At 43.8% G+C, this 71170-nt stretch overlaps 4 protein-coding genes and 1 pseudogene across 5 annotated transcripts in view; 3 read left to right on the top strand and 2 right to left on the bottom strand.

Annotated features, from left to right (window-relative positions):
* Positions 1 to 5818: 5818 nt before the first annotated feature.
* Positions 5819 to 7103, bottom strand: fut9 (fucosyltransferase 9). Its single transcript, NM_001124400.1, is given in 5 exon segments — positions 5819 to 5910; positions 5912 to 5920; positions 5922 to 6702; positions 6704 to 6912; positions 7049 to 7103. Coding segments are annotated over 5 exon segments (1065 nt in total). The 5' UTR covers positions 7055 to 7103; the 3' UTR covers positions 5819 to 5850.
* Positions 7104 to 18753: 11650 nt separating this feature from the next.
* LOC110500916 lies at positions 18754 to 24497 on the top strand (annotated as a pseudogene).
* Positions 24498 to 24635: 138 nt separating this feature from the next.
* Positions 24636 to 43020, top strand: LOC110499898 (SCY1-like protein 2). Of its 2 annotated transcripts, XM_021576955.2 has the most exons (19): positions 24636 to 24787; positions 26874 to 27075; positions 27271 to 27428; positions 28991 to 29135; positions 30028 to 30177; positions 30289 to 30510; positions 30827 to 30943; positions 31269 to 31394; positions 31647 to 31823; positions 32033 to 32044; positions 32229 to 32351; positions 32836 to 32949; positions 33131 to 33263; positions 33981 to 34099; positions 34174 to 34274; positions 38619 to 38691; positions 38879 to 38968; positions 39631 to 39750; positions 39981 to 43020. In XM_021576955.2, exons 2-19 carry the CDS (start codon positions 26899 to 26901, stop codon positions 40593 to 40595), a joined length of 2772 nt encoding a protein of 923 aa, XP_021432630.1. In that variant the 5' UTR covers positions 24636 to 24787; positions 26874 to 26898; the 3' UTR covers positions 40596 to 43020. The 2 variants fall into 2 exon arrangements, with proteins under 2 accessions (XP_021432630.1, XP_021432631.1); XM_021576956.2 differs by lacking the exon at positions 32033 to 32044.
* Positions 43021 to 43104: 84 nt separating this feature from the next.
* Positions 43105 to 54498, bottom strand: si:ch211-244b2.3 (WWE domain-containing protein). The gene is made up of 15 exons (XM_021576957.2): positions 54366 to 54498; positions 54013 to 54218; positions 52142 to 53828; positions 51901 to 51932; positions 51562 to 51625; positions 51325 to 51457; positions 50902 to 51046; positions 50643 to 50763; positions 49926 to 50013; positions 45118 to 45229; positions 44866 to 44971; positions 44708 to 44786; positions 44425 to 44494; positions 44195 to 44309; positions 43105 to 43803 (listed from the first exon to the last, which is right to left on the bottom strand). Coding segments are annotated over exons 3-15 (1125 nt in total). The 5' UTR covers positions 52143 to 53828; positions 54013 to 54218; positions 54366 to 54498; the 3' UTR covers positions 43105 to 43744.
* Positions 54499 to 68718: 14220 nt separating this feature from the next.
* Positions 68719 to 71170, top strand: part of LOC110499895 — a 3658-nt gene continuing 1206 nt past the window's right edge. Inside the window, exons 1-4 of the mRNA XM_021576953.2 lie at positions 68719 to 68989; positions 69251 to 69344; positions 69488 to 69575; positions 70995 to 71170. The exon at positions 70995 to 71170 is cut by the window's right edge and continues 1206 nt beyond it. Of these exons, the coding sequence (XP_021432628.2) occupies positions 68887 to 68989; positions 69251 to 69344; positions 69488 to 69575; positions 70995 to 71170 (461 nt within the window). The 5' untranslated portion in view covers positions 68719 to 68886. The remainder of the gene's footprint in view (positions 68990 to 69250; positions 69345 to 69487; positions 69576 to 70994) is intronic.

Genomic DNA, 71170 nt, shown 5'->3' with positions numbered 1-71170 from the left:
ATGTAGTGTGTGAATTCTACTATTTGTTGTACTGTAAATTATTACCCTGTTGTACTCCAAGTTCATTGTTTTGAGTTGTATATCATTTCTATGCCAGTTGTATGGACACATCGAAGTAACTTTCTAGTTCACTTTCCATTTGAAGAACAACCTATGCTAATTTGACATTGGAGTGTGAACCTGACAAATGCTGGACACACCATCAACAGCACGGTCATACCCCTATGCTTAAAACTAGTTTGATGAGATCTTAACCTGATGTAACAAGAAGAAGAAAAGTATTTTATTATTTTTATTCCCAAGTGACCTTGCCTGTTTCAAATTGTCTGACTCATCCATGGTTATGCCCACTAAGAGAACCTGATTTTAGAAGATCAAAAATACAAAACAATACATGATAAGAATGAAGTATTTTAAATAACTTTGGATTTAAAAATATATATATTTTTAGATTATGTGTAACAAAAGAGCATTCCCACTGAGCACACTGGTTAAATCAACATTGTTTCTACGTCATTTCAATGATGTTGGTTCAACGTGGAATAGATGTTGAATTGACGTCTGTGCTCAGTGGGTTAGTCTCTTATTCTCTGTTATAAAACCAACACTGAAACTGAACATAACACCACCACCTCTATTGTAATTTACTACGTTTGATAGACAAATTATATTCAATATTGATTTATCACCACAATGAAATTAGTAATTTTCTCTTCCTTAAAAAAAACTTGAGTTCTTCAAATTACATGACAATGAGTGAGTGTTGAGGGAATGCGTGTTGGACAGTAGGTCGATAAGCATTAGGTCAACAAATGTCTCCCCCACGTTTTGGTAACATTCTGCTTCTGGTTTAGTCTAGTAGGAACCATGTCAATTTGTGGGCTTGACTAGTGCAGCAATGCTGCAACAGGAACTATGTAGATGTGGTCAAGTGAATCATGTCTCATCACTGAAAGCAAAATGATTCGTGGACCTGTATTCAATTGCATTTCATTCTCCGATATGGGCAGTGGAGTGCATATTCTGAACTGTTCAAGCAGGTGGAAATGGTGTGGCTGCTGTGAGGTGGTCAACATTAATACAAATATCCACAAATCTTTAAACAATATTTAAAATTCATTGCATTCTCACATCAATTTAAATTCTCTCAAAAAATACAAAAACAGTATGATGTTCAGGAACAGCACTTGTACATTACGTGATGTTAATATGGGTCATACTTTACATTACATTATATTAATGTGGGTAACATTTGACATTATATGACGTTAATGTGGGTCACATTTTACATTACATGATAATGTGGCTAACATTTTACATTACATGATGTTCATGTGGGTAACATTTAATATGTCATATTACACGTTCCCCCCTCTTTTCTCTGTCATGTATTTATTATTTTATTTTACCTTTATTTAACTCGGCAAGACAGTTAAGAACAAATTCTTATTTTCAATGATGGCCTAGGAACAGTGGGTTAACTGCCTTGTTCAGGGGCAGAACAACAGATTTTTGCCTTGTCAGCTCGGGGATTCAATCTGGCAACTTTTTGGATTACAAGCACAACGCTCTAACCACTAGGCTACCTGCTACCCCAGATTCTCCTTTCAATAAATATTGAGGGTCTTATTTTGGTGACATGATGATCGAAGCTTGGCTGCCATTTGACAAATAAAATCATTCTCAAATGTTGGTCCATAATCTCATCATGTAGTAGACTGTCTACAAACGGTTGACTAGAGTGCACCTGCCAATATCAGAGTGGACACTATTGTTAAACCTACGGACCATTTTTGTGACAAAACCATCAGTTGGCCTAGAGTTGAAAATAGAAATGGAAACATGTTACGTGAATTAAATTCCTACATGTTTTAATATCCAATTTAATTAAACACTTTGTTCACTCCTAAGAATTTGTGAGACTCTTATTTGCATAAAATGGACAGAGACCAGTCTCAAAACCAATCTGTAGCGTTTATTCTCGAGAGTACTGAACATGAAACAATTTACAACAGGTTATAAACTGAAAGTGACGTCATTAGTTTTCAACCTGTCCCGTCTCTTCTCCACCCGGTACAACGGCAGTATAGTTCTCCCACCACTTTAGATCATTTATGACCGAGCCAAGGTTTTCCTGTGTAGATAAGTATTCTAGCCAGTCTGACGATAAGTTCATTAATTTCTACCAAGGAACAGACAGTCATTGTTCTAATTCTTGATTATATTTACACACATTATATTCAGTACTAGGATTAAAAGAAAATTCATACATCTATACAGTAACATAATAGTATTCTGATTAGTCAGTCCTGATTGAAATGTATACATAATTAGTCATTATTGATAAAAAAATCCCTTAACAAAACCCCTTTAACTTGTATTTTTTCAGTATATGGGAATTTAACAGCTAAAGTTATTTGTATGTGCACTAAGTATTTACACGCAGACTTTTATCTGCAACATGTCAATTTGGTGGAAACAACTCTGATGGGAAAATGCCTATATTGGATTTATACAGATTTTAGAATATTGGCATGGAAAACGGTCAATTGGTTGGAAACCTAGCTATAGAAACCCCAAATCAGTGGTCACCAACCTTTGAGTCAAGATCACTTTCGCAGTCAAAAAGCAAGCAGATCTACCTCAGATGTTTTTTAACATGACTTAAACAATGTAACATTAACCTAATAGAAACAGTTCTGTAGGAATGATGTTTGGGCAGTAGGCCTAATGCATTATCACAGCATATTGGCTATATGTCCTGCCTGCCAATATTGCATTTCTCAGACCAATAGATCAGTCGAATATGAAAGTCAAAGGTAAAAAAACCAAAACATTATTACATCTGGCTGAGGCTGATGCCACGCAAGCACTCGATCGCAACACAAACACACACACAGACAGACAGGTTGTTACATATGTAAATAGGGACACACATGCACACAAACACACACAGTTGGCCTTGTGGTGTTGAATATTGTCCTGGATGTGTTTTGTTCTGCATTGTTGTCTTGTTGTTCTTTGTTTTTGTCTTTTTATTCTTCTTTTTGTTGGCAGTTGGCCCGTCGGTGGGTGGTTGTTTGAATTTGAAAACAATATAGATCAGTTGGTGTAGCACTGTGAGGCACTGAGGACCTTGCATTGAAATAATTAGCTTTTTATTTTACTGGACTTTTGGTACCTGCATCTGATGGTCATGGTGCTTTCAAGACAACTGGGAACTGGGGAAAAAAACGAGGTCAAATCATGACGTCAGTGATCTTCAGGTCGGAAAGTCGGAGCTCTAGAAAGATACCCGAGGATTCCGAGTTAGATGACCATTCAAAATGATTTTCCCTAGTGGGGTCGAGTTCCCAGTTGTCTTGAACTCACTGAAGTCGGGAGTTTCCAGGTGTTTTGAACAAGGCATTGTCTCAGTGAAGGGAGAGAGCAGCAGAGGGTCAGACTCTCAAGGTTCTTTGCTCTCAATGTTAAATTCAATTCAATTCAAGGGCTTTATTGGCATGATAAACATATGTTAACATTGCAAGTGAAGTAGATAAACAAGTGAAATAAACAAAATGTACAGTAAACATTATACTCACAAAGTTCCAAAAGAATAAAGACATTTCAAATTTCATATTATGTCTATATACAGTGTTGTAAAGATGTGCAAATAGTTAAAGTACAAAAGGGTGAGACTGACCAGAGAGGGGACACCGTCGTCCGCCTGATGGCGAAAGTCGAGTCGCACCATGACCAGAGAACGTGAAATATTCCTCGATATTAAAGTTGACGCAATGACCTGCTAATAGTAATACAAATTCAGGGCTATCAAAACACTTGGCTACTCATTCATTTCAGCTGCAGTCAAGTGGAAGTAGGGAGAACCGCATTTTGTGTTTTGTAATAGTGTTGAATAAAAACAGTGTTGACAGTGCGGAATAAAAACTTAAACATGAACTAACTCATAAAAACAGTGTTGACAGTGCGGAATAAAAACTTAAACATGAACTAACTCATAAAAACAGTGTTGACAGTGCGGAATAAAAACTTAAACATGAACTAACTCATAAAAACAGTGTTGACAGTGCGGAATAAAAACTTAAACATGAACTAACTCATAAAAACAGTGTTGACAGTGCGGAATAAAAACTTAAACATGAACTAACTCATAAAAACAGTGTTGACAGTGCGGAATAAAAACTTAAACATGAACTAACTCATAAAAACAGTGTTGACAGTGCGGAATAAAAACTTAAACATGAACTAACTCATAAAAACAGTGTTGACAGTGCGGAATAAAAACTTAAACATGAACTAACTCATAAAAACAGTGTTGACAGTGCGGAATAAAAACTTAAACATGAACTAACTCATAAAAACAGTGTTGACAGTGCGGAATAAAAACTTAAACATGAACTAACTCATAAAAACAGTGTTGACAGTGCGGAATAAAAACTTAAACATGAACTAACTCATAAAAACAGTGTTGACAGTGCGGAATAAAAACTTGAACATGAACTAACTCATAAAAACAGTGTTGACAGTGCGGAATAAAAACTTAAACATGAACTAACTCATAAAAACAGTGTTGACAGTGCGGAATAAAAACTTAAACATGAACTAACTCATAAAAACAGTGTTGACAGTGCGGAATAAAAACTTGAACATGAACTAACTCATAAAAACAGTGTTGACAGTGCGGAATAAAAACTTGAACATGAACTAACTCATAAAAACAGCAGCTCTTTGCTGTATTCGTTGACAGTCTCTCTGGGGTCATGGTTTTAAAAGTCCTTAATTCCTATAGTATCAAACTTTGCTGTGGAGGCGTTGGAGGTACTATGATTTGAGCTATCCGATTGGGCAGCGCAGTAGCCGCACTCGATTTAGCCACAGATCTTCCCGGTCCGCCAGGGAGGGGGAGTTTGTTTTCAGACAAATGGTTCAAAATGGGAACACTTTGCTTACCTGGTCCAGCTTCTGAATCAAGTGCACCTACCAGCAACAGCCAACACGAATACAAAAAGGAGTGCAAGCCTTTATCGTTGGCTTTTCTACAGAAACTCCCCCCTCATACTCATCTGCAGGTCGAGCATTTGTTCGCCTATATCTCAGTGTGTATACAAAACAGTAGGAACCTGCTCTTTCCATGACATGGACTGACCAGGTTGAAGCTATGCTCCCCTTTTGTGTGCATCCCAGAAAGAGTGGCTGTTGCATTGAATTTTAAGACCCTGTTATATTAAATGAAGTGTCCATTTAATATAGGCCACAGAATTCAATAACAGATTTTTTTATATGAATAAAGACTTATCGTGCTAAAATATCCCTCCGTGCACTCTGATTTCTAGGAAGATTGGAACCCGCTTAACCCCAACATTTCTCCAAGTTTTCCCCATCATTTTAAAGCCTTAGTCATTTTGTTGCATTGACAGTCATTTCTGAAGTTACATTTGTGATTCAGTTCTCTAATTTTAAACCTCTACCTTATTACGTGAACTGAACTCTCATTTTAATATGGTGAAAAACCATTCCTTATCAAATATTTTTCTTAAAAAAAAAAGAAGCTTTGAACATTAACAGTCAAATCAGTGTAAAAGCTAGTGAGCTGATTCTACTCTTCTCTGAAATGTTCTAGTGTTTTGTGGTGAAAAACGGAGTATTATTTTTATTTTTTACCAAGTTACACTTCTCAAGAAAGTACCAAATTGGTGGAACGACCCTAAACCATTCCACCCCTTTTCGTCCAGCATACAATACTCTTCACACAGCCACATTGTCGACCACTACAAATGGGTCACTTAATCTAAATAAATGGATTTGGGGCTATGAAAACTTTTGTATCCTTTATTTCTTTGAATGTAATCACGAGCGACAGTTGTGCTCAAGTCCAAAATACCCTTGTTGAACTTCAAAGTTATTTTGTACCGCATGTACCGCAAGTACCGCATGTATTCTTCCTCGTTCTGGTCGAGAAAGAGAAGCTTCTTTGCCAGCTCCTCTGTAGAGGAGAAATCATCCACATGGATGAAAGAGTCCCTTGGGATAAATTGCTCGTAGTTGTCCCTGGATGGACCTAGAACAACGGGCACTGCTCCCAACTTCATAGCGTTGAACAGCTTCTCTGTAGCATAGTCTTTGTAGATGGAGTTTTCAAATGCCAGGTAGAATTTACAGCTGGACAGCGTCTTTGAGTAGTCTTCGTTTTCTAGGTATCTACTAAAATGTCTCCCATAGGCCTCTATTTTGACATGCCTACTGAGCTCGTTGAACACCTGTACCCTCTTGTAGTTTGGGTTCCAGTTGCTCACTACCCAGCAGACTAATTTGTCCTTCTTGGGCAGCTCAAAGATGTTATCCTCACTTCTTACCTCGACAAGCGACCCATATGGAACCTTGATGTCAGAATCCAGTCGATAACTGGCAGTCAAATTGAACAAGTGGTCAACACCAGGGATCCTGTTTGTGTTAGCCGGTGATTCTCCATTCCACCACACCCATTTCTGGAACCATGGACGTAGCTCTTGGGGCATGTTCTTCAGGTTTCCATGGATGTCTCTATGGTGGAATATGACACCGTGCGCCTTGCTGTAAAGGTTTTTATCCACTGTTAGGTGACAGCCTTTGATGTTAAAGTAGGCACAAGAGTCTATGTCAAAGGTGTGATCAATTGGCCAGATCAAAATGATAGTCATCCTGAATGGTTGTCTGGGCATGGTGTGTTTGGTTCACCATCTGGTTCCTTGCCCTACATACTTGAGGGCAAGGAGGACAGCGAGCCTTTCCCAAGTGGGATGCCTGGTTGATAGGGCATGAAAGGAACTTGATCTGGGGTTTGTAGTACATGAAGGATAAGCCCAGTAAGAATGTCATCATCAGAACAGGCCGTAGACCACTCTGGGAAGCCGGAGTGGACATACCTTGACCCTTTGAAAGAGAAAAGAGACCAATCAAATCCACTCTAGAATATCAACAAAAGCCATCTTATAAAATGACAATACACCATGGAATCCAGGGAAGAAAATGCACAAGGAATGCAAAATGCATCACTAGTGAAACATACCAACATTCAGTGCTGTTGATTAATTCAGCATTCATGTTGACCATGTGTCAAACCCATTCCACAGAAGATCGAGTGTCTGTAGGTTTTCGCTCCTCCCTTGTACTTCATCGATTTATTAAGGTCACTAATTAGTAAAGAATTCCCCTCACCTGGTTGTCTAGGTCTTAATCAACCCCAACCTGTTGCTGCTGCTGTTTCTTCAAGGTTTGTTGGCAGACTACACTCAAAAGGTGCATTGTCTCCACCTACTGTACAGGGTGGTGAGAGAAAAAAAACTAACCCAATGTGAGGATTTTACCTTTATTTAACCAGGTAGGGCAGTTGAGAAAAAGTTCTCATTTACAACTGTGACCTGGCCAAGATAAAGCAAAGCAGTTTGACAAAAACAACACAGTTACACATAAACGTACAGTCAATAACACAAAATAAAATAAAAATAGAAAGATCTATGTACAATGTGTGCAAATGTAGAAGAGTAGGGAGGTAGGCAATAAATCGTCCCTAGAGGTAAAAATAATTACAATGTAGCATTAATACTGGAGTGGTAGATGTGCAGATGATGATGTGCAAGTAGAGATACTGGGGTACAAAGGAGCAAGAGGTTAAGTAATAATATTGGGAGGAGGTAGTCAGGTGTGCTATTTACAGATTGACTGTGTACAGGTACAGTGATCGGTAAGCTGCTCAGACAGCTGATGCTCAAAGTTAGAGAGGGAGATATAAAACTCCAGCTTCAGAGATTTTTACAATTCGTTCCAGTCATTGGCAGCAGAGAACTGGAAGGAAAAGCGGCCAAATGAAGTGTTGGCTTTGGGGATGACCAGTGCAATATCCCTGCTGGAGCGTGTGCTACGGGTGGGTGTTGCTATGGTGACCAGTGAGCTGAGATAAGGCGGGGCTTTACCTAGCAGAGACTTATAGATGACCTGGAGCCAGTGGGTTTGGTGCTGAATATGTAGTGAGGGCCAACCAATGAAAGCATACAGGTCGCAGTGGTGGGTATTAAATGGGGCTTTGGTGATAAAACGGATGGCACTGTGATAGCAAACTGGATGTAGGGGGCTATTTTGTAAATGACATTGCCGAAGTCAAGGATCGGTAGGATAGTCAGTTTTACGAGGGTATGTTTGGCGGCATGAATGAAGGAGGCTTTGTTGCGAAATAGGAAGCCGATTCTAGATTTAATTTTGGATTGGAGGTGCTTAATGTGAGTCTGGAAGGAGAGTTTACAGTCTAACCAGACACCTAGGTATTTGTAGTTTTCCACATACTCTAGGTCAGAACCGTCCAGAGTAGGAGCAGGAGGGTACGGGAAGCAATCGGTTGAAGAGCATGCAATTAGTTTTACTAGCATTTAAGAGCAGTTGGAGGCCACGGAAGGAGTGTTGTATGGCCATGAAGCTTGTTTGGAGGTTTGTTAACACAGTGTCCAAAGAAGGGCCAGATGTATACAGAATGGTGTCATCTGCGTAGAGGCGGATCAGAGAATCACCAGTAGCAAGAGCGACATAATTGAAATATACAGAGAAAAGAGTCAGCCTGAGAATTTAACTCTGTGGCACCCCCATAGAGACTGCCAGAGGTCCGGACAACAGGCGTTCCAATTTGACACACTGAACTCTATCTGAGAAGTAGTTGGTGAACCAGGCGAGAAAGTCATTTGAGAAGCCAAGGCTATTGAGTCTGCCGATAAGAATACTATGATTGACAGAGTCTGAAGCCTTGGCCAGGTCGATGAATACAGCTGCACAGTAATGTCTCTTATCGATGGTGGTTGTGATATCGTTTAGGACCTTGAGCGTGGCTGAGGTGCACCCATGACCAGCTCGGAAACCAGATTGCATAGTGGAGAATGTACAGTGGGATTCAAAATGGTTGGTGATCTGTTTATTAACTTGGCTTTCGAAGACTTTAGAGAGACAGGGCAGGATGGATATAGGTCTATAACAGTTTGAGTCTACAGTGTCTCCCCCTTTGAAGAGGGGGATGACCGCGGCAGCTTTCCAATCTTTGGGGATCTCAGACGATATGAAAGAGAGGTTGAATAGGCTAGTAATAGGGGTTGCAATGATTCCGGCGGATAATTTTAGAAAGAGAGGGTCCAAATTGTCTAGCCCAGATGATTTGTATGGGTCCCTATTTTGTAGCTCTTACAGAACATCAGCTATCTGGATTTGGGTGAAGGAGAAATGGAGGAGGCTTGGGCAAGTTGCTGCAGGGGGTGCTGAGATGTTGGCCAGGGTAGGGGTAGCCTGGTGGAAAGCGTGACCAGCCATGTAAAAATGCTTATTGAATTGATCGATTATCGTAGATTTATCGGTGGTGAGTGTTTCCTATCCTCAGGGCAGTGGGCAGCTGGGAGGAGGTGCTCTTATTCTCCAAGGACTTTACATTGTCCCAAAACGTTTTGGAATTAGTGCTACAAGAAGCACATTTCTGTTTGAAAAAGCTAGCCTTAGCTTTCCTAACTGACAGGGTATATTGGTTTCTGGCTTCCCTGTAAAGTTGCATATCAAGGGGACTATTCAATGCTAATGCAAAACGCCACAGGATGTTTTTGTGCTGGTCAATGGCAGTCAAGTGTGGGGTGAACCAAGGGCTATATCTGTAGTTCTACATTTTGGGGCATGCTAATTTAAGATGGAGAGGAAAGCACTTTTGAAGAGCAACCAGGCTTCCTCTACTGACGGGATGAGGTCAGTATCCTTCCAGGATACAAGGGCCAAGTTGATTAGAAAGGCCTGCTCGCTGAAGTGTTTTAGGGAGCGTTTGACAGTGATGAGGGGTGGTCATTTGACCGCGGACCCAGTGCGCACACAGGCAGTGATCGCTGAGATCCTTGTTGAGGTGTATTTAGAGGGCAGATTGGTCAGGATGATATCTAAGAGGGTGCCCATTGTTACAGATTTATGGTTGTACCTGGTAGGTTCCTTGATGATTTGTGTGAGATTGAGGGCATCTAGCTTAGATTGTAGGATGTAGGTCACCTAACAATACGAACTCTGAAGATAGATGGGGGGCGATCAATTCACATATGGTGTCCAGGACACAGCTGGGGGCCAAGGGGGGTCTATAACAACTTCTACCTTAGCTTCTAAATGCCACCCGTATTGATTAACCAATGAGAATGTACATTTAATTAGCTGAACTTTACTTTGTTAATTAGACCAGGTAATACTATGGAAACATTATTTAAGTTACTTACATTTATTAGTTTAAATGGCCATATTTAGTCAAGTACATGTTAGTTTAAAAGACAGAGCAGCATCAAATAGAACATGATTAGAGTTTCTACTTATAGTAATTAGGGAGACTGAATGCATGGGTGAGCAGCAGGCCAATTATCTAACTCACCACACCTGGCTGCAACCTGAGCAATCAACTTGGTAGCAAACCATTAAGGTCAGGCTCATCTAAAATGGAGAGGCCCCTCTATCTGCGCTATAACTTCACTACGGCAAGTAAAAAGGGTCAAGGGGTCAGAGGACCTAGATGACAGACGTGAGGGAGAGACTTGAAGCTGTGGCTAGCGATCAATCGTTGATCAACAAACAATCAAACTGTTCTCGGTGTGCCGGTGGTTCGGCACTGGATCAAATATGGTAGATAGTGATGGAGACGAAAGTGAAGCAAGTATGGAGTATAGTGGTACAAATAAATGTAGGAGTAAGAAAGAGAAATGAAGCGAGAGAGAAAGGGAGTAAAGGTTTGAAGGGGAGCGAAAGGTCTATGGAGGCAGAAAAGGATGTTTGAGGAGAGCAACATAGCTTCCAACGCTAGCAGCAGTTCAGAGGTAGAGCGTGCCCAGGAAGGGCAAGATAATTTGAGGGGAGTATGGAGGTGAGGAGGCGCATATCGTGATTCTGAACTTTAGGGAGGAAGGGGAAGTTGGGGCAATGAGTTGACGGCTGTGATAAAAGAGTTGATTGGGGAAGTTGTCCATGCTAAAGTGTTGAGACGGGAGCTTGTTGGTGTTCTGTAAGGACATGGCACAGAGGGGAAAAGTATAAGGTGGTGTCAAGCAGCTGGACTCATCAAGCAGGGAAACAGTGGATTAAATGGGTGATACCAGGAGTGGGGGGTGATGGCCGAGGGGCCAGAATTGATTTAGCCACAGGGAAAGAGTCTGCCTTGGACCTCACTCTGGTATCTAGTGTGATGGTGGGAATCTGTGAGTGGGAGGTATGGGAGGAGTTGACAGTAGGGAGTGATCATTACCCCATAGTGTTCCCAGTAGGGAGGAGGAGGTGTCAGTGGCTGGAGTAGGCAGGTGGGTGTTTGGAAGGGCAAGGTGGGCTCAGTTTCAGGAGCTGAGTGAGCAGGTGATGGCTCAGGTGGATATGAGAAGAAGTGGATAGTATGAATAACTGGGTGAGAAGTGTTAGTGGGGGCAGCTACTAAGGCTATACCTAAGAGTTCATGGAGGAGGAGGAAAGCAGTCCCATGGTGGATGGAGGAGTGTGGGGCAATGGTGAGGAGTTGGAACAGGGCATTTAGGGTACTGAAAAGGACTCATAACTTCCAACATCTGATTCAGTATAAGCAGGCCCTGGTGAGGAGAACTATCCTTCAGGTAAAGAGGTCATGTTGGCGTCGGTTCTGTGACACCATTGGAAGGGGCGACACCCGTGGGAGATGATTAAGAGGATGAGTGAGTGGGATTATCCAGTATTGACGAGTGGGAAGGATGTGGCAGTAATAGATGAGAAGGCAAAGATGATGGCCAAACTATTTGTCCAAGTGCATAGCTCCACAAATATGTCAGAGGAGGGGGAGAGAGAACGAGAGAGGAGCATCCTGGAGTGCTGGATATGATGGAGGATGTAAATGATGCGTTGAATGCACCATTTACCATGACAGAGGTGAAAAGGGCAGTAGATAAGGCTGGGTTAACTTCACCTGGGAAAGATGAGGTGTGCCATGCTATGTTGGCCCATCTTTGTGATGAGGCACAGGATAAGGTGTCGGTGTTGTACAACAGAGTGTGGGAGGAGGGGAACTACCAGGCAGCTGGAAGGAGGCAGTAGTGTAAACAAGCCAGGGAAGGACCCAATGAGGTCAACAAGCTATCGGCCAATAGCTTTAACATCACATGAATGTAAGATTACGGAGAGGCTAACTTTCTTCCCAGAGTGCAGGGGGCTAGTATTGCCACATCAGAGTGGACATCAGAGTGGGTTCAGGAAGGGGAGCGGAACCATGGACCCAGTGCTCTTCTTAGAAGCAGAGGTCAGGAAGGCTCAGGTCAACAAGGAGGCAGTTGTAGCTGTCTTTGTTTGATGTGGAGAAGGCATATGATATGATTTGGAAGGAGGGGTTGTTAATCAAGCTTGGTATTATGGGGGTAGGAGGAAGAATGTACAACTGGATAGAAGATTTCCTGTTCCTGGTGAGGGTGGGGAAGTCGATCCGGCAGCTACCTGGTGGATAACGGTACACCACAGGGGAGCGTGATTAGTCCTCTGTTGTTCTCAATCATGAGCAATTATGTTTACTCTCAGGTAAGGATAGATATTGGGAGGTCGACTTTTGCAAATGATGGGACCTTATGGAAGAAATGTGACATACATAGTCAGGAAGGTACAGGAAGCAAATGATGAGGTAGAGCGATAGCATTAATGTGGCGATTCAGGTTCTCTGTAGAGAACTCTGTGTTCTTTACCAGGTGAATGGTGGTAGATGAGGTATGCTTGAGGTTATATGGGAGAAACTTGGAGAGAGTGGGGGCCTTCAGGATCCTTCGAGTATACGTTGACTGACCTGGGCAGAACACGTTGAGAGAGTTGTGGGATAGTGTAAGAAGGTGCTAAATGTGATGTGCTGTCTGATGGGGAAGGAGTGGGGAGCTGGGCGTTCCTCATTGAGGACCATGTATGTTGCATTGATCCGGTCTCACGGGGAAGGAGTGGGGAGCTGGGCGTTCCTCATTGAGGACCATGCATGTTGCATTGATCCGGTCTCACGGGGAAGGAGTGGGGGGCTGGGCGTTCCTCATTGAGGACCATGCATGTTGCATTGATCCGGTCTCACGGGGAAGGAGTGGGGGGCTGGGCGTTCCTCATTGAGGACCATGTATGTTGCATTGATCCGGTCTGACAGGGAAGGAGTGGGGGGGCTGGGCGTTCCTCATTGAGGACCATGCATGTTGCATTGATCTGGTCTGACAGGGAAGGAGTGGGGTGGCTGGGCGTTCCTCATTGAGGACCATGTATGTTGCATTGATCCGGTCTGACAGGGAAGGAGTGGGGGGCTGGGCGTTCCTCATTGAGGACCATGTATGTTGCATTGATCCGGTCTCACGGGGAAGGAGTGGGGGGCTGGGCGTTCCTCATTGAGGACCATGTATGTTGCATTGATCCGGTCTCACGGGGAAGGAGTGGGGGAGCTGGGCGTTCCTCATTGAGGACCATGCATGTTGCATTGATCCGGTCTCACGGGGAAGGAGTGGGGGAGCTGGGCGTTCCTCATTGAGGACCATGTATGTTGCATTGATCCGGTCTGACAGGGAAGGAGTGGGGGGGCTGGGCGTTCCTCATTGAGGACCATGCATGTTGCATTGATCCGGTCTGACAGGGGGGGGGGCTGGGCGTTCCTCATTGAGGACCATGTATGTTGCATTGATCCGGTCTGACAGGGAAGGAGTGGGGGGCTGGGCGTTCCTCATTGAGGACCATGTATGTTGCATTGATCCGGTCTCACGGGGAAGGAGTGGGGAGCTGGGCGTTCCTCATTGAGGACCATGTATGTTGCATTGATCCGGTCTCACGGGGAAGGAGTGGGGGGCTGGGCGTTCCTCATTGAGGACCATGCATGTTGCATTGATCCGGTCTGACAGGGAAGGAGTGGGGAGGCTGGGCGTTCCTCATTGAGGACCATGCATGTTGCATTGATCCGGTCTCACGGGGAAGGAGTGGGGGGCTGGGCGTTCCTCATTGAGGACCATGCATGTTGCATTGATCCGGTCTGACAGGGAAGGAGTGGGGGGGCTGGGCGTTCCTCATTGAGGACCATGCATGTTGCATTGATCCGATCTGTAATAGACTATGGCAGTGTAGCGTATGGTTCAGCAGGCCGGACCTCATTGCAAAGGCTATATCGTACGGGGCAAGAACTCAGAATATGTAGTGGTGTGTTTCGGACCACCTGTGTCTGAACTACAGGTGGAGCTGGGGGGGATATGCCATTGCAGATTAGGAGACAGCAGCTGGCAATTAATTATTGGATCAATCTACAGGGACATGGGGTGTCTCATCCTGCGAAAGGGATTTTACAGGCATGCTGGGAACATGAGTGAAGACAGAACACAAGCTTTGGGTGGGTGGGTAATACCCAGGTGAAGGAGATGGGACTGTATGGAAGGGAGTTTAGTAAAACGGTAGCTATTCCTGTGAATCCACCATGGCTACTCCAACCCCCAGTAGTTGATCTAGAAGTGTTGGAGAGACTACAGAAAGACATGATGTTTTAGAGACGTCTGGATACTGTGTATCAGGATTTTGTAGCCACTTACACAGATGGTTCAAAAGATCCAAGGACAAGACGTACTGGGTCAGCATTTGTAGTGCAGGAATGTGGGGTGGCAGTCAGGAAATGTATTACAGATCATCTGGCTGTATATACGGCGGAGCTGATGGCCATACTGTTGGTCTTGCAGTGGGTGGAGGAAGTCAAGCCAGACAGAGTAGTTATTTGCTCTGATTCATGTGCAGAGTTGATGAGTCTCGAGTCCTTTAGCTCACGTAGCAGACAAGACCTGCTTTAAGAGGTGTTACAAACCCATTGCAGGATTAGACAAATTAGTATACAGATAATATTTACTTGGGTCCCAGCCAATGTGGGCGTGGAGGGCAGCGAGGCAGTTGGCTAAACAAGCACTTAGTAGTGGGGATGTTGGGGTTGTAGTTCCAATGAGCAACGCAGAGGCAAAAAGCCTGATATGGACCGTGATGGTGCAGAGATGGCAGGAGCAGTGGAATAGAGATACTAAGGGCAGGCGATTATTTAAAGTACAAAGGAGTCGGGGAGGCCGGCAGGAAGGGATCTAAGAGAGGAGGCTATTTTTACAAGATTAAGGGCGGGACACAGCCAGTTGAAAAATACCTTAAATGTGATGGGAAAGCATCCAACAGGAAAGTGTGATTATTGCCAGGAAACAGAGACCATGGAGCATATATTGCTACACAGTGGGCAATGTCAAAGGGAAAGACAGGCTGAGCTCTAGTATGAGGGAGTAGGGGACAAAGGAAATGAGTTTAAAGAGTATATTGAGTAGAATGCCATTATATATAAACTCAAATATTTTTTTTAAGAGCAACATGACTGGCAGGTAGGATTTAGTTTCTCCCGGTCTCTGGCCCATACGCCAGTACAGTAGGTGTCGGTAATGCACCATAATGTTGGATGCCAACCGCCAATAAACCACACTGAAGAAGTAAAATGGTGAATAACTATGTATGGCAATGAACTAGTGCACTTTTTCCAAATCACACTGTATAGTATTTTAGGTAATAATATAAAAATATAATAGACCAGGCTAAGGCTGCACCATCACATGCCCAAGTTATCAAACTCACCTTGGTATCCACAATGCCAGGAGAAGATGAAGTAAAGTATCACACTGTCCCCATATACCATCCAGGTGTAGAGATCAGTGAGTGACTGAGTGAAATGCCTTATCCCTAATACGTACCTTTCAGAGAGGGGACCGGGTCAGGTGAAAAGACATGGCTGCATTTTATGTTGTCTCGTCACCTGGGGTGTGTTCAGTTCGCCTCAACGGTTGCTACGTTGCGTGATGGTTTGTACTGTATGACACGTTTTCCCAAAATGGTGCGCACCGTTCTTTAACAACCTTCGATGTACGTTTGGTACCATTTGGTGGTTGTGGCGAGGTGTGGCCTGATCAATACGGGTGTGAAATGGAAGTGAATGAGGGAAAATTATCGGAGGTGGCATGTGCAGTAAAGTTCTCGGAGCTTGCACCGATGGTCAGGATAAAGTTTAGTCTGACGGTAGGCGTGACATTTTTTGACAAAGTGGACCCCTGCCTTTTTGCTGATCCATATGTGGTTTAAGGGTGGGTGAAAACAAAGTTGGGTGCAGTGGAATCGGTGAAGGTAACCCAAAGTGGTCTTGTGATAATTGTTTGTGTTTCTGCCGGTCAGAGGGAGCGGGCGCTTCAAGCCACACTAATTGGGACGAGAGCTGTGACTTGTTTTGCTCTCAAGAAAAGGGCACCATTGAAAGGAGTGATTACTGGGTAGCAGTAAATGTGAAAGTGGACCAGCTGAAGGGAAAGATTCCCGGTGTTTGTGATGCTTGTCATTTGGTGTGACGCAAACATGGTGGTGTGACGCAAACATGGTGGTGTGACGCAAACATGGTGGTGTGACGCAAACATGGTGGTGTGACGCAAACATGGTGGTGTGACGCAAACATGGTGGTGTGAATGGTAAAACAGAAGAGTCATTGTCTGTTCTTTTGAGTTTTGATGTTCAGTATTTGCCTGACAAACTGATGTTAGGAAAGGTCAGTTATCCCGTACAAACATTGGTGCCAAATCCATTACGTTGTTACAGATGTCAAGCTTATGGGCATGTGGCAGCAGTGTGTAGGTGTGAGGTTCCTAGGTGTGAGAAGTATGCAGAAGTTCATGAAACAAAGGAATGTATGGGTGCCTATGGGCCTGGGGATCAGAAGTGTCTGATGAGAGACAGGTTGAGGTTACCAGGGTTAGAGTAGTGTTGAGAAAGATGGGTCAAGGGGAAGGGATCCTGAGAGGATTTGTGTGAGTAGTAGATATGTGCCATCACAGAGGGATAGGTCATTGAGTGATATACTGTATGCTTCAGTAAGACTGGCTTTTTAGCGCTCATCAATGGACCGATGGACTGCAGAGATGGAGCTTAAGTCACAGAAAAAAGAGGTTGTGGTGGCAGCTGCAGCGGAGTATTTAGGTGTACGAGATTTGACCAGTTACAGGGTGTTTTGAGTGGTGGTGTCCCATCCTCCCAGGCCATTGGCCTGAGGTAGGACCAGATAGGTTTGAATAGGGTGGTGGGTTTTTAATGTGTAGGGTTAGATGGCAGGGTTTGTATTTTTCCCCTTTTTCCACTCAAAGTATAAGGGATTTATACCCTTGTGTTAGATGAATTTGGTAACTATGTGTTCATTAACCAATTCAATTAAAACACTCTGTCTGTTTCTAAGAATTTGTAAGGTTCTTATTTGCATAAAATGGACAGAGACCAGCCACTAAATTAGCCAATAGTGTTTATTCTTGTTAGCTCTGCCCATCATTTCATGTACATTGGTTATATACCTCTCATTTCGTCATAAATGTCCCTCCTCCTCCCTGACAATGACAAAGCTGCTTTTCAATTCCATTCCAACACATACATATTGCTTATCATATGCTACCACATGTTACACAATCTACTGCAAGCCCAATGGTTTCTCCCCTCCCTGGTTGGGGACGAGACATATTTCCTGTTGTTAGTTTCACTGTGGTCACAAGTTGTCTGTCACAAGTTGTCTGTTAACACTTCCTCTTTGCCTATGTACAAACATTCTTCATCAGACAGGGTATAATTATATTAGTTATAATTCTACGTAAAATGTATACATCATTTAGTCATTATTCATAAAAATCCCATAACACCTTGTCTAGTTGGTGGAGGAAATGCAACATTTATTGGATGCCAACCGCCGTTAAAGCTCATCGAAGAAGCTACGTCACATCCTTTTTCACGATGGCGGGTGATTTAACGCCGAGGTTTAGACGATTGAACAGTCAAACACGGAGGCTTTGTGAAAATTTTCAACCAGGTGAGAAATTAACATGAAAATACTTAGGTTATAAACCGTAACAAGCTTTCAACTTTTTGTTTTCATATCCAAAAACACAGCCAGCGTGCAAAGCTGTGTTCACTCATCTGACTAGCCTAACATTAGCTAGTTAACCTCGTTGGTTAAACTGCTAGCTAAGCCATTATAAACACATTACATTCTAACTTAGCTACATGTCATGTTTTATGGCTTATGGCCACAACCCTTATATTTTACACAACTGAGTATACTGAAGTTAAACGACCATACTAGAGGCTTGTAATTAATATTGGAGTGAAGGGTAACGTTAGCTAACTAACTAGATTCAGGAAGGTGACGTCATCACACACACGGTGTGGCGACATCCCACAAAAATCAACAACCCCCCTCAAAAATCTGAACTGACAGGATCCAACAGCTGTCTTGGCAGATTTGAACTCTATCGTGTTGTTGTTGCTTTATTTATTTATTTTGCATGCAGTCGCCATACTGTTGATGAAATATGTCTGCGTCTACTACCTGAATATGTCATCACATAGGATTCTCTGGGCCCTTCCACGCTACACAGCTGTGGCTCAACATCTTCCAGGCACTGCAGATACAGGTGGAGGTGCGACGTGGCGGCGCCACCTGCTGTGTTCAGCTACCTGATGCATAACGTCTTCTTCTGTGCCAGCGAGGTGTCACGTCTCAAGGCCGCCAGGCTCTGCCAGGCGCTCATGGAGGCCAAGGTGTTTGAGGCGGTGGGGACCAAGCTGTTCCTCCAGGACTAGGAGGCCACTTTCGAGGACACGGGCTGCAGCCTCTACCGTTTCCAGGACTGCAGCTCGCTGCCCGGCTCAGCCATTAAGGCTGGGAAGGATGGGGACACAGAGAATATGGCCCCTGAGGACTTAGTGGGGAAGAGGAAGAAAGGCTCTAGGTTTGTCTGAGTCACAAACATGCACACCCATTCTCATTCTTTATTTTTCTTTCTCACACACGGTTTTACTATACTACATCATCACTGCTCTCTCTCTGCAGACTGATTGAGCTGAGGACCATCTCCAACCCCCTGGCGCTGGGCCCCTCAGACCGGAGGGTGGAGAGGCTGCTGAAGATCATCAACCTGCAGCCCTCCCTCCCTAAGGCCATTACCAAAGCCCCCACCACCATCTTCCTTTCAAAGACAGGTGAGATGACAAAGCCTGGCTGTCTCCACCTGGCCATGTTGGAAATTACTATATTAGAAAAGATAATGTACTTTTCTTTTTTCCTCTTTTCCATTCTTTGTATCCCTCCATCCCTCTTTCCCCCTCCCTTTGTCTTGTCCTCCCTTTTTCTCCCTTATTTTTTTCTTTCCCACTCTTGCTTGTCATTCTAGCCCCCTCTCTCCCTTCTCCCCTGTCCTCAGTGGTGGTGGAGGAGGTGTGGAAGCAGCAGACGTTGCTGCAGACGGTGGAGCTACCCGTGCTGGACTGCATCCTGGCGACTCCGACCCGGGGGGCCCAGCCCCGTCCCCAGGCTGCCGCCCTGCAGCTGCTGCAGACGGTGGAGCTACCCGTGCTGGACTGCATCCTGGCGACTCCGACCCGGGGGGCCCAGCCCCGTCCCCAGGCTGCCGCCCTGCAGCTGCTGCAGAGCCACCACCAGGACCTGGTCATCTCCAACACCTGCCTGGACCGTGAGCTGCCCCAGACCCTCAACCTTCCCGAGTTAGTACCTAACCTACCGCCATATTATTTAATGGAAATGATACTAGGAATTCTAAGCATTATTTTGTTGGTCAAAACCAGGGATTGGAACCGGTTTATGGAACAGAACACTGAAAAAGTCATTTGAGGAACGGAAACTGAACTGGGAATGAAAGTGATCTCGTGTTCCGGGAAACAGAAACATTATTTTCAAATATTTTAGAATGGGTTAATAATGTTATTTTTGTTCCAAAAATATTCTTAATATCTAGTATATAATTTGGTATAAAGTTATAATGCTAGTAATGGCCTAAACACATTCCAGTTCATGTCATGATGTTCAGTGCTTCAAGCCAAGCTTGTCTCTTTCTCCCCCTACCGGTAATAGTGCAGGCGCGAGATGCGACTAAAATATCTGACCAATCAACATGTAAAGAACTAGCTTACGCTTCCATAGAAAGCTTCTCCATCAATGCTAATGTGTTGAGTAAATGAATTAGCTATTTTGTAAAAACTGTTGATTTCACTGAATGAAAAGGAACTATATGAACCGGTTCAGAACTTTTTCTGGTCGGAAACCTGGAACGGAACACATTTTTTAAATTTTGGTTCCAACCCCTGGTCAAAATATTAACAACCTCCCATTAAATTATATTTAAGCTCTTTTGACATTAAAAGAAGGCCCTGAAGTTGGCTTCCTCTCCCTGTGACACTGTAGGCTGGACGCATTGCTGGTGGCAGCCGCCGACTGCCTGGAGTTCTTCCCTGACCAGCTGATCGTGTTGGCGGGGGAGCACCTCCTCTAGCAGGGCAGTACCACAGAAGAGACCAAGGGGGCAGAGAGGCGGGCCGGCCAGACGAAACTGCTGTTTGACACCATGGCCAAGCACTACGGAGGCCAGGAGAGGTCCCCGCTGCTCACCGCACGCTACCTGGATATCCACACGGCCGTACTGGACCTGCTGGGTGAGACTGGCTGGTTGAGGAATTATGGTGGGGTGTTGTGTGATATAGTGTTTTCATCATGTTTGACTCCTGTGTCTGTACATGTCTCTTTGACATACACTCCCACCCACTTTCTCCCTATTATTCCTCTTCCTGTGTGTGTGTGTGTTCTCAGACTGTGGGAAGGTGGATGATGCTGTCAGGGCCTATCAGCTGTGTCTGCATCTGTTGGAGCCTGCTGGGAGAGATGAGCTGAGGAGGCTCCTGGCCTTCATGGCCACAGCAGCCCATCCGGATGCATGCCGTCTGCACAAACAGGTAATCTTACTCCAAAACCATTGTTTCTCAAATAATGGGTCAGGGCCCAATGATAAATACTATATACATCAGTGGTGGGCCAATCATACCCTGCGATGGCATCTGTGGATGTAGGTTTTTGCTTCAGCCAAAGTGGTAACACTGGTGGTCCACTGTGTGACGGACCACTCAATATGTCCAGACAGACAACAGAGCCCTGGTCAGCAGGACATTTCTGAAGGTCATCGTGCAGAATAAAGAGCTATCTCGTAACCCGGAGCGAGAGGCTGCTGATGTTTCTGATGGACAACCACACTCAGCTCTTTAAGGTAGGCACCTGAAATCCCTGATCCTCTTCCCTGGCCCTCTTTTGACAGACCTTTGCCCGCAGTTCTCCGATACCAAAATAAACTAGTTTAGGGCTGCATTGTTGAACAGAAATAGTAGCTACAGAGGGAGGCTTTAAAGTCAGGATTTGGACACCTTGCCTTTGGACACTCCAACGGCAGGGAGGAGGTACTCCAACGGCAGGGAGGAGGTACTCCAACGGCAGGGAGGAGGTACTCCAACGGCAGGGAGGAGGTACTCCAACGGCAGGGAGGAGGTACTCCAACGGCAGGGAGGAGGTACTCCAACGGCAGGGAGGAGTTACTCCAACGGCAGGGAGGAGTTACTCCAACGGCAGGGAGGAGTTACTCCAACGGCAGGGAGGCGGTACTCCAACGGCAGGGAGGAGGTACTCCAACGGCAGGGAGGAGGTACTCCAACGGCAGGGAGGAGGTACTCCAACGGCAGGGAGGAGGTACTCCAACGGCAGGGAGGAGTTACTCCAACGGCAGGGAGGAGGTACTCCAACGGCAGGGAGGAGTTACTCCAACGGCAGGGAGGAGGTACTCCAACGGCAGGGAGGAGGTACTCCAACGGCAGGGAGGAGTTACTCCAACGGCAGGGAGGAGGTACTCCAACGGCAGGGAGGAGTTACTCCAACGGCAGGGAGGAGGTACTCCAACGGCAGGGAGGAGTTACTCCAACGGCAGGGAGGAGTTACTCCAACGGCAGGGAGGAGTTACTCCAACGGCAGGGAGGAGGTACTCCAACGGCAGGGAGGAGTTACTCCAACGGCAGGGAGGAGGTACTCCAACGCCAGTTTTAATTTGTTTGGTGTATTTCTGACATTGCCTGATACATTAAGTGCAGCATGTATATCATTTGTTTGTGAATAAAGTAACCTTTTATCAACCCTTCTCTATCCATAATGGAAATAGACCCCCACATCGCTGATTGATGCTGTGAGGAGAACGCTGCAAATCCTGCAGCAAGGAACAGATCCAAACAACATTGCGAGTGAGTTCAATCCAACTTGAGTACATTCAGGCCCACTTGATACTTAATTTTAAGACTTGGTGATCTACAGTATATGCCCTTTTGTGCTTATGCTATTATCATAACAGTACTACATAAAATAGTGAGTCGTCCCTACTCTTCAGTAATGAAATAAACCACCATCAGTGTGGTGTTCATTAGGCACGAAATGAAATAAAACCGACTGAAACGGGCAGGAACTACCAATGAGAAGCTCATTTCCGTTTTCCGTGATGTGTTCCCTAATAAATACACCTCTGTATTGACGCCCTTCTCCTCATTCTGTTGCAGTGTTTACGTTCTGCCAGCAGGTGTCGCTGCAGCAGTATGAGGATCAGTGCGAGGCGGCAACCCTGGAGAGCCTGAGGCAGCTGATCAGGGACATCAGCCTGAGCAAGGCCCTGTCTGTCAAGGAGAGGAGGAGGCTGGTCAAGGAGTTCCAGAAGCACCATCCATAGTCTTCCTCCAACACTTCTCCTCCACTTTCTAGGGGGGGAAAGGGAATGTAATGAGTGGTGGTAGACCCAATCCAAAATCAAACCTTAACCCCGCCATGCCTTTGTAGTTTTGGAAGGTTTGGATTAGTTATAAGCAATTCCAGGTATAAGTGTTCCACTTACCAATCAGAGGGTAAGGTCATTCCAGGGCTATGTTCAGTTGCTAAATGTTCTTGAACATTACAGATTGAAATGAGCCGATGTGATTCCTTATTCTACATGTCAGAGGCATGTTTGATCTACATAGCGTATTTATATCTGAACGTTCAATCCTGCTGAACGTGCCCCTGGTCTACATAAGGGCATACTGCATAGAGGGGTTAATTTTGGAATTGGGCAGTAGGGATCCTTGTCGCCTTAACAAGCGCGTTTGTTCTTCGTTATGCCAACATTTTCCACAGTGCTGGCAATAGTTTTGTCCCAAGACAGGATACAGTAAGTTTTTGCCAGGTGATTATCAGAACTGTTCGTTACATGGGATGAAATGACTCTTCTGATTTGATGTTGGCCTAGTTAGTGTTGTCTTTTAGTGATGTTACTCTTACAAGGCTTTGCTTTTCAAGCCTTCTTATGACTTCGGCTTCAGGAATGCATTTGCACTCGTTTGTAGGCCATAGTATGTTAGTGGTATGATAGTAGCAATGTTTTTGTTCTAACAAGGAGAGATGCACTAACCCAGGTGACTCAAGGGTTTATTTCTGGTGAATGAGAGCATTCTCTGCTTTCCTTAGCTGATGCCTGTCAGGAAAACCTTTTGATTTTGTTAATCTACACAGGGGAGAATGTGTAATGTTGGTGAAACATTTATCTAAAACTAACAGGCATAGGATCTAACTGAATTTATTCAGGGCTGGTTTTGGTATCAAGTGGCTAGTTTTCTAAGGTAGATTTTATTTAGGGACTGTAAATAGTTTAGGCTGGATATTAAGCTTGAAGAGGAATCTCTTTTGATGAGTAAGCATGACACTTTATTTCTATACCTTAAATGAAATGTAACACAATTATTGTGTTGACAGTCTTAATAACAAATGACGTATTGTTTTGGATTTCGTTGACTGCATCTTCTAACTGGTCAGGGGAATAATGCTGGTAAATGTAGAACTACTTTTATATCTGTATATTTTCTGTTGGGGACAAACGGAATTATTTGAAATGGTATTAATTTAATTATTTGTGGAACTGTTTCCCACTGCTGTCAAGAACATGTTTCATATCTGTTACTCATAGAGTTGACACTAACTATTCTATTGGATTGTAATAGGCTTTGATTGCATGGGTTTGCAAGTTTAATCATAAGGTGGAATGTTTAAAATGCAGCCAAAAGTTTTTTATTTTGTAGTTTGTTGGTGGTCTTACAAATGAATGCTTCGTCTCAAATAAGTGCCATGTTTTTAGCTTATCTTGAAGGTTGAGTGAATTAACTTATTGAAATGAGTGTAAATCATACAATCCAGGGGTGTATTCATTAGTTGCACACCCTAGGAAAAAGTTGTGCAACGAAAATGAGTTTCTGTTGGACAAATTCAAATGGGTCCCTGTTTGTTTCTGTTTTCCTCTGTGTGGTTCCTAGTGAATACACCTGGGTTACTTTTTGTGAGTTACATTGTTAATTAAGTTGTTGCATCATTGGTACTATGTTTTAAATTCTAGAGCATTTTCTGTACTGCATGTTGCTGCCTAGTTTTGAGCTTTACATATCTTAGTCAACAGAATAGTACACATGATCTGTAACGTTGCCCATTTCAGGTTTTATATTTAATGCTTGAATTGTTTTGAAATGCACTTTGTTGAAAAACTGTATTAAATACAGTACAATAAGACTTTCATTAAACATCGTTGGAAGTTCCAGTTCTCATTTGAGCAACCATTGGACATATAGATATGCATGAAATATTCAAACACAATATAGAAGTGTATAATCATGAGAAAAGTGCTCCTAAATTAACAGAAAGGGCACTTATCTGAGTAGCCGGAAGTGACGTTTACAGTAAGTGGCAAGCTAGCTTAGCAAAGAAGTCATCCAGAAATTTGGACTGGAAGAGATGGAGGCTGTGTACCACAGCTATCACTGACAGCTGTTGTTCAATTTAAATAGTACTTAGAATCATAAAACCACTGACATTCCCTTCGTGACACAGGTAAGCATGATATAGTCAGATTCAGACCCAGAGACGCAACACGGCATTTCAACAAACGTCAAAAGTGACGTCTCTCTTTAACTAGCTTCCTACCTAGCCTACTGCTATGCGATATATAACTAGCTATTTATCCATGTCAGGTTATGCGGCTAGCTAACTGGGTAGCCACATTAACAAAAACCGGTTAAACAAACAGGACAGGTATTGGCTTTGCCAATACGTTAGCTAGCTGGAAGATAATCGTAGCTAAGTGGTGTTGCATGCTCTAACTAACCCTGTCACACAACCGCGTTCCTTCCGCAATTGCTGAACTGGCCATCGGCAGACTCACTGGTATGGATAGCCTATCATAGAAGCCAGCTAACGTTAACTAGCTGCTTGTGTTTGTTCAGCTTCAGCCACCCTACACGTTTCACGTGATCTGGCTACTTAGTCAGTTACACAGACAATGAGGTGACGGGTAAAGTCGATGTGGTTGGCACATTCACATTTCCAGTGGGAAATAAATGCAACCAATTGTAACAAGTAGCAAAATTGATAACAATTTTATGATCACAAGGTCCGTATTGAAGTGGTGTTAAATGTAGCCTAATTAATACAATATCCAGAGAGAAAGATACTTTGGATATATCATATTCCAACATTGCATAGCATTCTGCTTAGGATATACAGTAGCTAAGTCTCCAAGCTTGCAGACGTATTTTGTTCTAATTCATACATTCATTTAGCACTATTTCAATATCTGTCATCAATGTGAAGATCTCAATAGCACAGTAAGGCGAGATTCTGGAAATTGAAATGACACGATTGCATTCTGGAATGATATTGTGTAAATCTTTTCACAGCAGACAGATGTAGACTTTGATACTTTTTAGGCAACATCAATCTTGATTCATGATGTCTTTTCTGTAACCAAGCAGCTTGATCTTGACATCTAGCCACTTAGATAGCAAGTTAGAAAACAAAATGCATAGCTGGAGCCCTGAGCTGGATATAATTGATTTGATACGTCTTACATTTCTTGTAGTTATATTTAACTTCTAGTTAGTTATAAGCAGTGGTGTAGCCCTAGTCCACACATTTAGTTTGGGACAGAATTTTCAGTTCATTGTTATGGTGACCGATGTGTGAATCATTGCTTTTTTCTAGTGTGTGATCCACAGTGTTTGGGACATGATGGATTAGGCAGTAACGAGAGACAGAAAGTTAGTCACACACAGTGGGGAAGAGGCTGATTAAGTAATGGGTTTTACGGGCCGGTTGGTTTTCTCCCTGCTCAAGATTAAAGCCCTTGGCTCAGTCCACGTCCAGCAGTGTCCACTGACTCAATTATGGCTGTTGGCAACAACATCAGCAACAAGACCAGGTGTTGAGGAGAGCAATGATGTTATACCCTGCCTGCAGGAGACCGACAGGACAGATAGAGGCTTCAGACAGTGACTCAATAAGGTTTATAATTAAACATGGGGTCAATGGCTTCCTCACTAGTCTGTTTGGCTTGCGAACCCACATCTCCGGTATGCGTCCCAAATGGCACCCTATGCCCTATATAGTGCACTACTTTTGTCCAGGGCCTAGTGCACTAAATGCGGAATAGGGTGCCATTTGAGATGCAGGCCCACTGCTTGATATGCTAATAGGATATTATGTCTGAATGTGTTCATTCACTCTGATTCTATTGTAGTCGTGCCGGGGTTTGGACAGCGCTTGTCGGGATTTGTATGCAGACAATGCATACTAATAATAGAGATATTGACTCCTGTTCGGACCTGTCTCTCTCACTTCTAAGTCACTGATTTAGGAGATTTGTTGGGATTTGTGTTTGTGTAATCACACTTGCCCACTGTGTGTACTCTGTAGTACTGTGTGTGTGGTACACGCTCTGTCTTCAGCCATCACAGGACACTTTAATGTGCAACATTTTGTGATTTTGCTCTCGGTGGCGAGCTGCTAATGTGTGTTGCTAATAGACTAGGTTTTTTCTCCATACGAAAGGGTGTGTGTGTGTGTGTGTGTGTGTTAAGCCTTTTTTTCAGAATACCATATAGTTGTACCCTCTGTGACCTCTGTCTCTCTTCCACCCCAGGGGTCAAAGGTCAGGCTGAGTCACCATGGAGTCCATGCTGAACAAGCTCAAAAGCACTGTCACCAAGGTGACGGCCGACATGACCAGCGCCGTCATGGGCAACCCGGTGACGCGTGAATTTGAGGTGGGCCGCCACATCGCCAGCGGCGGGCCCGGCATGTGCTGGAGGATCTACAACGGAACCAAGAAGTCAACCAAACAGGTGAGACTGCCTGGGGGCTTCATGGACTGTTCTATACTTAACTAGAACAATGTCTCCCAACCCAGTCCTTGGGCAGCCTGAGAACTTACACATTTGTTTTCCACAATTTGTTCAAAGGATAGATGGGACTCATTTTACCATCTCCAACTGACAAACTGTAGATGGTAATTCCTGTCTTATTGTTTGTTCTTCCAGGAGGTGGCTGTGTTTGTGTTTGATAAAAAGATGGTGGAGAAGTATCAGAAGTTTGACAAGGACCAGATCATTGAGTCTCTGAAGAGAGGTGTGCAGCAGCTCACCAGACTGCGTCATCCTCGTCTGCTCACTGTCCAGCACCCACTGGAGGAGTCGAGGTGGGTTTAACTTACCGGCTGCTTCCCAGTCCAAACAGTTAGCGTGTATATTCTGACTACATTTTGTAACATTTTTGTTTGTTTTGGTGTTCTGCAGGATTTTTTTTGTGGCTGTACGAGCACACCATTTCTTTCTTGAGGCTTCTCCAAGTTTGGTAGCGGAAGTTTACGCCCCTTCGTCTGTGATTGGTCAACAGTAGGGATTCTTCAATGAAGTGTTTGTAGTCATTCAACGACAGACTAATCGTTTTCATGCAAATTCTATCCACTTGAGAAATACTCCTCCAAACATCTTGGTTAGATGTAAAATTGTGAGACTAAGACCTCCTCTGGAAAAATGTCAAAATTATAATTACAGACCTCTTTAGATTAATTCAGACTATTTTAAGGATGTGTACTAGCTGCTACAGTGTCTCAAGAGGGACAAACAGTAATATTGCCACTTTTTTTTCTAGTTTTTCAAGTGAGGGTATTTTAAGGGAGTATGTGAGCACAGATGTTCAATTCGCCTAGCCGAGTTCTGCTAGGAGCCTTTACACACACACACACACACACACGTGTAACACACACACACACATCATGCATACACACAAGGAAGTCATGCATACACACGCATGCAAAAAATGGATAAATACACACGACAGATGACACATACACACATGCAGCAAGATGTGATGAAAAGTTTTGGGCCTAGCTCTACAGACTTGGTACTGAATAATACATACACCTGCCAGAGGAAGTGGAACAAGAGGTACCCACTCAGTCTCGCTCTCGCTCTCACTCTATTTCAATTCAAGGGGCTTTATTGGAATGCTCACTGAGTCTGTACATAGTCAAAGCTTTCCTTACGTTTGTGGTATTCTGCCACTGTGTACTCTCTGTTTAGGGACAAATAGCATTCTTGTTTGCTCTGTTCAAGAAATTCTCTTTTTGTTTTCTCATGATTTGTTTGGGTCTAATTGTGTTGCTGTCCTGGGGCTCTGTGGGGTCTGTTTGTGTTTATGAACAGAGCCCCAGGACCAGCTTGCTTAGGGGACTCTTCTCCAGGTTCATCTCTCTGAAGATGATGGCTTTTTTTTATGGAAGGTTTAGGAATCGCTTCCTTTCAGATGGTTGTAGAATTGAACGGCTCTTTTCTGGATTTTGATAAGCAGAGGGAATCGGCCTAATTCTGCTCTGCATGCATTATTTGGTGTTTTACATTGTACACAGAGGATATTTTTTCAGAATTCTACATGCAGAGTCTAAATTTAGTGTTTGTCCCATTTTGTGAATTCTTGGTTTGTGAGCGGACCCCAGATCTCACAACCATAAAGGGCAATGGGTTCTATAACTGATTCATGTATTTTTAGCCAGATCCTAATTGGTATCTCTCTCTCTTTCTTTCTTTCTCTTTCTCTCTCTCTCAATCCTTCCTCTAGTTCACCATCATCTCCTGTTTCTTTTGTTCTTTTATCTTACTGTTCCTCTTCTCTGTCATTTTTAACACACTCCTTCTTTCTTCATCAGAGTTTGTTTGTAATCATTGACACTGTTGTTTCCTCTCTCCCTCCCTCCTTCAGGGACTGCCTGGCGTTCTGTACAGAGCCAGTGTTTGCCAGTCTGTCCAATGTGCTGGGTCAGTGGGACAACCTGCCCAGCCCCGTGCCCACAGACATCAAGGACTACAAGCTGTACGACGTGGAGACCAAGTATGGCCTGTTGCAGGTGAGACCCAATACACACACATGCAATTGTGCACATACACACACGTAGTCTGAAATGAACACACACACACACACACGTCTTGTTGCTATGTATATTGCTTGGCAGATGTATGTTTCAAACCCAATTGAACTAACCACACCTCTCTTTCTGTTTATTAAATTGTGTCCCAGACATATTTTTGGGGGATAATCGATTAGATTGTACTCCCCTGCCAAGTCACACAGCTATGTAAAGGGGCAATCTGTGATTGCTACATACATTTAAAAAAACAACGTATAAATCAATTATATGTGCCCATTGATTCTTGAAGAATATAACTTATAAATGTCTTATGAGCTTAGTTCAACTGTCGTACCCCATCAGAACCCAAAGCTTGTTTTACTAATTTGTTTGTTATTGTAAACAAACACTTGTCTTAAAACATGGTTACAATTATAATGTTGATATAATGGATGGTCAGTTCTTGCATCCAATGCTCTGTCTAGGAATTTGGGAGTGGTAAACATTTTCCAGCCCCACCCTTCGGCTTTTTACCAAAACATTGGCGTAGTTGCGCTTTATTGTTTGAGCTGCAGATTGACCCTTTAAGGAGGAATGCTGTGAAATGTCAACGCTACATAATGGTTCTGGGTTGGGAAAAAACCTCTGTCAAGTACAGCTTGAATTTGTGTGTTAAAATGCCTGGGACACGTGAGATGAAGTAACCAGACTGTACTTTACTGATCCCCAAGTCTTTAGTTAATATCACAGATTGTCTTTCTGCTCACTGTCTTACCTCTCCTATCTGCTTCATGCCTCTTTTCCTTATCTTTTTCCTCTCCCTCTGACTACTCTCATCTCTCTCTCTTCTCCCTCCCTCCCTCTCTCTCCCCCTCCTCCACATCTCCCTCAGATCTCGGAGGGCTTGTCATTCCTACACAGCGGGGTGAAGATGGTCCATGGGAACCTGTGTCTGGAGAACGTCATCCTCAACAAGAGCGGAGCCTGGAAGATCATGGGCTTTGACTTCAGCATCTCCTCCACCAACCCCTCCGATGCCGAGGTGAGACGCTCAGCGCATCTGCCTGTGTGCACCTGTATGTATCTCTTCCTCTGTGTGTATCTGTATATATCCTTACATACCTGTCTCCACCTCCCTCCCTCCTTCCCCCAGCCCAAGTATTCCTGTAAGGAGTGGGAGCCCAACCTGCCGCCGCTCTGCCTGCCCAACCCAGAGTATCTGGCCCCCGAGTACATCCTGTCGGTGAGCTGCGACGCCGCCTCGGACATGTACTCGCTGGGCGTGGTGATGCACGCCGTCTTCAACGAGGGCAAGCCCGTGTTCCAGGTCAACAAGCACGACATCTTCAAGAGCTTCAGCCGACAGCTGGACCAGGTGAGGGGGTGGGGAGTGAGATGAAGGCTTGATGGCCAGAAGTCCACCTGATTGCTAGTCAAAAAATACATTGAAGTTGTGAGTTCTGGCCCTCTTCATAAAGTTAGAGTTCTCTGGAGCGACAGCACCCAAGGACCTCATTCAGACAGCAGACCTCAGTCAGAATGCATCACGTCTTCTTTAGCATTCTGGGGAGAAAAGGACAGAGATATTAATGCCCAAGTGCACTGCAATATTTCTAATGCTTCATTGATTCCATACTTTTTGAATTAGTAGATTTCTTTCGTCTCTCCCCCCCCCCCCTGTCTGTCCATAGCTTAGCAGACTGAGCCCCACCATGTTGAATAAGATTCCTGAGGAGGTGAGGGAGCACGTCAAGATGCTGCTGAGTGTCACGCCCAACGTCCGGCCTGACGCTGACCAGATGACCAAGGTCAGATCACCCCCCTTGTCACCAACTATGACCTTGTGTCACTAATACAACAGGATACACAATACCTTTACATATTAAAACCCGCTCACCAAGTCAGCTAACTGATAAATAGATTTAGATGTTGTTTTAGATTTTCTGATTCATCAATAAAGCTAAACTTGAACATGTGTCATCGGTTGAATATTGGTTGAATGCCTGTTTTCAAGGTCGTCTTCCTAAAAAGTGATTTCAGAGAATTGAAGCAAGATGAAGTCATTGATCCTGCTTTATGCCATTACCACCCAGTTGAGTTGAATAATCCCTTCTCTGTGTCTGGGTGCTTCAGATCCCCTTCTTTGATGACGTGGGGGCGGTGACGCTGGCCTACTTTGACTCCCTCTTCCAGAGGGACAACCTGCAGAAGTCCCAGTTCTATAAAAACCTGCCCAAGGTCTTGCCCAAGCTACCCAAGGTTAGTGTTCACTGTGTGTGTGGTGAGTGTTTTGCTCTTACAGGTCATTTTAGTGTCCTAGTTGTACATTCCTACAGTAGAATGCTTCATACTCAGTGGACAGGTAGTTTGGAACGTGGTCTTCAATAATCCAGTCAAATTGGGATTGGCCATTTTGCAAATATGTGCTCAAAGGTGATTTATTAAAAATTATTCTGATTAAAGCCACTATTCCTAACCCCTTTGTGTCTTGTCTCTTCCTCTCCACCCCAGAGAGTGGTCGTGTATCGTATCCTCCCAGCCCTCACCTCGGAGTTCGTGAACCCAGACATGGTGCCGTTCGTCCTGCCCAACGTGCTGCTAATCGCAGAGGAGTGTACCAAGGACGAGTACGTCAGACTCATCCTGCCGGACCTCAGCCCTGTGTTCAAGCAGCAGGAGCCTGTCCAGGTACACACACACACACACACACAGGATGCACAGGACACACACAAACAGTGTATCCCCATACCCAGTTTTCAGGCCTACCTTCTATGTTTTCTTGATGTGTGTTACAGGGATGGCATGGTTAGATAAGACTAGAGGATGCTATATGCTTTATCTGGTGACAGGGCTGTATATATCATACTGTTTCTCTCTTCTCCTTTCCACGCCTTCAGGCAAGCAATATGGTGAGTGGTCTTTGCTAAGCGTAGTTGCTAAGACTGTGTGTGTGTAACACTCTAATGCTTAAAAAAAGAGCTCACTTTATTCCTAGTTTCATTTCACTGGTAGTTACCTATCTCTCTCTTTTTATCTGTCACTCTCCCATCATTAAGCCTGGATGAACCGCGTTTAACCCTCTGTGTCTCTCAGATCCTGCTGATCTTCCTGCAAAAGATGGACCTGCTGCTGACCAAGACCCCACCGGAGGACATTAAGAACAGCGTTCTGCCCATGGTCTACAGAGCCCTGGAGGCCCCCTCCATCCAGATACAGGTACCACGGACAGGCACATCATGAGTTTACAAAGGGTTTATTCCACCGGCAGAAAGAGAACTGCAATACTAATGAAATAAGGTTTAGGATTGAGGTTAAAGTTAGTTTGAGTGTGATTTAAGGGAAGTGTAAATTAGCATACTGTCGTCCGTTGCCATACATTTTCTGCCCGTTAAAAATACACTGCCTTGATTTAATGCGTAATTTGTTGTCTAGGTACTGTACACTGTAAAAGACAGACATCTCTATTTACCTATCCAAATGAGTTAGCAGCACATTCAACCAACTCTGTAAAGTTCACATGGGAACCTCCATAGAGATTCTATAATACCCCTGACCAAGACAGACTATATTTTGGCTTTGCTATGATCCCAATGTCCATTTGAGAGTTCTAGGCTCTATGTGATTCTATGAAAACCTCTGCCGTTAAGTCATTAGCAATGCTGTGCCATATATTTGTGTTCCCCCCCCCCCCCCCCCCCAGGAGCTGTGTTTGAACATAATCCCTACCTTTGCCAACTTGATTGAGTATCCCTCCATGAAGAACGCACTCATCCCCCGCATCAAGTCTGCCTGTCTACAGACCTCTTCACTTGCAGTCAGTCTCTCGTTTTCATTTGACTCTCTGTCTCTCTCTTTCTCTCTCTCTATGTCTGTCTGTCTCTGTCTCTCTGTGTGTGTGTTGATCAAATGCACATGGTTGTTTTTGACTGACCATTGATTGACAGGTGACAGAAATATTCTGATTGTGTGTGCGTATGTTTGACCTGTGTGTGTAGGTGAGGGTGAACTCCCTGGTGTGCCTGGGGAAGATTCTGGAGTACCTGGACAAATGGTATGTCATTGACGAGATCCTTCCCTTCCTGCAACAGATCCCCTCCAGAGAACCAGCCGTACTCATGGGGGTTTTAGGTAACGGAACGTCTAAGAATCTAGATGATAGTCCTAGGGATTGTTTGAAAAAAAGCAAACTAAGAAAATCTCAACAGAAAAGTTATTAGAACTCTTCAACAGTACTATCTCATTTTAGAATCTCCTAGGATAAAATGAGTCAACAACTCACCTAGGATAAAATGAGTCAACAACTCACCTAGGATAAAATGAGTCAACAACTCGCCTAGGATAAAATGAGTCAACAACTCACCTAGTATAAAATGAGTCAACAACTCACCTAGTATAAAATGAGTCAACAACTCACCTAGTATAAAATGAGTCAACAACTCACCGAGTATAAAATGAGTCAACAACTCACCTAGGATAAAATGAGTCAACAACTCACCTAGGATAAAATGAGTCAACAACACCTAGGATAAAATGAGTCAACAACTCACCTAGGATAAAATGAGTCAACAACACCTAGGATAAAATGAGTCAACAACTCACCGAGTATAAAATGAGTCAACAACTCACCTAGGATAAAATGAGTCAAAAACTCACCTAGGATAAAATGAGTCAACAACTCACCTAGGATAAAATGAGTCAACAACTCACCTAGGATAAAATGACAAATTGAAATAGGGTAACACTTAAAAACATGATCTATCGCTTTAACAGTATTGCTGCTTTTTCTGTTGATTGTTGTGGTTCTGATCTGTTGTGGAATGGTTGTATGGTTGTTTCCTCCCATAGGGATCTACAAGTGTACCTTCTCCCATAAGAAACTGGGCATCCCCAAAGAGCACCTAGCCGCCAAGAGTCTGCCTCATCTAGTCTCGCTCAGTATAGACAACAACCTCAACCTCAACCAGGTAGGACACACACACACACACGCACACAGACAGACACAGAGGGTGTATTCCCACCCTCTCTCTGTGTGTTTCAGTTTAACTCCTTCATGGCTGTGATCAAAGACATGCTGACTCGTATGGAGGCAGAGCACAAGACCAAACTGGAGCAGCTACACAGCATGCAGGAACAACAGAGGTATCAGTCAAATCACTCCCTCCTGTCTTCCTCTGACGTTGTAATGTCAGATGCACCAGTACAGTGAGATGTCTTCCTTGCAGCTCTAACCCCAACAATGCAGTAATCAATAACAATGTTTTACTAAAAATAACAAGGTAGAACAAAAATGCCTGAGATTTAAAAAATAAGAACACCACGATAAAGTACAGTGCCTTGCGAAAGTATTCGGCCCCCTTGAACTTTGCGACCTTTTGCCACATTTCAGGCTTCAAACATAAAGATATAAAACTGTATTTTTTTGTGAAGAATCAACAACAAGTGGGACACAATCATGAAGTGGAACGACATTTATTGGATATTTCAAACTTTTTTAACAAATCAAAAACTGAAGAATTGGGCGTGCAAAATTATTCAGCCCCTTTACTTTCAGTGCAGCAAACTCTCTCCAGAAGTTCAGTGAGGATCTCTGAATGATCCAATGTTGACCTAAATGACTAATGATGATAAATACAATCCACCTGTGTGTAATCAAGTCTCCGTATAAATGCACCTGCACTGTGATAGTCTCAGAGGTCCGTTAAAAGCGCAGAGAGCATCATGAAGAACAATGAACACACCAGGCAGGTCCGAGATACTGTTGTGAAGAAGTTTAAAGCCGGATTTGGATACAAAAAGATTTCCCAAGCTTTAAACATCCCAAGGAGCACTGTGCAAGCGATAATATTGAAATGGAAGGAGTATCAGACCACTGCAAATCTACCAAGACCTGGCCGTCCCTCTAAACTTTCAGCTCATACAAGGAGAAGACTGATCAGAGATGCAGCCAAGAGGCCCATGATCACTCTGGATGAACTGCAGAGATCTACAGCTGAGGTGGGAGACTCTGTCCATAGGACAACAATCAAGTCGTATATTGCACAAATCTGGCCTTTATGGAAGAGTGGCAAGAAGAAAGCCATTTCTTAAAGATATCCATAAAAAGTGTTGTTTAATGTTTGCCACAAGCCACCTGGGAGACACACCAAACATGTGGAAGAAGGTGCTCTGGTCAGATGAAACCAAAATTGAACTTTTTGGCAACAATGCAAAACGTTATGTTTGGTGTAAAAGCAACACAGCTCACACCATCCCCACTGTCAAACATGGTGGTGGCAGCATCATGGTTTGGGCCTGCTTTTCTTCAGCAGGGACAGGGAAGATGGTTAAAATTGATGGGAAGATGGATGGAGCCAAATACAGGACCATTCTGGAAGAGAACCTGGTGGAGTCTGCAAAAGACCTGAGACTGGGACGGAGATTTGTCTTCCAACAAGACAATGATCCAAAACATAAAGCAAAATCTACAATGGAATGGTTCAAAAATAAACATATCCAGGTGTTAGAATGGCCAAGTCAAAGTCCAGACCTGAATCCAATCGAGAATCTGTGGAAAGAACTGAAAACTGCTGTTCACAAATGCTCTCCATCCAACCTCACTGAGCTCGAGCTGTTTTGCAAGGAGGAATGAGAAAAAATGTCAGTCTCTCGATGTGCAAAACTGATAGAGACATACCCCAAGCGACTTACAGCTGTAATCGCAGCAAAAGGTGGTGCTACAAAGTATTAACTTAAGGGGGCTGAATAATTTTGCACGCCCAATTTTTCAGTTTTTGATTTGTTAAAAAAGTTAAAAATATCCAATAAATGTCGTTCCACTTCATGATTGTGTCCCACTTGTTGTTGATTCTTCACAAAAAAAATACAGTTTTATATCTTTATGTTTGAAGCCTGAAATGTGGCAAAAGGTCGCAAAGTTCAAGGGGGCCGAATACTTTCGCAAGGCACTGTAAGTATGCATACTATATACAGGGTCAGTTCCAGTAGGGATACTGGAGTGATGGAGGTATATATGTATAGGGGTAAGGAGACAGGGATACTGGAGTGATGGAGGTAGATATGTATAGGGGTAAGGAGACAGGGATACTGGAGTGATGGAGGTAGATATGTATAGGGGTAAGGTTACTATATACAGGGTCAGTTCCAGTAGGGATACTGGAGTGATGGAGGTAGATATGTATAGGGGTAAGGTTACTATATACAGGGTCAGTTCCAGTAGGGATACTGGAGTGATGGAGGTAGATATGTATAGGGTAAGGTTACTATATACAGGGTCAGTTCCAGTAGGGATACTGGAGTGATGGAGGTAGATATGTATAGGGTAAGGTTACTATATACAGGGTCAGTTCCAGTAGGGATACTGGAGTGATGGAGGTAGATATGTATAGGGTAAGGTTACTATATACAGGGTCAGTTCCAGTAGGGATACTGGAGTGATGGAGGTAGATATGTATAGGGTAAGGTTACTATATACAGGGTCAGTTCCAGTAGGGATACTGGAGTGATGGAGGTATATATGTATAGGGGTAAGGAGACAGGGATACTGGAGTGATGGAGGTAGATATGTATAGGGGTAAGGAGACAGGGATACTGGAGTGATGGAGGTAGATATGTATAGGGGTAAGGTTACTATATACAGGGTCAGTTCCAGTAGGGATACTGGAGTGATGGAGGTAGATATGTATAGGGGTAAGGTTACTATATACAGGGTCAGTTCCAGTAGGGATACTGGAGTGATGGAGGTAGATATGTATAGGGTAAGGTTACTATATACAGGGTCAGTTCCAGTAGGGATACTGGAGTGATGGAGGTAGATATGTATAGGGTAAGGTTACTATATACAGGGTCAGTTCCAGTAGGGATACTGGATCAATAGAGGTAGATATGTATAGGGTAAGGTTACTATATACAGGGTCAGTTCCAGTAGGGATACTGGATCAATAGAGGTAGATATGTATAGGGGTAAGGTTACTATATATAGGGTCAGTTCCAGTAGGGATACTGGAGTGATGGAGGTAGATATGTATAGGGGTAAGGTTACTATATACAGGGTCAGTTCCAGTAGGGATACTGGAGTCATGGAGGTAGATTTGTATAGGGTAAGGTTACTATATACAGGGTCAGTTCCAGTAGGGATACTGGAGTGATGGAGGTAGATATGTATAGGGTAAGGTTACTATATACAGGGTCAGTTCCAGTAGGGATACTGGAGTGATGGAGGTAGATATGTATAGGGTAAGGTTACTATATACAGGGTCAGTTCCAGTAGGGATACTGGAGTGATGGAGGTAGATATGTATAGGGGTAAGGTTACTATATACAGGGTCAGTTCCAGTAGGGATACTGGAGTAATGGAGGTAGATATGTATAGGGGTAAGGTTACTATATACAGGGTCAGTTCCAGTAGGGATACTGGAGTGATGGAGGTAGATATGTATAGGGGTAAGGTTACTATATACAGGGTCAGTTCCAGTAGGGATACTGGATCGATAGAGGTAGATATGTATAGGGGTAAGGTTACTATATACAGGGTCAGTTCCAGTAGGGATACTGGAGTGATGGAGGTAGATATGTATAGGGTAAGGTTACTATATACAGGGTCAGTTCCAGTAGGGATACTGGATCAATAGAGGTAGATGTGTATAGGGGTAAGGTTACTATATACAGGGTCAGTTCCAGTAGGGATACTGGATCAATAGAGGTAGATATGTATAGGGTAAGGTTACTATATACAGGGTCAGTTCCAGTAGGGATACTGGATCAATAGAGGTAGATATGTATAGGGTAAGGTTACTATATACAGGGTCAGTTCCAGTAGGGATACTGGAGTGATGGAGGTAGATATGTATAGGGGTAAGGTTACTATATACAGGGTCAGTTCCAGTAGGGATACTGGAGTGATAGAGGTAGATATGTATAGGGTAAGGTTACTATATACAGGGTCAGTTCCAGTAGGGATACTAGAGTGATGGAGGTAGATATGTATAGGGTAAGGTTACTATATACAGGATCAGTTCCAGTAGGGATACTGTAGTGATTGAGGTAGATATGTATAGGGTGAGGTTACTATATACAGGGTCAGTTCCAGTAGGGATACTGGAGTGATTGAGGTAGATATGTATAGGGTGAGGTTACTATATACAGGGTCAGTTCCAGTAGGGATACTGGATCGATAGAGGTAGATATGTATAGGTTTGTGTGTTGGAGTGTCTGTGTGCCTAGTGTGTAGGGCCCTGTGAGTGTGCATAGAGATGGTCAGACATTTGTATTATATTTGTACACTATATAATGTTTTAGTAAATACAGAAAGAACAGAAGTCTATCTTCCTACTTGTCCTTTTATTAGTCAGCAATGACTCAGGAAAGATGTGACGCAAGTTAATGTTCACAATCTGATTAGAAAGACGAGGGTTGCGTAATGTTTTATGTTTGTGTGAGACAAATTCGGCTGAATGAAATAGTTTGCGCTATTCTGTCTGTCCTCAGGAGTATGAATATTAATACTAGTCAGACCAACCAATCGGAAGAGACGAAGCGCAGCCCCAGCCCTGGCAACCAGGTGAGAGGTCATTTCCTTCACAACGAGGGGAGAGGCGATTGCCCAGATGAGGCAAATGCATGAAGGATTGATTTAATGAAGACTTGATGTCTGTGATTTCATCCACTTAAAAGGCCAAATGTATCATAAAGATGCATGTTGGCATGGGTTAGTGTTAGGGCTTATTGAAACCGTTGTCTTTTTCCAGATTGATGATGTCTTTGGAGGGAGTTCTGGGAGTGCAGGGGTTAATGGGAAAGCGAACGGAAACTCTGCATCAGCTCCCCAACTCAACAGAGTACGTACTCTGCATCTTATTCAGTAGGCACAGACCGGAGCAAACGTATTGCAGTGGAAGTCTGTTAACGTTCCTGTTAAATTAGCTTGGGTGGTGCATGTGTATATTTCAGGGGTAAGGGGTTATTATTAAGGTTTTCTGTTCTTTCTCCCTTCCCCCCCGCCCCTCTCTCCCTCTGTCCCTCTCTCTTCTCTCCCTCTGTCCCTCTCTCTTCTCTCCCTCTGTCCCTCTCTCTTCTCTCCCTCTGTCCCTCTCTCTTCTCTCCCTCTGTCCCTCTCTCTTCTGTCCCTCTCTCTCCCTCTGTCCCTCTCTCCCGCTCTGTCCCTCTCTCTCGCTCTGTCCCTCTCTTCTGTCCCTCTCTCTTCTCCCGCTCTGTCCCTCTCTCTTCTCCCGCTCTGTCCCTCTCTCTTCTCCCGCTCTGTCCCTCTCTCTTCTCCCGCTCTGTCCCTCTCTCCCGCTCTGTCCCTCTCTCCCGCTCTGTCCCCCTCTCTCCCGCTCTGTCCCTCTCTCTCCCGCTCTGTCCCTCTCTCTCCCGCTCTGTCCCTCTCTCTCCCGCTCTGTCCCTCTCTCTCCCGCTCTGTCCCTCTCTCTCCCGCTCTGTCCCTCTCTCTCCCGCTCTGTCCCTCTCTCTCCCGCTCTGTCCCTCTCCTCTCTCTCTATAGATGTCTCTGACTCTGGAGGAGAAGCAGCGGTTAGCCAAGGAGCAGGAACAGGCAGCCAAACTAAGAAACCAGCCAGCACTAGCCCCCCAGAGTATCAAACCAGCTACTCCTTCTACCCAGGTAGTAGACATACACACACACACACACTGGCATGAAAATGTATAGTTCCTTACTTGGTAGCCATCCATGGTTACACGTTTTGAACTCCTCATATAGAACAATTACAATATATCTGTATAATTTATTAGTTTGATGTTTAGAGTGATGTAATCTGCTTTAGTTTCCACTTCAAACCTGCCACCTATTTGTCATTGAGATGATAAGCTGATTTGACCTGATGTGTTTGGCAGGCCAAGGACCTGACCAGCTGCCTGCTGAACAATATGACATCCCTGGGCAGCCTGTCCCTCACCTCTCCCCCCAGACCAGGCCTCATCCAGGGCAGCACCATCTCAGCCTACCCCTCCACCACACCCATGGGCTCTATGGCCAGCAACGGCTACAACCCAACCATGGGCTTCCAGACAGGGGGGCAGGGCATGCGGCCCCCCGGCCCCGGCCTCTACGGAGGGATGGCCACCACCACCAGCACCCCTAACTTTGGCGCCCTGACCCACAACCAAGGGAGTACCAACACCCCTGACATGTCTGCCCTGGACTCCTTATTCACTTCCAACAAGCCCAAAGTCAGCCTCAACCAAATGGCTCCTCCCAAGCTCACCCCTGGGACCACCGCCACCCCCTGGCTTAATCAGTTTGGTTCAGCCCAGCCCAGTCAGACTGCCCCGATGCAGGGCGCGCCATTAGTCATGGGAGGGGTGACCAGCGGGTTCGGGATGCAGGCCAACCCTTTCTTCAGCCCGCAGAACTTCTCTCAGCCCACGGCCGCTCCCGTAATGAACGCAGGTGGTGGGCTCAGACACAGTTTGTCCGTCAACAACGACCTGAAAGACCTATTTGGCTGAAAACAACTTTCCCCTCTTTTAATGACGACAGACTGATGAAAAAGGGAGGTGGACTTTTGAACTGCAAACAAGAAGAAAGACAAATCCACTTTTTGGACCGACTGTGAAAATGATGATGAAATTCACTTGATATTTGTTGCTATTTGTATTTTAATCTTCTGTGGTTTGGGTTGCAGTGTGGTTCTTCTAAGCTCCCATCGGACTGAAGACTCAGCTTTTCAATCTGCACGCGGATTCCAAACCGTCTTGACTAGAGAGAGAGAGAGTGAGGGGAAAAGACACTTACGTTGTGTTCTGCTCTCAGTAATGTTTGTGGGGGTTTCATATCGTTTCTTACCTGAGACACTTTGGGGTGAAAGGTTTATTCTAGAATGCATCTCTTCTCCATAATCCCTGTTCTATGTGCTAAGATGAGCAGTGGCATGGAGACCAGTCTTTCTCAGCCCATTCCTTTTTAGCCCAGCGCCAACACATGTTATTCATGCTGCCACCTCAGCAGCCTGCTATATCATATCAACGTGGTTCTTTTTAGTGGGGTCCTGTTGCTTTGAGGACGACAATCCAGAAGAGCTGTAGAATCGCCGGCTAAACCGCACAGGCGGAAAGGCCAAGTCTCCATGGAAACGGTCTCCGCAGTAACACCCCACTCTATTTTGGGATTTTTAGTACCCATGCTTTCTGTTCTCTGCCTAGAATGAGATGATGGATAAGGATTCAACAGTGATGTCAAGATTCTTACAGTATAGATGAATCCAAATGAAACTGGATGGAAGTGAAAATCTAATGGAAGCTTATTGGTTGCGTACACAGCTTAGCAGATGTTATAGTGGGTGCGGTGAAATGTTACTGGCAATTCTGCAGTTTCTACATCTGACCTAAAAAAAAAGAAGGTATTTTCTGAGACGAAATCCAGTTCAACGACCAGTTTGAAAAGGGAGGGGTTGATTGTGTTTAGGCAATTAGTCTGGTTAGGGATTGTTATCCACACAGAATCCTGTGCGTGCTGTGAGGGTGACCGTTACACACTGAGGCTACCTTCCTCATTGAAGTAACTCACCTGCATATGTACTGAATGGTTTGCTGTAAGGGAGTGATTGGTCGATATATACTGGGAATTGTGAATGAATGTGAAGTAGTATACACGTGTGCATATTGAAATGTCAGCACAATCCTAATTCATTGAGTTAGTTTGCCCGGTGTCTGGTGACTTTAGCCCTGTGTGTTCCTGTTTTGTAATACCCCCTCTGACTTCATCAATGGGTTCCCTTCCATCATGTTACTGACCTGACCAAGCTGGGACACCACCAACGATTGTGATCCTGTTGAAATGTGGTGAATTTAGTAATGAATTATTTTATTCCATGCATCAAACCAGGCTGCTTTCAACAAAGCAAGCAATCTGTGCATTTTAAGTTAATCGTTGGACATATATCAAATGCAGTTTTTATATATATATATATACGTATATTATGAGTTGAGCACTTTTTCGTTGAAGGGGACCTGTCCTAAATTGTAGATAAATAAATCTATTTAAAATGGGAGAGCTCTTAAAGGGGCCCCTGGGTTGTTGTGATGATGATTGAGAGGCCTTAGAGGAGCGCTGTTTGCAGTAATAATCCTTGGTGGTGGAACTAAGTCGGTGGCTGCATTTTAATAGTCAAAAGTAGTCTCCTTTCCTCGTCCCCTTTGCGTTTCTCCTTCATCTGCACTGATCTGAAATCCCAGGATAGGTGAAAGCCCAATGGGCAAAATGGGACAGGAGTGTCATCTCACCTATCCACCTGTTGCAGACTAGTGCAGGTGAAGGAAGGAGATGAGAAAAGGACGCTATTGTAAACTTTTGAGACCAACCCCCTTGTGTGAATCCTCACTGAATGCTGTTTGCAGACTGGAAGATGTGGGTTTTGTTAGGTAACTGAACACATGCTAACTTATATTCACAGGTCTTTGTTGGATTTAAAAAAATAAATGTATGCCTACTGTAAACCGTGACTAGGTGAGCTGGCACTGAGCTGGCACAATGATAATGTCATGGGCTCATGTATAACAAAAAGGTGGTCCTTCTGGGTTGTAAACCTCTTTCTATTGGACACAAGTGATGGAGGTCTGTCCTGATTGGGCAAAGACCTCTCTGATGTCCATCTTTCACGAAAGGTAGCCGCAATGTTCATGTGATTGTAACTATGACGACGGAAGCCTGTTTGAGGGCGAGAACTGGATTGCATTTCCTGTCATCGTGACTCGTGCGTTTGGACGCGAGGACAAAAAAGAAAGCCTATTCTTCTACAAGAGTTCTGATCCTTTGTATCCTACTGCTGTCATATGTGTCGTGTGGCCTCTATGATCTATGTATTGTGTGATGTTGTCTGAGGTGGTTCAATGAAAATCTGTACATATATATGAAAATACACAATCTAATATTCTCTATGATGTCTGTGTATTTGAGTCTGAGCCAGAGATTTGAAGAGTAACTTTGAGTTCTGGAATAAGATGGCCTCAATCAGTAGATACTTGAAAATCACCTTTTATTCAAACTAAAGACAATGAGAAAATGTACATGCTAGAACATGCTCAAAAGGCTTGTTCCTTTTGTACCATTGGCAGTGAGAGGGTTCTTTCTACAGATCACATTTAAAAAAGTATTGTGCAGATTGTCAGAAGCTACTTTTCTAATAACAGTATTGGTTTTTAAGTATATGCACAATGTCGAAAAAATAACAGGAAATACATGAATACATATGTAAACAAGTTTCATTTTTAGGAAGAAGTAGAATGGAAGGGGTTCCATCTCAATACCGGACAGTGACTTCATCTTCACTGTGCACATGAAGAAATGGAGATGAGGAAGCCACTTTAGACAATTGAGATGCACCCAGGGTACAGTGGAGGCTGGTGGGAGGAGCTATAGGAGGAAGTGCTCATTGTAATGGCTGGTGGGAGGAGCTATAGCAGGACGGGCTCATTGTAATGGCTGGAATGGAATAAAAGAAACGGAGTAAAACGTTTCCATGTGTTTGTGTTTGATACCGTTCCATTTATTCCATTCCAGCCATTATAATGAGCCTGTCCTCCTATAGCTCCTCCCACCAGCCTCCACTGCCAGGGTATTGCACTTCGCCCCTGACAGAGGACAGTGTCGTGGGCAGTGATTAGTTCAGGCGTCGAACAGATCGGGTGGTCTGAGTGGACAGGTTTCTTTGGGTCAGGGCTGCGAAAGACAAATCAAACAACTGTTAGGTCATGACAATAATGTTCTCCAACACAGGACACGCTTGGCTTGGAGTTTGGATTCATCAAATCAATTCCTCAACCTTCAACCAACCGCTATCCTTCACCCGTTAGGCACTTGTCAAACTCATTCCACGGAGGGCCGAGTTTCGGCGGGTTTTCGATCCTCCCTTATACTTGACTGATAAATGAAGGTCATTGATTAGAAAGGAACTCCCCTCACCTGGTGGTTTAGGTCTTAATTACAAGGAAAAAACAGCTGACACTAGGCCCTCTAGTGAATGAGTTTGACAAGTGCCTAACTGAAGTTTGACAAGTTCCATGAATTCCCCCTGCTATAGGCACTTGTTCTGAGAAGATGACATATTTACCTGAGAAGTCCAGTTGATAGCTGAATCTCCTGGTAGTGAAGTTCATAGTTCCATTTGGGTTCTGCTGGTACTGGGCTTCAATGTCCTGGCTGGATACACTGCAGGTGTCGCTCCTCTACAGGATTAAGTCAACACACACACGCTGCTTGGTCATGTGTTTTTAATGTAGTAATATGAAGACTACTCTTATGGAGTCTGATGAGAGAGAGCAGTAAAACGGTTCATCTTACTTTGGCAAAGTCTTTCCAGCTTCCGTCCACGTCTTGAAACTGCCAACGGGACCGTAAACCCAATCCTCCACTGAGAGGACAGGAATTAGACATAGTTTTTCATTATTTGTCACATTGTACAGTTGTTACACATGGGTTTTCTCTAGCAGGTCAGAAAGGCCTTGACTTATGGCCAGGACATCTTCCTGACTACATGAGCAGACCAGGAAAAACTCTTGGCCCTAACCTAGACTTTGGTCAGTAAAACTCCTTGCTCTAGGTTCCCAGCCTGTATTGTCCATACCTGCTTGTTTGTTGAGCTTCACATTGAGTTCTCCTCACAATTCTTTTGGTCCCGATGCGAACGTTGGTCTGACACATGCCTGGAAGAGACACAGAAAACTTCAGGACTGTTCCTAGACAGGTCACGTTATGGTACACCAGTATTTAAGTCAGTCGGACCTGAGAAGTCGAGGGTGTAGGAATATCTCCCAGCTTTGAAGCGTATCTGTCCCTTAGGGTTCTTCTGGTAGCGTCTCTCAATCCCAGCACTCCCCAGTGAGCAACTCTGGAAATAGCCACATATTATGTGCTGCTATACCATGACTGTCTCCCTCCCCCTTTCTCACCTTAATGAGGGCATATACAATATACAATCTGTCATGTAGTGTGCTCTTTGCAAGGGTTCAAGGAATAAAATAATGTCCCACTCACTGGAGTCTGGTATTCTATCCACACTCCCTCCTCGCCCATGAATTCCCAGGTGTAGCCAGCAGAGGGAGGTGGTGAGGCAATTACGGTGGGGGCTGATTGGGCAATGGATACGCTGCAAAGAAATAGTGAATTTACACTTCAGTGTTGCTGTGACAAGAAACTAGGTGTGAAACTACAGATGATCACACTTGCATATGTCAGGAAAGTATGTAAAGTTATCTTGACACTGAGTTGAGGTCAAAGGGGAAACCAATCACACTAGAGAGAAGCTGCAATATTTTGTTATAAATAATGTATATTTAATGCTATTATTATGTTGTGGCTGTTTTGTTTTGGTGTTTGTAACTTTGTCTGTATAGATTTGATGAATATTTCTATTGAATAACACCTACAAGATTCCTGTAGGCCAGTTTGTATACAGAAAGGCTGCGCTCCAGGCTGACTACATTGCAGACGGCGGCCAGATCTCACAATGCCTGGATAGGTTTAAATAATCAGCTAGACACATCATATAATACAGCTGCCTGAGTGCTCAGTCGATGATGCAATACAACGAAGGCAGTGAAGTTGACCTGGAACTTACCCATTCAAATAACTTTGAATAACCAACACACAGGTTAAATTAATGAGGCAGGCGCCTAACGGTGTATATAGATGAGGCAGCATAATAAATACTCTTCACCGTAGGTCCTAGGGGAAGAGCCTAGGGGCCAAAATACCTAATGTTCACTGTAGGTCCTAGGGGAAGAGGCTAGGGGCCAAAATACCTGCAATTACAGGCAACATTCGCACTGAGCTAAAGGGTAGAGCTGCCGCTTTCAAGGTGCGGGACTCTAACCCGGAAGCTTATAAGAAATCCCGCTATACCCTGCGACAAACCATCAAACAGGCAAAGCGTCAATGCTGGGCTAAGACTGAATCATACTACACCGGCTCCGATGCTCGTCGGATGTGGCAGGGCTTGCAAACTATTACAGACTACAAAGGGAAGCACAGCCGCGAGCTACCCAGTGACATGAGCCTACCAGACGAGCTAAATCACACTTCGAAGGCAAGCAACACTGAGAAATGCATGAGAGCATCAGCTGTTCCGGACGACTGTGTGATCATGCTCTCCGTAGCCGACGTGAGTAAGACCTTTAAACAGGTCAACATACACAAGGCTGCGGGGCCAGACGGATTACCAGGACGTGTGCTTCGGGCATGTGCTGACCAACTGGCAGGTGTCTTCACTGACATTTTCAACATGTCCCTGATTGAGTCTGTAATACCAACATGCTTTAAGCAGACCACCATAGTCCCTGTGCCCAAGAACGCAAAGGCAACCTGCCTCAATGACTACAGACCCGTAGCACTCACGTCTGTAGCCTTGAAATGCTTTGAAAGGCTGGTAATGGCTCACATCAACAACCTTATCCCAGAAATCGTAGACCCACTCCAATTTGCATACCGCCCAAACAGATCCACAGATGATGCAATCTCTATTGCACTTCACACTGCCCTTTCCCACCTGGACAAAAGGAACACATACAGTGCCTTGCGAAAGTATTCGGCCCCCTTGAACTTTGCGACCTTTTGCCACATTTCAGGCTTCAAACATAAAGATATAAAACTGTATTTTTTTGTGAAGAATCAACAACAAGTGGGACACAATCATGATTCCCCAACGACATTTATTGGATATTTCAAACTTTTTTAACAAATCAAAAACTGAAAAATTGGGCGTGCAAAATTATTCAGCCCCTTTACTTTCAGTGCAGCAAACTCTCTACAGAAGTTCAGTGAGGATCTCTGAATGATCCAATGTTGACCTAAATGACTAATGATGATAAATACAATCCACCTGTGTGTAATCAAGTCTCCGTATAAATGCACCTGCACTGTGATAGTCTCAGAGGTCCGTTAAAAGCGCAGAGAGCATCATGAAGAACAAGGAACACACCAGGCAGGTCCGCAATACTTTTGTGAAGAAGTTTAAAGCCGGATTTGGATACAAAAATATTTCCCAAGCTTTAAACATCCCAAGGAGCACTGTGCAAGCGATAATATTGAAATGGAAGGAGTATCAGACCACTGCAAATCTACCAAGACCTGGCCGTCCCTCTAAACTTTCAGCTCATACAAGGAGAAGACTGATCAGAGATGCAGCCAAGAGGCCCATGATCACTCTGGATGAACTGCAGAGATCTACAGCTGAGGTGGGAGACTCTGTCCATAGGACAACAATCAGTTGTATATTGCACAAATCTGGCCTTTATGGAAGAGTGGCAAGAAGAAAGCCATTTCTTAAAGATATCCATAAAAAGTGTTGTTTAAAGTTTGCCACAAGCCACCTGGGAGACACACCAAACATGTGGAAGAAGGTGCTCTGGTCAGATGAAACCAAAATTGAACTTTTTGGCAACAGTGCAAAACGTTATGTTTGGCGTAAAAGCAACACAGCACATCACCCTGAACACACCATCTCCACTGTCAAACATGGTGGTGGCAGCATCATGGTTTGGGCCTGCTTTTCTTCAGCAGGGACAGGGAAGATGGTTAAAATTGATGGGAAGATGGATGGAGACAAATACAGGACCATTCTGGAAGAAAACCTGATGGAGTCTGCAAAAGACCTGAGACTGGGACGGAGATTTGTCTTCCAACAATTTGTCTTCCAACAAGACAATGATCCAAAACATAAAGCAAAATCTACAATGGAATGGTTCAAAAACAAACATATCCAGGTGTTAGAATGGCCAAGTCAAAGTCCAGACCTGAATCCAATCGAGAATCTGTGGAAAGAACTGAAAACTGCTGTTCACAAATGCTCTCCATCCAACCTCACTGAGCTCGAGCTGTTTTGCAAGGAGGAATGGGAAAAAATTTCAGTCTCTCGATGTTCAAAACTGATAGAGACGTACCCCAAGCGACTTACAGCTGTAATCGCAGCAAAAGGTGGCGCTACAAAGTATTAACTTAAGGGGGCTGAATAATTTTGCACGCCTAATTTTTCAGTTTTTGATTTGTTAAAAAAGTTTGAAATATCCAATAAATGTCGTTCCACTTCATGATTGTGTCCCACTTGTTGTTGATTCTTCACAAAAAAATACAGGTTTATATCTTTATGTTTGAAGCCTGAAATGTGGCAAAAGTTCGCAAAGTTCAAGGGGGCCGAATATTTTCGCAAGGCACTGTATGTGAGAATGCTATTCATTGACTACAGCCCAGCGTTCAACATCATAGTACCCTCAAAGCTCATCACTAAGCTAAGGAACCTGGGACTAAACACCTCCCTCTGCAACTGGATCCTGGACTTCCTGACGGGTCGCCCCCGGGTGGTGAGTGTAGGTAGCAACACATCTGCCACACTGATCCTCAACACTGGAGCTCTCCAGGGGTGCGTGCTCAGTCCCCTCCTGTACTCCCTGTTCACCCACGACTGCATGGCCAGGCACGAGTCCAAGACCATCATTATGTTTGCAGATGACACAACAATGGTAGGCCTGATCACCGACAACGACGAGACAGCCTATAGGGAGGAGGTCAGAGACCTGGCCGGGTGGTGCCAGAATAACAACCTATCCCTCAATGTAACCAAGACTAAGGAGATGATTGTGGACTACAGCAAAAGGAGCACCGAGCACGTCCCCATTCTCATCGACAGGGCTGTAGTGGAGCAGGTTGAGAACTTCAAATTTCTTGGTGTCCACATCAACAACAAACTAGAATGGTCCAAACACACCAAGACAGTCGTGAAGAGGGCATGACAAAGCCTATTCCCTATCAGGAAACTAAAAAGATTTGGCATGGGTCCTGAGATCCTCAAAAGGTTCTACAGCTGCAACATTCAGAGCATCCTAACCGGTTGCATCACTGCCTGGTACAGCAATTGCTTGGCACTTCAGAGGGTAGTGCGTACAGCCCAGTAAATCACTGGGGCTAAGCTGCCTGCCATCCAGGACCTCTACACCAGGTGGTGTCAGAGGAAGGCCCAAAAATTGTCAAAGACCCCAGCCACCCCAGTCATAGACTGTTCTCTCTACTACCGCATGGAAAGCGGTACCGGAGTGCCAGGTCTAGGACAAAAAGGCTTCTCAACAGTTTTTACCCCCAAGCCATAAGACTTCTGAACATGTAACCAATGGTTACCCAGACTATTTGCATTGTGTGCCCCCCCGAACCCCTCTTTTACGCTGCTGCTACTCTCTGTTTATCTTACATGCATAGTCACATTAAATATACATCCATGTACATACTACCTCAATTGGCCCGACCAAACAGTGGTCTCGCACATTGGCTAACCGGGCTATCTGCATTGTGTCCCACCTCCCACCAACCCCTCCTTTTACGCTACTGCTACTCTCTGTTTATCATATATGCATAGTCACTTTAACCATACCTACATGTACATACTACCTCAATATGCCTGACTAACCGGCGTCTGTATATAGTCTTGCTACTCTTATTTTCAAATGTATTTTTACTGTTGTTTTATTTCTTTATTTACCTACACACACACACACACACACACACACCTTTTTTTCCTCACTATTGGTTAGAGCCTGTAAGTAAGCAGTTCACTGTAAGGTGTTGTTGTACCTGTTGTATTCAGTGCACGTGACAAATAAACTTTGATTTGATTTGAAGAGGCTAGGGGCCAAATGACCTGCTGTTCACCGTAGGCCCTTTCCTAGGGGAAGAGACCAGGGGTCTAAATGGAATAAGGCTGTGGATGAAACCTCATACCTGCTGTTCACCGTAGGCCCTTTCCTAGGGGAAGAGACCAGGGGTCTAAATGGAATAAGGCTGTGGATGAAACCTCATACCTGCCATTCCCTGAGACGATGGAGTTGAACTTTGGACGCCGCCGGACGTTTCTCTGTACCCGGGTGGCTGAATTGGTCTGTGTCATAGCTGAAGAAGACATACATATGCTAAGAGAAAGCTTTGTATTGTACGGGAAAATGCTGTCTAGCAGGATATGCAAAGTGTTGTCAATTGTTCTACAACAACAAAAAAGAAGCTTAAAGCGGCTATCAGTTGAACTAAGCTCATAAGGCTTGCTTAGGCATAAGTTATATTCTTCAAGAGTCAATAGGTACATATCATTAAGTTCAAAAAGTGATGTAGCAACTGATCAATTCAATCCATAGTGCAGAAGACCTGCCTTGTAGCGCAGTTGACATTTAAAGGTCATTTACAATTGAGCCAAAATATGCAGCGTCTACGTGAATGCAGTCTCCGCAAACGTGGTCACATTGCCTTTACATGTCAATTGTGCTAAGCACAGATCTTCCACCCTATGGATTGAATCAAACCCCAAGTGCCAGATCTCAACCCCGGTGTTGCCTCTTTATGCTACTGGCTACTTTCTGTGTCACATCACACTGTATGTGGTGGGATGAGGGGTAAAACAGTCTATAATTGGGAGGGATTATATGAATTTATAATAAGAAACACTTGTTTGGTTGTTTTTCCGCTGCACGTTTCGAAACGTTTTGCTACAGCATGACCTAATGAATACGGCCCTGTGTGGAGTCTACCTGTGAAGTCTAACGTGTAGCTGGTGCTCCCCACAGTGAAGTGGAAGGTCCCCTGAGGTCTGAGGATGTACTGTCGTTCCACATCACCACTACTGACTGAGGACGAGGCCTGACCTGGACCCTGGGGTCGGGAGAGGGGGGTGGGGAGCAGAAAGAGAGAGAGAGAAATGAAATATGCAGGGAGATTTTCAGTTTTTATTTAATTCCAATTTAAAACGTTGTATTATATGACCATTTGGGAACTTTCAGATTCACTCACCAAAGAACCGTATTCACGCCATATCAGATCGTCTTTGAAATACCACCCGATGTCTTCATTTTGACCCTGAGGTAGGAACGTGAGTCGCCGTACACCCATGGCAGCATTTTGAGCCTCAATCTGATCAAAATCTATATAGACCTGCCTAGAATACACAGAGCAGAAAGGCTACACACACAATCCACCTGTTTGTTCAAAAACAGTCAGAACTTAGGTTACTGAACTATTGTATAACATATAACAAATACATAATCAGATCTGAGGTTTGAGTCTTAATTCTCTAAAAATGCTTCCTCTCCTGTTCACCTCCTAGAACCAATATTATCTATCAAGGAAAGGGGACAGGGAATGAACACTATTCAAGACTATTGGGATGCAACTTGTATAATAGAAATTGCTACTAAACGTCTACTGTACACTGACCCCATGTGTGATGGGTAGATGTTCATTCCTTTGGCCCCAGGCTGGCAGTAGTGGGTCTCGATCACATGGTCATTGCCAATACTAAGCCATTTCTGTCCTTCATACAGCTGCCACTCAAAGTGGCTCCCCCTGGCTGTCGAAATAGAAATAGCTATAGCAATTGTGCATCATCTGTTGAAGTTGCCCCCTTTGCACTGATCTAAGGTCAGTTTCTGTAGTTCTTTCCCTTTAACTTACCTGAGGCAGACTGACTAGATGTGCTCTGCTCATAGTTCTCTTCCTCCTCCTCTTCCTCATTTTCCTTCAACAAGGATTAGACCGGTAATAAACAAGTCTGAAACTATTTCCTATAAATAATGTACATCTACAGAATGATATACCGGCAGGTCTATGGGCTCTTATTCGTTGTTAAATACTTGATTTTCTGCTATGGCAGATTTATTGCTCAAGTAGTCAGCTGTGACATCAACATTAGCCATTTGACAATAAAATGTTTTGTTGGTGTGTTATTGACAATAGCCTATGCAAACAATAATGCAACTGAGAAATGTTTACCTGTAATGCTCGTAAACTTACCAGATAACTATTGCCAAACCCACGTAATGACACTGTAAATAACACATATAAAACGTAATCATTATAACAAAGTTAAAAAATAATGTAGGCAATGACGAGCCGACTTGCTTGCTTTAGTACAAAAAACCTCCCAAAATATTAAATGCGTATTAAATCATGTATACAAAGTTATTTGAAAGGCAAGTTATTTAAATATAAATATAATAGTCAAATGGTTGTATATAAAAAAAAAACGTCTTACTTTTAGTTGATAATATAGAGTGAAAATTTCATTCGTCTTTACACATCAGTCAAGACTTTATTTTGTATTGCTTTCACTTTCATTTCTTGGGCATGACGGGCGCGGCTGTTTCGCATAAAACATACCGTTTCAGATTGGAGAAAGAAAAATAAAGATGAACAAAGGGTTGGTGAAACGCAGAGTTAGTAGAACCAAGAACAATCATGGAAACTACCAGAACACAAAATAAAAACATTCAAACATTTCCGATTTTATTCCAGCTTTTAATCAAAACCTTATTTCATGGAAACATACACTGTTTTTTGTCTTTATTCATTGTGTACAGTAACAATACGGCAGTTTAAGCTTTCAATCATATTAAGGTACCTAGGACAAGCGTCAGCCCATTTGTAGGAACATTTTAACGCAGTGTTATTCCAACATTGTTACTACCACATTACTGTAGATTGTATTGCATTGATTTTCATAAAACATAATCAATTCATCATTGCTAAAAGTCAAACTGTTCTTAACAGAATTAGTTTACTCGCAGTTCTTCTGAGAATGTAATGCAGCAATAAAAATGTAACTCATCTAGGTGTAAAGTACAAGGCAGTCAGTGGGCTGTTTATTCTGAACAGCCATGTTAGAAATGAACACAAGCTACATGACCAATGATGTGTATATACATAATTGGCTATGACCCTTGATTCAAATAAATGATTCAATTAAAATATTAAGGCTTATTTAACGAGGTTTCGAACAAGGTTTCGAACTTATTTTTCGAGGTTTGGAACAGTTACCTGATCATGGCCGTCTGCTACAGCATTCCTCATACATGTATACCCTACAAAGGCAAAGTGCAATATCTGCTTAAAATAATTAACAGCAAAATCTGACTTCAAAGTCTGTTTCTGTCCAGACATACAGCAATTTCTGGTACTTCATGATATATTCTGATTGACTGGGTTGTTCTCGTCAGGAAACGAAATGCCTTATTATCTATATTCTGATTGACTGGGTTGTTCTCGTCAGGAAACGAAATGCCTTATTATCTATATTCTGATTGACTGGGTTGTTCTCGTCAGGAAACGAAATGCCTTATTATCTATATTCTGGTTGGCTGGGTTGTTCTCGTCAGGAAACGAAATGCCTTATTATCTATATTCTGATTGACTGGGTTGTTCTCGTCAGGAAACGAAATGCCTCATTATCTATATTCTGATTGGCTGGGTTGTTCTCCTCAGGAAACGAAATGCCTTATTATCTATATTCTGATTGGCTGGGTTGTTCTCGTCAGGAAACGAAATGCCATATTATCACATATTACACCAGGCTATTACAACAGATCAAATATTTCTTACCAAATTTGCAGATAATGCACGTTGCTTTTGCGGGGCAACAACAACAAAACACACACAGAAAAAGGTAAACAGTTTGTTATTGTGCATGTTGTTTCATACACAGTGTGTACAGGAGTATATCCAATATCTGTAGTCCGTTTCTGCAATAGGCATGTATTCCCGTTCGTGAGCTAATGGCAGGTTATTGCATGTAAACATATTGCATGTGATAGCAACCCAACAATTCTACTTCCCCTAAAATAAACAGGCAATGATGATGTCGGAGTGTTGCGTTGTTCATCATGCTCTCTAGACACGCCTGATGTTGCGCGTCGCCCTTGTAGACTGGTTGGTTTGCTTCATGGCTGCAAAAGACAGAGACATTTAGAGAATGCTTCAGACAAGGCCTAAATACACATTGTCATTCCTTTTCTAGAAAATCGAACTATAAGAATAATGACCTTCAAAAGAGATCCCACTGAAGTTCTCTCTCCTCTAACATGAGTTACACATCATCTGCAAGGCTATCATCATCTTGAGGCCTCCTACCTGAGAAGTCCAGCTTGTAGGCCTGTCCGTTGACAGTGAAGGACATGGATCCATTGAAGTCCTGCTGGTACTGGTCTTCAATGTCAGCACTGTCTTTGAAGGTGTGCCATCGCCCACTTTTCCCCCCAAACTACCACTCTGGAGATTCACTCTGGCCCGCTGGAGACATCTTCACTCTATGGAAAGCAGACGTCACTCGACCAATTCTGTTCAATCAGAGAGACAATTTCGTTTATCTCAAGTAAAATATCAATACATTCAAATCAGCACATTCAAATAATGAGGGTTTTATCTACGGCACAGTCGATGTCTTCTCCTAAAGGGGCAATCCGTTCGATTGTGTTTGAACTTACAGATCCGCTTTGAGGGGGTTGGTACTTTGGACGACGGACAACTTTCCTCTTCCTCTTGCCGCTCACCTGTCTCCTTTCTGACAAACACATAATGAACAGAGAAATGAATAAGCGACACAGAAAATGTTTATTCACATACTTTCACTTTCCCAGTTACGTTGAGTCTTTCTGTTTTGAGTGAGTCACAGACATGAGTGAGTCACAGACTGGCAACTGCTTGGCAACGACCAGTGAAGGACATGGGTCCATTAGCACGTACGGCCCAGTACATGCAGGAGCTCTATAACAGGCGGTGTATATATATGTGTATTTATATATATATACAGTTGAAGTTGGAAGTTTACATTACACTTAGGTTGGAGTCATTAAAACTATTTTTTTAACCACTCCACAAACTTCTTGTTAACAAACTATAGTTTTGGCAAGTCGGTTCGAACTTCTACTTTGTGCATGACACAATTAATTTTTCCAACAATTGTTTACAGACAGATTATTTCACTGTATCACAATTCCAGTGGGTCAGAAGTTTACATACATTTAGTTGACTGTGCCTTTAAACAGCTTGAAAAATTACAGAAAATCATGTCATGGCTTTAGAAGCTTCTGATAGGCTAATTAACATAATTTGAGTCAATTGGAGGTTTACCTGTGGATGTATTTCAAAGCCTACCTTCAAACTCAGTGCCTCTTTGCTTGCCATCATGGGAAAATCAAAAGAAATCAGCCAAGACCTCAGAAAACAAATTGTAGACCTCCACAAGTCTGGTACATCCTTGGGAGCAATTTCCAAATGCCTGAAGGTATCACGTTCATCTGTACAAACAAAAGTACGCAAGTATAAACACCATGGGACCACGCAGCCGTCATACAACTCAGGAAGGAGACGCGCTCTGTCTCCTAGAGATGAACTTACTTTTGTGTGAAAAGTGCAAATCAATCCCAGAACAACAGCAAAGGACCTTGTGAAGATGCTGGAGGAAACGGGTACTAAAGTATCTATATCCACATTAAAACGAGTCCTATGTCGACATAACCTGAAAGGCCGCTCAGTAAGAAAGAAGCCACTGCTCCAAAACCGCCATAAAATAAGCCAGACTATGGATTGCAACAGCACATGGGGACAAAGATTATACTTTTTGGAGAAATGTCCTCTGGTCTGATGAAACAAAAATAGAACTGTTTGGCCATAATGACCATCGTTATGTTTGGAGGAAAAAGGGGGAAGCTTGCAAGACAAAGAACACCATACCAACAGTGAAGCACGGGGGTGGCAGCATCATGTTGTGGGGGTGCTTTGCTGCAGGATGGACTGGTGTACTTCACAAAATAGATGGCATCACGAGACAGGGAAATTATGTGGATATATTGAAGCAACATCTCAAGACATCATGTTAAAGCTTGGTTCCAAATGGGTCTTCCAAATGAACAATGACCCCAAGAATACTTCCAAAGTTGTGGCGAAATGGCTTAAGGACAACAATGTCAAGGTATTGGAGTGGCCATAACAAAGCCCTGACCTCAATCCTATAGAAAGTTTGTGGGCAGAACTGAAAAAGCTTGTGCGAGCAAGGAGGCCTAAAAACCTGACTCAGTCACACCAGCTCTGTCAGGAGGAATGGGCCAAAATTCACCCAACTTATTGTGGGAAGCTTGTGGAAGGCTAACCGAAACGTTTGACCAAAGTTAAACAATTGAAAGGCAATGATACCAAATACTAATTGAGTGCATGTAAACTTCTGACCCACTGGGAATGTGATGAAAGAAATAAAAGCTGAAATAAATCATTCTCGCAACTATTATTCTGACATTAAAGTTTTAATGTCAATATAAGTCTTTGTCTAAGGTTTCTTTCAATCTGACTCACGTCTGAAACGGATCTCGAAGATATTGGAACCGATGACTGAATTGAAATAGAATAGACCTTAACCCTGGCATGTTCCTAAGTTCAGCTTCTAAAGATAACGGTACACTTGGGGTTGTTGCCTGGTGTTCTGCTGTACTTTTTCTCCATATTTGGTCCAGCCTTTGCTAGTTGAGTAGAACCAGATCCACTCTGTCTGCTGACCATCCAAGCGCCTCACCCTCGATTCTTCTTACCGCGGACTCTCATCGCCTTGAAATCAATACTCACTGCTCTACAGAGAGAGAGAGAGAGAGAGAGAATTTTGATCAGTCAACCAAACCATATTAAGTAATCAGAACAACAGTTTTCAGCTGTACTAACATAATTGCAAAATAGTTTTTTAATTATCAATTAGCCTTTTAAAATTATAAACTTGGATTAGCTAACACAATGTGTCATTGGAACACAGTAGTGATGGTTGCTGATAGTGGACCTGTTTGCCCATGTAGATATTCAATTAAAAAAAATCAGCCGTTTCCAGATACAATAGTCATTTACAACATTATCAATGTCTACACTGTATTTCTGATCAATTTGATGTTATTTTAATGGACATAAAATGTGCTTTTCTTTCAAAAACATGGACATTTCTAAGTGTCTCCAAACTTTTGAACGGTAGCATACAGTGGGGCAAAAAAATATTTAGTCAGCCACCAATTGTGCAAGTTCTCCCAATTAAAAAGATGAGGCCTGTAATTTTCATCATAGATACACTTCAACTATGACAGACAAAATGAAGAAAAAAAATCCAGAAAATCACATTGTAGGATTTTTAATGAATTTATTTGCAAATTATGGTGGAAAATAAGTATTTTGTCACCTACAAACAAGCAAGATTTCTGGCTCTCACAGACCTTCTTTAAGAGGCTCCTCTGTCCTCCACTCGTTACCTGTATTAATGGCACCTGTTTGAACTTGTTATCAGTATAAAAGACACCTGTCCACAACCTCAAACAGTCACACTCCAAACTCCACTATGGCTAAGACCAAAGAGCTGTCAAAGGACACCAGAAACAAAATTGTAGACCTGCACCAGGCTGGGAAGACTGAATCTGCAATAGGTAAGCAGCTTGGTTTGAAGAAATCAACTGTGGGAGCAATTATTAGGAAATGGAAGACATACACGACCACTGATAATCTCCCTCGATCTGGGGCTCCACGCAAGATCTCACCCCGTGGGATCAAAATGATCACAAGAACGGTGAGCAAAAATCCCAGAACCACACGGGGGGACCTAGTGAATGACCTGCAGAGAGCTGGGACCAAAGTAACAAAGCCTACCATCAGTAACACACTACGCCGCCAGGGACTCAAATCCTGCAGTGCCAGATGTGTCCCCCTGCTTAAGCCAGTACATGTCCAGGCCCGTCTGAAGTTTGCTAGAGAGCATTTGGATGATCCAGAAGAAGATTGGGAGAATGTCATATGTTCATATGAAACCAAAATAGAACTTTTTGGTAAAAACTCAACTCGTCGTGTTTGGAGGACAAAGAATGCTGAGTTGCATCCAAAGAACACCATACCTACTGTGAAGCATGGAGGTGGAAACATCATGCTTTGCGGCTGTTTTTCTGCAAAGGGACCAGGACGACTGATCCGTGTAAAGGAAAGAATGAATGGGGCCATGTATCGTGAGATTTTGAGTGAAAAAATCCTTCCATCAGCAAGGGCATTGAAGATGAAAAGTGGCTGGGTCTTTCAGCATGACTATGATCCCAAACACACCGCCCGGGCAACGAAGGAGTGGCTTCGTAAGAAGCATTTCAAGGTCCTGGAGTGGCCTAGCCAGTCTCCAGATCTCAACCCCATAGAAAATCTTTGGAGGGAGTTGAAAGTCCGTGTTGCCCAGCAACAGCCCCAAAACATCACTGCTCTAGAGGAGATCTGCATGGAGGAATGGGCCAAAATACCAGCAACAGTGTGTGAAAACCTTGTGAAGACTTACAGAAAACGTTTGACCTCTGTCATTGCCAACAAAGGGTATATAACAAAGTATTGAGATAAACTTTTGCCCCACTGTAGGTCTGTAGCAGTTTGGGTCTAGAGTGTCACCCCCTTTAAAGAGGGGGATGACCGCGGCAGCTTTCCAATCTTTGGGAATCTCAGATGATACGAAAGAGAGGTTGAACAGGCTAGTAATAGGGGTTGTAACAATTTCGGCAGATAATTTTAGAAAGAGAGGGTCCAGATTGTCTAGCCCGGCTGATTTGTAGGGGTCCAGATTTTGCAGCTCTTTCAGAAGTCAAGGTACTAAACGATATCATCACCGCCATCGATAAAAGACAGTATTGTGCAGCCGTCTTCATCGACCTGGCCTAGGCTTTCGACTCTGTCACTCCTCTCATCCAAGATCGCATAGCAGTTCAGACGTCTTTTGTCCTCGTCTTGTCGTGTCCTGTATATATATATATTTACAACTTTTTTCACATACATTTTATTTTTATTTTCCATCAACTCATCTTCTAAACACTCTCCTGCAACCAGCCTCACCAATTTATATTTATAAAAAAGTATTATTTACCTCAGATCTGCAATCCTTCAGGAAGCTAGCCAGAAACTCCAGGAGGCTGGCCAGAAACTAGCCAGAAGCTAGCCAGGAGCTAGCCCAGAAGCTAATCAGAAGCTAACCACGGTTTGTGGTCATCGGCTGTCCTTTAGTTCGAAAATCTATCGAAAATCTATCGCCAGTTTTGTACGGCGCAGCGCGGCTCGGAACGGAACATACCGGACCAATTTTTCTCTCCATGTCCCTGGATTTCAACTGCTCTCTGGACATTCATACCCGGATCTCACAGCTAGCTAGCTGCTATCCGTGTGACAGTCGGCTTTCGTCGATTCCGGAGCAAACATCGATTGTTCCGGTGCTAGCCAGCTCCGTCAATCACGCCTGAGTTCCATCATTCACTCCTGGGCTGCAGTCACCTATCCGGACCCGTTTCACTGCCTACGCGGAGCCCCACCGGGCCTTCACAACCGGACTGCCGACGTTATCTACCTGAAGGAGATCCGGCTGGCTCCTCTGTCGCGACGTTACCGGAACGCCCATCTGCGGCCCGCTAACCGTTAGCTGTCTTTCCGGCTGCTATCTGAATAGACAATCGGACAATTTATTTATTTGAATTATTATGTTTTCTTCTCGGGCCTCTATAACTATATCTATTGTTCTTATTTTTGTTGTTGTGTGATTTGGATTAATCCCCTCTACCACACGGAACCCCACTAATCTACTGACCGAACGCAAGAGGTGGCTAACAACAGACTCCATCCTATGCTAGCTTGCTACCGGTTGGCTTGGCTAGCTGTCTAAATCGCCGTGACCCTAAACCAACCTCTCCACTCACTGGACCCTTTTGATCACTCGACTAAGCATGCCTCTCCTTAATGTCAATATGTCTTGTCCATTGCTGTTCTGGTTAGTGTTTATTGGCTTATTTCACTGTAGAGCCTCTAGTCCTGCTCACTATACCTTATCCAACCTATTAGTTCCACCACCCACACATGCAATGACATCTCCTGGTTTCAATGATGTTTCTAGAGACAATATCTCTCTCTTCATCACTCAATACCTAGGTTTACCTCCACTGTATTCACATCCTACCTTACCTTTGTCTGTACATTATACCTTGATGCTATTTTATCGCCCCCAGAAACCTCCTTTTACTCTCTGTTCCAGACGTTCTAGACGACCAATTCTTATTGCTCTTAGTCGCACCCTTATTCTACTCCTCCTATGTTCCTCTGGCGATGTAGAGGTGAATCCAGGCCCTGCAGTGCCTAGCTCCACTCCTATTCCCCAGGCGCTCTCTTTTGACGACTTCTGTAACCGTAATAGCCTTGGTTTCATGCATGTTAACATTAGAAGCCTCCTCCCTAAGTTTGTTCTATTCACTGCTTTAGCACACTCTGCCAACCCGGATGTTCTAGCTGTGTCTGAATCCTGGCTTAGGAAGACCACCAAAAATTCAGACATTTTAATTCCAAACTACAACATTTTCAGACAAGATAGAACTGCCAAAGGGGGCGGTGTTGCAATTTACTGCAAAGATAGCCTGCAGAGTTCTGTCCTACTATCCAGGTCTGTACCCAAACAATTTGAACTTCTACTTTTAAAAATCCACCTTTCTAAAAACAAGTCTCTCACCGTTGCCGCCTGCTATAGACCACCCTCTGCCCCCAGCTGTGCTCTGGACACCATATGTGAACTGATTGCCCCCCATCTATCTTCAGAGCTCGTGCTGCTAGGCGACCTAAACTGGAACATGCTTAACACCCCAGCCATCCTACAATCTAAACTTGATGCCCTCAATCTCACACAAATTATCAATGAACCTACCAGGTACCTCCCCAAAGCCTTAAACACGGGCACCCTCATAGATATCATCCTAACCAACTTCCCCTCTAAATACACCTCTGCTGTCTTCAACCAAGATCTCAGCGATCACTGCCTCATTGCCTGCATCCGTAATGGGTCAGCGGTCAAACGACCTCCTCTCATCACTGTAAAACGCTCCCTGAAACACTTCAGCGAGCAGGCCTTTCTAATCGACCTGGCCGGGGTATCCTGGAAGGATATTGACCTCATCCCGTCAGTAGAGGATGCCTGGATATTTTTTTAAAATGCCTTCCTAACCATCTTAAATAAACATGCCCCATTCAAGAAATTTAGAACCAGGAACAGATATAGCCCTTGGTTCTCCCCAGACCTGACTGCCCTTAATCAACACAAAAACGTCCTATGGCGTTCTGCATTAGCATCGAACAGCCCCCGTGATATGCAGCTGTTCAGGGAAGCTAGAAACCATTATACACAGGCAGTTAGAAAAGCCAAGGCTAGCTTTTTCAAGCAGAAATTTGCTTCTTGCAACACTAACTCAAAAAAGTTCTGGGACACTGTAAAGTCCATGGAGAATAAGAACACCTCCTCCCAGCTGCCCAGTGCACTGAAGATAGGAAACACTGTCACCACTGATAAATCCACCATAATTGAAAATTTCAATAAGCATTTTTCTACTGCTGGCCATGCTTTCCACCTGGCTACTCCTACCCCTGTCAACAGCACTGCACCCCCAACAGCAACTCGCCCAAGCCTTCCCCATTTCTCCTTCTCCCAAATCCATTCAGCTGATGTTCTGAAAGAGCTGCAAAATCTGGACCCCTACAAATCAGCCGGGCTAGACAATCTGGACCCTTTCTTTCTAAAATTATCTGCCGAAATTGTTGCCACCCCTATTACTAGCCTGTTCAACCTCTCTTTCGTGTCGTCTGAGATTCCCAAAGATTGGAAAGCAGCTGCGGTCATCCCCCTCTTCAAAGGGGGGGACACTCTTGACCCAAACTGCTACAGACCTATATCTATCCTACCATGCCTTTCTAAGGTCTTCGAAAGCCAAGTCAACAAACAGATTACCGACCATTTTGAATCTCACCATACCTTCTCTGCTATGCAATCTGGTTTCAGAGCTGGTCATGGGTGCACCTCAGCCACGCTCAAGGTCCTAAACGATATCTTAACCGCCATCGATAAGAAACATTACTGTGCAGCCGTATTCATTGATCTGGCCAAGGCTTTCGACTCTGTCAATCACCACATCCTCATCGGCAGACTCAACAGCCTTGGTTTCTCAAATGATTGCCTCGCCTGGTTCACCAACTACTTCTCTGATAGAGTTCAGTGTGTCAAATCTGAGGGTCTGTTGTCCGGACCTCTGGCAGTCTCTATGGGGGTGCCACAGGGTTCAATTCTTGGACCGACTCTCTTCTCTGTATACATCAATGAGGTCGCTCTTGCTGCTGGTGAGTCTCTGATCCACCTCTACGCAGACGACACCATTCTGTATACTTCCGGCCCTTCTTTGGACACTGTGTTAACAACCCTCCAGGCAAGCTTCGATGCCATACAACTCTCCTTCCGTGGCCTCCAACTGCTCTTAAATACAAGTAAAACTAAATGCATGCTCTTCAACCGATCACTACCTGCACCTACCCGCCTGTCCAACATCACTACTCTGGACGGCTCTGACTTAGAATACGTGGACAACTACAAATACTTAGGTGTCTGGTTAGACTGTAAACTCTCCTTCCAGACCCATATCAAACATCTCCAATCCAAAGTTAAATCTAGAATTGGCTTCCTATTTCGCAACAAAGCATCCTTCACTCATGCTGCCAAACATACCCTTGTAAAACTGACCATCCTACCAATCCTCGACTTTGACGATGTAATTTACAAAATAGCCTCCAATACCCTACTCAACAAACTGGATGCAGTCTATCACAGTGCAATCCGTTTTGTCACCAAAGCCCCATACACTACCCACCATTGCGACCTGTACGCTCTCGTTGGCTGGCCCTCGCTTCATACTCGTCGCCAAACCCACTGGCTCCATGTCATCTACAAGACCCTGCTAGGTAAAGTCCACCCTTATCTCAGCTCGCTGGTCACCATAGCATCTCCCACCTGTAGCACACGCTCCAGCAGGTATATCTCTCTAGTCACCCCCAAAACCAATTCTTTCTTTGGCCGCCTCTCTTTCCAGTTCTCTGCTGCCAATGACTGGAACGAACTACAAAAATCTCTGAAACTGGAAACACTTATCTCCCTCACTAGCTTTAAGCACCAACTGTCAGAGCAGCTCACAGATTACTGCACCTGTACATAGCCCACATATAATTTAGCCCTATCAACTACCTCTTTCCCAACTGTATTTAATTTATTTATTTTGCTCCTTTGCACCCCATTATTTTTATTTCTACTTTGCACATTCTTCCATTGCAAAACTACCATTCCAGTGTTTTACTTGCTATATTGTATTTACCTTGCCACCAAGGCCTTTTTTTGCCTTTACCTCCCTTCTCACCTCATTTGCTCACATTGTATATAGACTTGTTTATACTTTATTATTGACTGTATGTTTGTTTTACTCCATGTGTAACTCTGTGTTGTTGTATCTGTCGAACTGCTTTGCTTTATCTTGACCAGGTCGCAATTGTAAATGAGAACTTGTTCTCAACTTGCCTACCTGGTTAAATAAAGGTAAAATAAATAAATAAATAAAAAATCACAATTTTCTTATCGGCAGACTCAATAGCCTTGGCTTCTCAAATGACTGCCTCACCTGGTTCACCAACTACTTCGCAGACAGAGTTCAGTGTGTCAAATCAGAGGGCCTGTTGTCCGGACCTCTGGCAGCCTCTATGGGAGTACCACAGGGTTCAATTCTTGGACCGACTCTCTTCTCTGTATACATCAATGAGGTCGCTCTTGCTGCTGGTGAGTCTCTGATCCACCTCTACGCAGACGACACCATTCTGTATACTTCCGGCCCTTCTTTGGACACTGTGTTAACAACCCTCCAGGCAAGCTTCAATGCCATACAACTCTCCTTCCGTGGCCTCCAACTGCTCTTAAATACAAGTAAAACTAAATGCATGCTCTTCAACCGATCACTACCTGCACCTACCCGCCTGTCCAACATCACTACTCTGGACGGCTCTGACTTAGAATACGTGGACAACTACAAATACTTAGGTGTCTGGTTAGACTGTAAACTCTCCTTCCAGACCCATATCAAACATCTCCAATCCAAAGTTAAATCTAGAATTGGCTTCCTATTTCGCAACAAAGCATCCTTCACTCATGCTGCCAAACATACCCTTGTAAAACTGACCATCCTACCAATCCTCGACTTTGACGATGTAATTTACAAAATAGCCTCCAATACCCTACTCAACAAACTGGATGCAGTCTATCACAGTGCAATCCGTTTTGTCACCAAAGCCCCATACACTACCCACCATTGCGACCTGTACGCTCTCGTTGGCTGGCCCTCGCTTCATACTCGTCGCCAAACCCACTGGCTCCATGTCATCTACAAGACCCTGCTAGGTAAAGTCCACCCTTATCTCAGCTCGCTGGTCACCATAGCATCTCCCACCTGTAGCACACGCTCCAGCAGGTATATCTCTCTAGTCACCCCCAAAACCAATTCTTTCTTTGGCCGCCTCTCTTTCCAGTTCTCTGCTGCCAATGACTGGAACGAACTACAAAAATCTCTGAAACTGGAAACACTTATCTCCCTCACTAGCTTTAAGCACCAACTGTCAGAGCAGCTCACAGATTACTGCACCTGTACATAGCCCACATATAATTTAGCCCTATCAACTACCTCTTTCCCAACTGTATTTAATTTATTTATTTTGCTCCTTTGCACCCCATTATTTTTATTTCTACTTTGCACATTCTTCCATTGCAAAACTACCATTCCAGTGTTTTACTTGCTATATTGTATTTACCTTGCCACCAAGGCCTTTTTTTGCCTTTACCTCCCTTCTCACCTCATTTGCTCACATTGTATATAGACTTGTTTATACTTTATTATTGACTGTATGTTTGTTTTACTCCATGTGTAACTCTGTGTTGTTGTATCTGTCGAACTGCTTTGCTTTATCTTGGCCAGGTCGCAATTGTAAATGAGAACTTGTTCTCAACTTGCCTACCTGGTTAAATAAAGGTAAAATAAATAAATAAATAAAAAATCACCATTTTCTTATCGGCAGACTCAATAGCCTTGGCTTCTCAAATGACTGCCTCACCTGGTTCACCAACTACTTCGCAGACAGAGTTCAGTGTGTCAAATCAGAGGGCCTGTTGTCCGGACCTCTGGCAGCCTCTATGGGAGTACCACAGGGTTCAATTCTTGGGCCAACTCTTTTCTCTGTATATGTCAATGATGTCGCTCTTGCTGCGGGTGATTCGCTGATCCACCTCTACGCAGATGACACCATGCTGTATACATCTGGCCCTTCCTTGGACACTGTGTTAACTAACCTCCAAACGAGCTTCAATGCCATACAACACTCCTTCCGTGGCCTCCAACTGCTCTTAAACGCTAGTAAAACCAAATGCATGCCAAACATAACGTTTTGCATTGTTGCCAAAAAGTTCAATTTTGGTTTCATCTGACCAGAGCGCCTTCTTCCACATGTTTGGTGTGTCTCCCAGGTGGCTTGTGGCAAACTTTAAACAACACTTTTTATGGATATCTTTAAGAAATGGCTTTCTTCTTGCCACTCTTCCATAAAGGCCAGATTTGTGCAATATACGACTGATTGTTGTCCTATGGACAGAGTCTCCCACCTCAGCTGTAGATCTCTGCAGTTCATCCAGAGTGATCATGGGCCTCTTGGCTGCATCTCTGATCAGTCTTCTCCTTGTATGAGCTGAAAGTTTAGAGGGACGGCCAGGTCTTGGTAGATTTGCAGTGGTCTGATACTCCTTCCATTTCAATATTATCGCTTGCACAGTGCTCCTTGGGATGTTTAAAGCTTGGGAAATATTTTTGAACCCAAATCCGGCTTTAAACTTCTTCACAACAGTATCTCGGACCTGCCTGGTGTGTTCCTTGTTCTTCATGATGCTCTCTGCGCTTTTAACGGACCTCTGAGACTATCACAGTGCAGGTGCATTTATACGGAGACTTGATTACACACAGGTGGATTGTATTTATCATCATTAGTCATTTAGGTCAACATTGGATCATTCAGATATCCTCACTGAACTTCTGGAGAGAGTTTGCTGCACTGAAAGTAAAGGGGCTGAATAATTTTGCACGCCCAATTTTTCAGTTTTTGATTTGTTAAAAAAGTTTGAAATATCCAATAAATGTCGTTCCACTTCATGACTGTGTCCCACTTGTTGTTGATTCTTCACAAAAAAATACAGTTTTAGATCTTTATGTTTGAAGCCTGAAATGTGGCAAAAGGTCGCAAAGTTCAAGGGGGCCGAATACTTTCGCAAGGCACTGTGTATATATATATATATATATATATATATATATATATATATATATACACATTTTTTAAATATTCCACACTATGCCTTTTATGTCCCATGGTCCCTCAACTTCAGACTCTTTTGAACTCTTCATCTTATCTCTGTAAACCCATTCTACCTATGCTGCTTCCTTCACTCGTTCTTCTCCTGATTTGAAACATCTAGACTCAGGTTAAAAGTGTTGTGTTGCACTGTTGTACTTTTTCAATGAAAAGTCCTCATTTCCTAAAATATTTGTGGTACTTACTCAAAACTAAATGAGAAGTCACACCAACATTTTTAAAAAAGATACGATAACAAATGAACTTTTGTCCCAGCATGCTCTACTGCAGGTACATTTTTTCAGGGGGGAATTGATTTTAATATCTGTGTTTTTGCATGTACATTGAGTAATTTATTAAATGTTATGTTACACAAAGATAAACATGTTTTTTCTAAACTAATCAAATAATTACATTTTTGCACCCGTTACTGAAATGGTTGTTCCAGTTTAAATGGCTTAGATAGTTTCATTTAAATGTTCTTAACCCTGGCAGTCATTATGAATACAGGTTGTGGGTGAATTCAAATTTCAACTGTTGGATAGCCTAACACTGGCTAGATTCCAACAGGTATTACGTATCACCATGCAAGCCAGTGTAATATGATTTACAGTTAGGCTTGCAACATTCTGGTACAGTTCTCACATTTTCCAGAAGTCCTGGTTGGAAGATTACTGGAAAAATGTTTGTGAAAGTCTGGAATTTTGCAACCCTACTTGCAGGCCTGTAAAACTATGAGTTTCAGGCCACTGTTTAAGGACTTATGATAAGGTATACTGTATGTAATGGTTAATTTATAATGATACTCTTCACCTAGGAACTCAACAACATCAGCACAAGAACTGTTCATCGGGAGCTTCATTAAATGGGTTTCCATGGCCGAGCAGCCACACACAAGCCTAAGATCACCAAGTGCAATGCCAAGCATCGGCTGGAGTGGTGTAAAGCTCACCGCCATTGGACTCTGGAGCAGTGAAAATGTGTTCTCTGGAGTGATTCACCATCTGGCAGTCCGACTAGGTATGGACAGTTTGTTATATCTGGAGTACTTCTCCTGTCCTATTCGGTGTCCTGTGTGAATCTAAGTGTGCGTTCTCTAATTCTCTCCTTCTTTCTCTCTCTCGGAGGACCTGAGCCCTAGGACCATGCCACAGGACTACCTGACATGATGACTCCTTGCTGTCCCCAGTCCACCTGACCGTGCTGCTGCTCCAGTTTCAACTGTTCTGCCTTATTATTATTCGACCATGCTGGTCATTTATGAACATTTGAACATCTTGGCCATGTTCTGTTATAATCTCCACCCGGCACAGCCAGAAGAGGACTGGCCACCCCACATAGCTTGGTTCCTCTCTAGGTTTCTTCCTAGGTTTTGGACTTTCTAGGGAGTTTTTCCTAGCCACCGTGCTTCTACACCTGCATTGCTTGCTGTTTGGGGTTTTAGGCTGGGTTTCTGTACAGCACTTTGAAATATCAGCTGATGTACGAAGGGCTATATAAATAAATTTGATTTGATTAGATGCCAGGAGAATGCTACCCCAATGCATAGCGCCAACTCTAAAGTTTGGTGGAGGAGGAATAATGGTCTTGGGCTGTTTTTCATGGTTTGGGTTAGACCCCTTAGTTCCAGTGAAGGAAAATCTTAACACTACAGCTTACAATGACATTCTAGACAATTCTGTGCATCCAACTTTGTGGCAACGGGGAAGTCCCTTTCCTGTTACAGCATGACAACGCCCCCATGCACAAAGTGAAGCAACAACACAACACAAATAAAAAAAGGAGTGCAAGCCTTTATCGTTGACTTTTCTACAGAAACTCCCCCCTCATACTCATCTGTAGGTCGAGCATTTGTTTGCCTATATCTCTGTGTGTATACAAAACATTAGGAACACCTGCTCTTTCCATGACAGACTGACCAGGTTGAAGCTATGATCCCTTATTGATATATTTTCTGTTTGTCAAAGACTCCAGTCACCCAAGTCATAGGCGGTTTTCTCCGTTACTGCACAGCAAGCGGTACCGGAGCTCCAAGTCTAGCACCAAAAGGCTCCTTAACCGCTGCTACTCCCAAGCCGTAAGACTGCTGAACAATTAATCAAATGGCCACCAGACTATTACATTGACCCCCCCCCCCCCCCCCCCCCCATTTGTTTTGTACAATGCTGATACTAGCTGTTTATTATCTATGAATTGTCACTTCACTCTTACCTACATGTACAAATGACCTCTAACCTGTACCCCTGCACACTGACTCGGTACCCCCTGTATATAGTCTCGTTATTGTTATGTTGTTGTGTTACTTTTTAAAATTATTTTTACTTTAGTTTATTTGGTAAATATTTTCTTAACTCATCTTGAACTGGACTGCTGGTTAAGGGCTTGTAAGCAAGCATTTCGCGTCTACACTTGTTGTTTTCGGCGCATGTGACAAATAAGGTTTGATTTGATATGTGTAGAACACAGAATTCGTCCTGAATATGTACCTGAGCCGCTAGCTAGACTGTGACCCGCTGCATATCTTACAGCTTTAGTAATAAAACGTTCTGATGTAGGCAGTGGCACTTGCGAATGTGAGGTGAGGAATGGTAGTATGTGGTACGTGTGTACAGTCTGAACTGTGGGTGGAAGCAATATGCCTAGATGTGACTAGTCTGCGTCCGGAAACCAACACGAAGAAGAAGAGACGAAGGGCGGAAGAGACGAAGTGCACTCCGTTGTGGTCCCTTCGCAGTGCTAGCTAACATGGATGCTACAATGGAAAACATCGAACACACGCTACCGCTATACTCTAATAATGCAAAAAAGAAAAGTAAAAAGAAAGTGAATTCAGAATACACATACAAATGTAAGTAGTCAATTTATCCTTTATGTGTTTATTTAGGACTGCAAATTAAGTAAGGAACTCCGAGCTAGTTAGCAAGAAAGCTAGCTAACGTTACCTACAAAGGGGACATCATGGCGCCTTGTCTCGAATACTTGTTCGAGCAGATGCGTGCGTAGACATCAGACGGTGCGATCCACATTTGTCCTATTAGTCAAAATGTGAATTATTTAATTTAAATTACATTGTGCATGTGGTGATTTAAAACATATTTATTTATTTCAGTGTCTGAATATGAAACAATGGACTTTGTGAAATTGCGCGTATCAAATCGCTACATGTTTACGGGGAGGAGAAATGCCTCTCGACTGGCCTGGAGGTGAGTTCAGATACTTACCCGAGATCCTCCCAGTACACTTTTTGTTAGATACGTTTTTTCATTTGACCTGTCATGGAGACGAGTCAATGTGTATGTTTTGAAATCGAAATGATCATTGTGTACCTTTTTTGTTGTTGTTGCAGGGCCATCCTCAAACACATGGGCTTGCAGGGGAAGATGACGGCCAGTCAGGCAATGAAAAAATGGGAAAATCTGAAGAAGAGATACAAGGTAGCAATTGCATCCTACATACACTACATATCCAAAAGTATGTGGACACCTGCTCGTCGAACATCTCATTCCAAAATCATGGGTATTAATATGGAGTTGGTCTTCCCTTTGCTGCTATAACAGCCTCCACTCTTCTGGGAAGGCTCTTCACTAGATGTTGGAACATTGCTGTGGGGACTTGCTTCCATTCAGCCATGAGCATTTGTGAGGGCAGGCACTTATGTTGGCTGATTAGGCCTGGTTCGCAGTCTGCATTCCAATTAATCCCAAAGGTGTTTGATGGGGCTCAGGGCTCTGCAGGCCAGTCGGTTGAGGTCAGGACTCTGTACAGGCCTGTCAAGTAATTCCACACGGATCTCAACAAACCATTTCTGCATGGACCTTGCTTTGTGCATGGGGGCAATGTCATGCTGAAACAGGAAAGGGCCTTTCCTAAACTGTTGCCACAAACCTGGAAGCACAGAATCGTCTAGAATGTCATTGTATGCTGTAGTGTTAAGATTACCCTTCACTGGAACTAAGCAGCTAAGCCCGAACCATAAAAAACAGCGCCAGACCATTATTCCTGCTCCACCAAACTTTATAGTTGGAACTATGTATTTGGGCAGGATGCGTTCTCCTGGCATCCACCAAACCTGTCTGCCTGCCAGATGGTGAAGCGGGATTAATCTCTCCAGAGAACGCATTTCCACTGCTCCAGAGTCCAATGACTGCAAGCTTTACACAACTTCAGTTGATGCTTGACATTGCGCATGGTGATCTTAGGCTAGCGTGTGGCTGCTTGGCCATGGAAACCCATTTCATGAAACTCCCTACAAACAGTTCTTGTGCTGACATTGCTTCCAGAGGCATTTTGGAACGCTGTAGTGAGTGTCACAACCGAGGATAGGCGATTTTTACATGATACGTGTTTCAGCACTCAACGGTCCTGTTCTGTGAGCTTGTGTGGCCTGCCACTTCGCGGCTTAGCCGTTGTTGCTCCTAGATGTTTCCATTTCACAGTAGCAGCACTTACAGTTGACCAGGGCAAAAATTTGACGAACTGACTTGTTGGAAAGGTGGCATCCTATGACAGTGCCACGTTGAAAGTCACTGAGCTCTTCTGTAAGGTCATTCTACTACCAATGTTTGTCTATGGAGATTGCATGGCTGTGTGCTTGATTTTATACATGTCAGCAACAGGTGTGGCTGAAATGGCAGAATCTGCTAATTTGAAGGCGTGGCCACACGGTGTACCTCAGGATGGAAACACCTGAAATTGACCCTTTAATAGGCATCCTTGTAAAGTTCTAAATAACCCTGTGCTAGAGACATCCTGTGCCTACTACTTTGTCCAAGCCTAACGTCTACTCAACTATTCATCAAATCCTTCATTATCCGACTAGCTACTAATACTGTTTATCCTTCATTTGGGGACAGGAGCTGAAGTACCCTCCCCCAGGGGTGCAGGTGTTCCCCCACAGTTGGCGTTGGTACGATCTGATGAGTGACGCAATGGAGGGGCGTCTGGCAGGCTCAGCCCCCATCATCGGCCCACTCCCCCCGGGCACTAGCGACAGTGATTTTCTCCCTGATGCCCGGCCCAGGAAGAGATC

Source organism: Oncorhynchus mykiss, chromosome 21 (genome assembly GCF_013265735.2).
Source record: "Oncorhynchus mykiss isolate Arlee chromosome 21, USDA_OmykA_1.1, whole genome shotgun sequence".
Taxonomy (NCBI): Eukaryota; Metazoa; Chordata; class Actinopteri; order Salmoniformes; family Salmonidae; genus Oncorhynchus; species Oncorhynchus mykiss.
Note: the sequence above shows the minus strand (reverse complement) of the source record. Positions and strands in the feature narration are given on the sequence as shown.

Bases quoted from the DNA above. Each gene is read 5' to 3' on its own strand.
- LOC110499898 (XM_021576955.2), top strand. From the start codon at position 26,899: ATGGAGTCCATGCTGAACAAGCTCAAAAGCACTGTCACCAAGGTGACG. The intron at 31,395-31,646 runs GTTAGTGTTCAC...TCTCCACCCCAG, and splicing joins TCTTGCCCAAGCTACCCAAG to AGAGTGGTCGTGTATCGTAT. The intron at 32,950-33,130 runs GTCAGTCTCTCG...CTGTGTGTGTAG, and splicing joins TACAGACCTCTTCACTTGCA to GTGAGGGTGAACTCCCTGGT.
- si:ch211-244b2.3 (XM_021576957.2), bottom strand. The intron at 45,230-49,925 runs GTATGAGGTTTC...ATTTCTTTGCAG, and splicing joins ATCGTCTCAGGGAATGGCAG to CGTATCCATTGCCCAATCAG. The intron at 44,787-44,865 runs GTCCGACTGACT...TGTCTCTTCCAG, and splicing joins CTACACCCTCGACTTCTCAG to GCATGTGTCAGACCAACGTT.